The sequence below is a fragment of the Balaenoptera ricei genome, chromosome 2, assembly GCF_028023285.1.
Source record: "Balaenoptera ricei isolate mBalRic1 chromosome 2, mBalRic1.hap2, whole genome shotgun sequence".
In the NCBI taxonomy this organism is placed as follows: Eukaryota; Metazoa; Chordata; class Mammalia; order Artiodactyla; family Balaenopteridae; genus Balaenoptera; species Balaenoptera ricei.
In genome coordinates, this window is record NC_082640.1 from 44,548,426 (window position 1) to 44,620,514 (window position 72,089).

The window sequence follows — 72,089 nt, forward strand, 5'->3', positions numbered from 1 at the left end:
GCCAGCGGATCCCGTGCTCCATCTTCACCACCACCTCTAACACAACCACCACCGCTGCCGTCGGCACCTGCATTTCCACCATCACTAGCGTCACCACCTCCACTGCCGTCTCATCAACCACCACTACCACCATCACCATTGATGGGGCCCTTGTCACGTGCCAAACACCATGCTAAAGGCTTTACGTGGGTTTAATCCTCACAACACTCCTCCACAGTAGGAATTATTGGTCCTGTTTTCAGTGGAGGGGACTGAGGCTCAGGGCAGTGAAGTCATTTGCACAAGATCACACCCTAGAAAGCCGTAGAGTCAGAATTTCACCCCAGGCTCTGCGTGCTTCTGATAGGCAAGGTGGAGTGGTCCAGAAGGCTGCCCCACTGGACACGAGGCGTGTGCTGCGGGCTGGTTTTATGCACAACTGGGTCTGAGAGGCTTCTGTGGGCTGTGACCAGGCCTACCGATCTGTTCTTCCTTCCTTTTTCTAGTTTCCTTTCACACATTCTGGATCCTATGGTCTTTCAGGTCAGAGCAAATAAAAATGCTTTATGTCCCTTCTTTTCTAAGCTTTGGATGTTACTGTTTGCACACTGTTCTGGAAACAGACGGAGGCTGATAGAAATCCCAGATGATAACTCAGACATGAAAGCTCTGTGAAGACACCCACGTAACATAAATACCTCTGAGCATATGAGAGACAGAGAGGAGAAAGCGACAGAGACAGCAAGAGAGAAAGACAGAGAGAAAGAGAGAGGCACAGAGACAGAGAAACAGAGACACATAAAGAGACAGAGAGAAACTCAGAGAGAGTGGTATATAGAGAGAGACACACACAGAAAGAGACAGAGAAGAGGGGCAGAGACACAGAGAAAGACAGACCGAGAGAAAGAGGGAGAAACAGAGACAGAGAGACACAAAGAGAGACAGAGAGAGAATGAGAGAGAACGCCTCATGACACCATTCACTGTTCATGCTTTTGGGCCTAGTTGTGCCGGGACCACCCCTGGGCCTTCGGGTCACCTGAGCCAATGACTTCTCAATGTTCTTTCTGTTCCTTGCGGTTGAAAGAGTATGATGAACAAATGTAAAGCACTGAGCTGAGTGTTGGGCCCCGAGTAAGTGCTTGAAGGATAGCTATTCTCTTCATGACCAAGAGCATCTCTTTGCCAGTCGTGACTCTGCCCGATGTCCCTGCAGTTCCCCAGCCCGTCTCACACTCAGGAGCGAGGGGAGGAGGATAGGGGAGCCTCCACCATCAGAGCTCCTGGCGGAGCTGGGTGCTGCCAGCCTGCTCCCACTGGGCCTTCTCCGTGCCTCCATGGGGTGTGTCTCCTTCCCAAAGAGCCCCCGGCTGGAGGTCAGAGTCAGGCATGAACACAGCACGTTGAAGTCTGTTGCCAGGTACGCAATGTGAATTCAGGGACATTACGGCGTGGGTGGAAAGCACCCTGGAAACTGCTATTTCAAAAGTAAAGCCCCCCCTGCGTTTAAAGGGAGGCTCAGAGCACGGTGTTCCAGCGACACGGGAGATTGATTAGGGTTCTGACCCGTAATCAATCATCTGGAAAAAGGCTTTACGGGGGCATATTTGGCCTGAGAGGGAGGAGTTGAGCTGCCTTCTATTCTGGAGGCATAGAATGTGTTGAGGTTGTTGTGTGGAGACCTCGCTGTGGACTCTGCAGTGGAGGAGGAATTGGAGGCAGAGACGCGTTGTCTGTGGTCCTCACTTTGCCTTTTCTTTCAGGACGCTTCCCTCCTGTTTTGCTCCCTCCTTCACTCCGCCTAAGCTCCCTGGGGTAGCCTAGGGCCGCCGGAGTTTCAAGGGGACAACCTGAGTCTGCTTTCATCCCCGCCTCCATCTATGCTACCTCAGCAGAGTCACTAATTTCTTAGAGCCTCGTCTATGAAGTGGGAATAATAGTAGCCCCCTCTGCATACCTCGCAGGGGTGTTGGAAGGACAGGAGGAAACAAGTCATCAAAGTCCTTCAGAAAGAGTGAAGCCCAGTTCCAAAGCCAAGGGTTGATTGTTAATTCCATTGTTTTCATTTGGGGTTATTTTCCAGAGGTGGAGATGATCACCAGCAGCTGGTGGATATAATGCAAGTGGCTCTTTTATATGATCTTGACCTCTGTGACCTTGGCCAAGTTCTCTGGAGCCTGAATACCTTTATTAATAAAATTGGGAAATAGTAATATCATTGCCTCCTGCTTATGACCATTTACTATCAGAGCCCAAAGTCAGGCTGCAAAGCTGGGTTACAAACAGGATGTCACGGACTAGTGAACAAGCTGTAGGAAAGGATCCAATCCCCTACAGGGCTGCTCTCAGTGTGGGGACATCATAAGCTTTTTTTTTTTTAAGACTATTTATTTTTTTTATACAGCGGGTTCTTATTAGTTATCTATTTTATACATATTAGTGTATATATGTCAATCCCAATCTCCTAATTCATCCCCCTTCCCCCTTCCCCCCCTTGGTGTCCATACGTTTGTTCTCTACATCTGTGTCTCTATTTCTGGGGGGCGTCATAAGCTTTTAAATATTTATTTTACTTCATTTGTACTTTGTAGATTTTCCATAATAGCAACCTAAATTTCCCATAAAGTGTTACCTTTATAATTGGGAAGATTTAATGAAAATCCAAATTTGGGTCTGCGGTTTATTTCCCAGTCTCCTTCTGCTGCCCACCAGCCTCCTTCCCAGGCAACCTTCCCCGGCCCCTCCCAGCCTGGCTAGTTCTGCCTCGGGCTCACTTGAGGGAGGCCCTGCTGGGGTGGACAGACAGCAACTAGAGAGGATCCAGAGGGTCCTGCTGCCTGGGGCACTGCCTTGCTGGAGGACCAGGGCTGGGAAGCGTCTATCGGTTTGGGATGGGGGTAGAAGACAGCGTGTGATGATGGAGGCTACCCTCTGCTCAGCTCCAATCCTGCACCACAGTCTTTCTGAGCAGCGTCTTGTCCAATCTGCCCATCAGCCCCAAGAGGAGTAGGTTGCCGCCAGCCCTCTTGATTTTGCAGATGAAGACACTGAGGCTCAGAGAGGTTAAGCAACTTCCCTAAGTCACACAGCCCATAAGGAACTGAGCTGGGATTTGAACCTGAAAGACTTAAACTCAAAAAGTGGGGCTCTTTCCACCAACAGGAGCCCCTCAGGGAGTACTGGGGGGAGATGCCTAGTGAAATGCACTGGGTGGGGAAGGGGGAGTGGGGAAGGGGGAAAGGAGGGAATGTTTAAGGTGGGGATACTTATGCAACCCCACCTTGATCATGTGTCAGCAACAAAATATGGCCCCTCCTGGCTACACAGAGGACGTTAGTCTAGTTTTCCTTGCAAACAGGAGCAGGTAGGGGCTCTGTGGATCCTGTTGACTCTGAGCCTTTCAAATCCCAAAGTAGGAAGTAGCCAGTCTGGGTAGAAATTTGACATTTTTTTTTACAAATTGATTTATCTCTATCTCTTGTTAAAAAGAGGACCTTATTATTCAACACACAATGTGACAATGTGATTTTGTTAAGAAACAGAAGTCTGGGTCATGAGAGGTTGATGTGGAATGATGCTGGACCTCCTTTCTGGGGCAGCTCCCCAAGGACGGGGTTCCACACTGAGAGGGGCAGGTCACGTGGGAGCATGATGGATGGGGCCCCCGGTGCTTTTTTTTCCCGTGGTGGGCTGGGCCCTGTGGGGTGGGGTGGGAAGGCTGTTGGCACTATAGTGTGCCCCCGAGGCGCTGCGCCTTTCCGCAGACCCTGCCACCACACCCTGACCAGATCCTCGCCGGGGTGGCTGTGTATCCCCGCATCCACATGCAGCCTCCCCCCCCCCCCCCATTCCAGAGGAGGGAAGTTACAGGCAGCTAAGAAAGGATGTGCAGGATTCGAACCCACAGCTCTTGGGGGTCCAGATCACTTGCTGGTTCTGCACTACCTTGTTCCCCCAGGCAGAGCGGGAGCCCCCAGACAGGGGAGGTAGTCTTTTTGAACTAACAGTAGTGAAGGGGGAGGAGAGAGCAGCCCCCCAAGCACAAAGTCTCCTTTGACTGCCCTGCTAGGACAGGACGCGGTCCTCTCTCCCCACCAGGACAGGGCACCGCAGGCGTCTGCCTTTGATTGGAAAGGGCTGCGGCCCAGCAAAGACAGGACTCATACCTGTGGTCTGGAGCCTCTGTCACACCCCGAGAAATGCCATTTGCAGATGGGGAAGATGGGGAAAATGCGAGAAGACAGGAAGGAGAAAAATCAACAGATGTAGGACAGGCATCCTGGGAGGTCAGGTCACAGCCCGGGAGAGAAAACAGGCCTCAGCCATGGGTCAGGGCATAAACACAGAGGCCCCAGGGCCTGATGTGCTGGAGGGAACCACGCTGGGCTGGCTCGGGGAGAAGAAGTTTGCCATGTGTGTGGTGACTTCAGAGGGAGCCCAGGCTTCTGAACTGAGAGGAAAGAAGAGTACCTTTCAGGAGGCCGGGCCGCAGCCTGCATCTGCCCCCAGAGGCTCCCGTCAGGCCGTTTCCGGCTCAGACACACCCCTCCCGCAGGCCAACCCAGGCCTCAGTGTGGGGCAGGGGAGACCTGTGACACTGTCCGAGGGGAACATTCTGGCCAGGAGGAACCCAAGGAGGAGACTCACAGGTCCTGGCACACGCAGGGGAGTGAGGGCCTCAGACCGTCTCTTTCCTTTCTGCCTTTTATAGGTAAAAACAATACTGTTGACCTGCTGAGGCTGTGAGCTGCTTGTCTGGGTGTGGAGGTGGCTCCTAGTGGCTTCTTCCACTTCTAGTCTGGGGACTGGCTAACCGTCCACTGGGCAGGGCAGGCCTGCTCTGTTCCAGGGCACCACTGTGTGCTCTGGGGGAATGGGAGCCCCTACTGGGGGCAGGCTTGTCCCCGGCACTTTGCTGGGTCAGCTTCCTTAGCCCTCAGGTGACTCTTTTTCCTCAGCAGGAGTGAACTGTGCTTTCCAGGTAAAAACACTGTGAAGAGTTGTTTGCTGAAGTGGTCTGTGCTGGGTCACAGAATGACCCTGTGACACTGTGACTGGAGAGACCCTGCCCGGCTCCCACCCTGAGACTTGGTGTTACAGCCCAGAGGAAAAGACACACTTGAGACCCGCCTGTGCTAGCTTGTAAAACCAAGTGGAGGCACCAACAATGCCATTCTGTCCCCATGCCATGCAGATAAGAGAGGACATGGTGTCAGGAGGCCTAAGCTGCAGCCCCAACTCTGCCTATTATTCCCTGGGTGAAGCTGGAACTTTTCTATCGGGAGGTGGGGGCCAGGGAGGGGAAGACGGCGATGATTATGATGGTAACAGCAACAGTAATAATAATGCTTATTCTCCTTACTGCCTGGGTTTACTGTACAGCCAGAAGAGGTAACAAATGAGATTCTTCTCTGTGGACTACAAATCATGATTCACATATGTTATGGACTGAATTGTGTCCCGTCCAAATTTCTGTGTTGAAGTCCTAACTCCCAGCACCTCAGAATGTGTCTGTATTTGGAGATAAGTTCTTTAAAAAGGTAATTAAGGTAAAATGAGGTCATTAGGGTGGGCCCTCATCCAATGTGACTGGTGTCCTTATAAGGAGAGGAGATTAGGACACAGACACGCACAGACAGAAGAAAGACCATGTGAAGACACATCTACAAGCCAAGGAGAGAGGCCTCAGAAGAAACCAACCCTGCTGATGTCTTGACCTTGGATGTCCAGCCTCCAGAACTGTGAGAAAATAACTTTCTGTTGTTTAAGCTGCTCAGTCTGTGGTATTAGTTACAGTAGCCCTAACGCAATGTGTTAGTCATGACTGTCACTAGGGCTCCGCAGATATACTCAGACAGAGATGAAGAATGACACATTGGGGCCTGGGGGCGTGGCTATGACAGGCTCCAGAGAAGGGTGGGAAATGAGAGGAAGGTGAAAAACTGTCAGCTGGGGGCAGTCAGGACAGGCTTCAAGGAGGAGACAGATTCAGCTTTGGTTTTCTAATCTATAAAATGGGGATGACAATAGTTCCTCTCTCAGAGCCATAGGGAAGATAAAATGAGGGAATCCATGTAAAGTGGGGTATGGTACCCAGCACAGAAGATGCATTTGGTGAATTTTACTATAATTTTTACTATGATCATTATTCAAGGATGCTGAGATCTAGGAATGGAAAATGAAGTAGCATGGGAAAAGCAAAAATTAAGGGGTGGACAGTTAGAAGCCCAGTTGGCCTGGGGAGGGCAGACCTCATATGGTTGGCATGGAGAGTGGAGGGAAAGGACGGGGTTGTTATGGATACTGGGAGGGTGGTGATTATTTACATATATCTTGTCATCTGAGCAGAACTCCCAAAATCAGTCTTAAATGCTCCTATCTGATCCAATTCCCTGGTGATAAAATCACCCATTAAAAACCGTAAGATCTTGGGACTTGCCTGGTGGTCCAGTGGTTAAGATGCCATGCTTCTGCTGCAGGGGACGTGGGTTTGATCCCTAGTTGGGGAACTAAGATCCCACATGCTGCATGGCGTGGCAAAAGCAAACAAACAAACAAAACAACAAAAAACCAAACCAAACAAAAAACAATTATCTAAAAAACAAAACAAAACAAAACAAAACAACTGCAAGATCTCAAAAAAGCAGAGAAAGAGTAAAGCCAGGCCCCTCAATTAGCACAGGGTTGTGTAGGGGTAGACCTGCAACGTCTCCCTAGATCCTCTGCTGTGGGAGAAAACCCTTATTTGGGACTCATCAGCCATTTTATATGAGGGTCAGGGGGCCAGGCTCATTGGAGCCTCTGATTTTTCACTTGTCACTTGGTTGGTCTAATACCAATTCACTCCTTCCTCCCTCCCTCCCTCCCTCTTTCCTTCCCCGCTTCCTTCCTTCCTTCCTTTGTTCCTTCCTTCCTTCATCCCATAGATATTTATCAGTGTCTCTTGTGTGCCGAGCCTTTCAGCTGTGCACTGGATACTGGGCAGACAGCTGTGTACAAGGTGGACACGGCTCCTCACTTCCTGTGGCACTTATCTTACTTCAGTCTGTCTAGGTCCTCTGGCTGGGCTAATTCCTGCAGAGGGGGAAGAGGAGCAGAAAGTCTGTCTCACTAGCACTGCATCCCAGGCCCCAGTGCTGAGTTGCTGAATGTGCGTTCAGTAGGAAAGTGAGGTTTGCTGTGGACATCAGTGAGGCAGCTGTAAGAAGAGGCTGTGAAAAACACAAAGGCAGGTCTGGGATGGTTGCCATCAATAACACCTGGGCTTTTAATCCTACTCCAATCTTAATGACTGCTGTAACGAAAGTTCTATGATGCATGCTAATAATAGTCAGTGTCTAATGGAAGGAGTGTAGCTTATTTTGGTAAGATCTCTTGCCAGAAGTTGCAGAAGACTGATATCTTGCAGTATGGAACAGCTGTGAAGCTCATCTTGGCCCTTGATCAGGGTTGGCAGATACACATCAAGCAGATCCTTATTCCTATTCCTGCACCCGTGGCAGGCAGCACTAATCAATCTGCTGATCTTGTGATCACTCTCAGGAAAGCCACTACCCACTGAAATTAGCACAGGGATCAAACCTATTTATTATCTCACCTGGGCCCTAGGGACTTGTGTTAGTCCATTTGGGCTGCTACAACAAAATACCACAGACTGGGTAGCTTATAAACAACAGAAATTTATTTTTTACTGTTCTGGAGGCTGAGAAATTCAAGATCAAGGTGTCCTGGTGAAGTCCCTCTTCCTGGTTCATAGATGGTACCTTCTCTCTGTGTCCTCATATGGTGGAAGAAGCTAGGGAGCTCTGTGGGGTCTTTTTTTATAAGATCACTAATCCCATTCATAAGGGCTTCCCCACCTCATGAATTAAGCACCTCCCAAAGGTACCACCTCCTAATACCATCACCTTTGGGAGTTAGGATTTCAACATATCAGTTTTGGGGGTACACAAACATTGAAACCATAGCAGGGCTTTTATGTTGACCTAGACCCAAGGTCCCAAGGTCTCATTTCCCAACTGGTGGTCCTTGAGCCAAGTTTATCAGAACCATTAGAACCCTGACAGCTTGTTTAACATGTAGATACCTAGGCTCCACCCCAAAGCTATGGAATTAAAATATTTGGGGTGGGTACCTCATTTCAAAGAAGCTGCTCAGGTGATTCTTCTACAGATATTGCTGATCAGTGTTCTAGGGACCAAGACTCATACTAATTATTTTCTTTCCTTTTTTCTTTTTCTTTCTTTTTTAAATTTGATTCTGCTGGGTCTTAGTTGCGGCAGGTGGGCTACTTAGTTACGACTCACAGGTTCCTTAGTTGTGGCAGGTGGGGTCCTTAGTTGTGGCAGGCTGGCTCCTTAGTTGTGACATGTGAACTCTTGGAATCCACAGTGTGGAGACCTGAGGCCTGGCTCCCTCACATGAAGCAGCAAGAGAGGACAGTCATCAGAGCCTGGGCTCTGGAATCAGATGAGCCTTGATTTCATCCTGGCTTCATGACTTACTGCATCGAACAACCAAGGGCAAATGGTTTTCCTCTTCAAGACTGCAATTTTGACAAGGGGGTATCACCTCACACCAGTCAGAATGGCCATCATCAAAAAATCTACAAACAATAAAGCTTGGAGAGGGTGTGGAGAAAAGGGAACCCTCTTGCACTGTGGGTGGGAATGTAAATGGATACAGCCACTATGGAGAACAGTATGGAGGTTCCTTAAAAAACTAAAAATAGAACTACCATATGACCCAGCAATCCCACTACTGGGCCTATACCCTGAGAAAACCATAATGCAAAAAGAGTCATGTACCATAATGTTCATTGCAGCTCTATTTTCAATAGCCAGGACATGGAAGCAACCTAAGTGTCCACTGACAGATGAATGGATAAAGAAGATGTGGCACATATATACAATGGAATATTACTCAGCCATAAAAAGAAACGAAATTGAGTTATTTGTAGTGAGGTGGATGGACCTAGAGTCTGTCGTACAGAGTAAAGTAAGTCCGAAAGAGAAAAACAAATACCGTATGCTAACACATATATATGGAATCTAAAAAAAAAAAAAAAAAGGTTCTGAAGAACCTAGGGGCAGGACAGGAATAAAGACGCAGACATAGAGAATGGACTTGAGGACACAGGGAGGGGAAAGGGTAAGCTGGGACGAAGTGAGAGAGTGGCGTGGACATATATACACTACCAAATGTAAAATAGATAGCTAGTGGGAAGCAGCCACATAGCACAGGGAGATCAGCTCGGTGCTTTGTGACCACCTAGAGGGGTGGGATAGGGAGGGTGGGAGGGAAATGCAAGAGGGAGGAGATATGGGGATATATGTATATGTATAGCTGATACACTTTGTTATAAAGCAGAAACTAACACACCATTGTAAAGCAATTATACTCCAATAAAGATGTTAAAAACAAAAACAAACTTCAATTTTGCAAGGGTAAAATTGTAAAAGTGGCAGTAGTAATGATAACTCATCCTAAGAGTGTGCTGTAAAGCAATGCATATAAAACATTGAATGCAGGGCTGGACATATTAAAAATGCTCAATAAATGTTGCTGATGAAGAAGATGATGATGACATGGTCGCCTACTCATAAATATCTGCTCTGGTTGTATATACATACATACAGGACTGCATGTATATGAAAAGCTGAAATCCATCCATATATGTGTATATACACACATGTATATGACACACATACATATGTATGCACACATATATGTGTGTTTTAGCTTTTCATGCACATGCAGTCATGCCCTGGAGTTGGCTTATGTGCATCTATCTCTTCCCGCCTCTGGGCTCTGTAACATCATGTTGGTAGCTTGGCCATGGTAGGAATATTTTATAGCATGGAAATTGGCAAACCTACACATCAAGGTTCCCCAACCACCCCTCCCCCCCACCCCGGAGAGCCAATTTACTGGGATACCACTGTGTCTGTGTACCTTGCATCTCCAATTAGACTCACCTCCTTTAGGGCTCGGGATGTGCTGTATTCACCCTTTGATCTCCACAGGGTTTTGCATGTACCTTTTGTACAGTAGTCTTCAAAGTATAGTCTGAGTCAAAAAGACAAAGGGTGAATGGATGAAAGCAAAGGAGAGAATATGCAGAAATAGAGTTAATAAAAAAGAAAAAGTTGTTTCAGAAAAACTGGTAGATGAGTAGCCAGGAAGGGAGAGAAGGATCAAGAGTGGAGTGTTTGGATGGGTAAAATGGTTTGGTGATAGGAAAGAAGGACTCTAAAAATTAAAAATCCAGAGAGAAAATGAAATTCAGGGTAAGAGTGGACTCCATACTATTTCAGACCACTGCTGGTAGTGTAGTTTTGGGGTTCCATTCTTTCAGATGAGTGCATTTGTTTAGAATGTTGGGACAATTAAGGAATTGTTTATAAGAGCAAAAAATTGGAATCAATCTAATGTCCAAGAGGAGGGAATTGGTAAAGTAAATAGGATACATTCATTTTATAGAATACTTTGAGGTCATAAAAAGTGATGGAAAGGTCCAATAAAGTACAGTCAGAGCAATGAGAAAAAGCATGGAAAACTTGAACAATGTTATTCACAATGTTAAGGGGAAAAAGCAGCTTAAAAGCAGCATGTATAATCACACTTTTGTATAAATATGCATGTATAGAGAAATATCTGGAAGAGTATATATTAAAACACTAAAGGCAGTTACTTCTGGCAGGGGATATTTTTCCTTCTCTATTTTGCTTATTGCATTTTCTGTTTTTTTCCTACTTATAGGAAATTAATTAATTCTAATGTAATTCTGTAATTAAAAAAATGAAAACATTTAAAATGTGTTTTCCACCCCTCCCCCTCCTCTGTCTGTCTGCCCCTCTCTCTCTCCAGACGTGTGTGTGTGCATGTGTGTGTGTGTATAACTGACTTTTCAGGTCACGGCTTCCTGAATATTGTTAGCAAAGTGGCTAAGAAAAATGTGTGGACTAACAAAGGATTTTCTCTTACTTGCAAATTTATCTACATAAAAAGTCTTATATTGACTTAACAAATCACAGTTATAACTCTTAAACACTTAGTAAATTGCTTAGATTGAGAAAAAGTCAGCTTTATGAAATTAGGATTGTCCTAAGGAATTACGAAGTCTGCACCAGTATTGGGGGCAGGCGTGTTGCATTGTTGAATGGTGACTCCCCAAGAGCAGCTGGAAAAGTTAGAGGGTTCCAGCAGAATGACAAGACAATTCCAAACATACCAGCCTCCCAGAAATGCTGTGCTGGTGATCTAAAGACCTCCAGACCCCACAAGAGCTCCACTGGATTCAGTGTCTAATGAATGGCAGGTGTTAAGATGCAGGCAAGAGTTTCCTGTGGCAATCCTGATTCACAGATGGAAGATGCATTTCTGCCCACAGGGAAGTAGTTTAGTGGGAAGTAGACCAGTGAGCTGAGATTTCCAATAAAGTACCATCAGAGCCGTGAATGAGCAAGCACAAGAGAGAGAGATTTGTTGGGGACTCAGTTCATCTTCCAGTAGAACAATGGATGAATTGGGAATTTTCTCCATATTCCATTTTCCCAAGAGGCAGAGTGGCGTAGTAGGAAAGAGCCTGGACTCTGGTGCTAGAGGGAAGGGGTTTAAGTTCTGGCTCAGTGTGCATCTTGGGTAGGTAACTTAACTACTCTGTACCTCAATTTATCAATCTGTGAAATGGACATAGTATGAGTCCCTGACTCATGGGGTTATTGTGGGGATTAAATGAGGTAATATATGTGAGGCACTTAGAGCAGTGCCTGGCACTCAGGAGATGCTGTGAAAATGTTTCGTGTGTTATTATTTCTTGGTCTCCTTCTTCCTTTTCTCTCCTCCCCTTCCCCCCAGCATTCTGTCCTCTTTTTTCCTACTCCTTTTTCTACTCTTCTCTGCCTCTCTCATCCTCCCCAAGATTTAGATTTCCATAATCGATGGATTAATCCCTGCCTTCTGAAAGAAAACTGAATTTTTCTTAGAGATTTTTTTCTTCCAGGATAAGACCTTTTGATACTGGTGCAACAGTTTGATCCTTCACACAATGTCCTAAGTGAATTTACTGAGTAGATTACTTATTTGTTTACTAAGAAAATACCTTAGTATTTACGCCTTAGAAGGCATAACGCCTTCTCTACGCTAGGCATGAGGTTGTTTAACCTACATCATTTCATTTCATTGCATTATCATCCCAACCTCAGAAAAGAAGTGACCCATTCAAGGTCCAACAGGTAATGGTTCCTGCCATTTGTAGCCAGGTGAGAACTGGCATCACACAGTTCTCTACAGTGCAGATGACCTTGACCTTGCATTACAGTGTGGATCAATCCCAAGGCCCCTGGATGATGTCACAGATATGAGCATCCTATCTTCCGGAACCAGCCAATGTTGATTTACTACAGCTCTTAACAATTCACCAGCACAGAAAGTAAAGAAAGAATTCGCCTGCACCAGAAGAGGGATCTTTCATTATTTTTATGGCAGTCTCTATATGATAGGAATAATCTTGCCATTGGAAAACTCCATGTTGACTGTAAGATTATTAACTAAGTGAGAAAGAATATTATGTGTGCCGGGTAGTTGATGGGTGGGTGGGTCATGGGGCAGCGTGTGTGTGTGTGTGTGTGCGCTCACGTGTGTGCGTGAGATGGGCTTACACCCTAGGAATACATACGGACTTGTGTAGGACACAGGAGTTACATGTGGTGGATCCATAGTTTCAGATGAATTTAGTCATGTTGCTGATGATTTTTTAGGGGAAGAGGAGGTGAAGAGTCTTGGAAAAGGGACACATCATAAAGTATGCCCTCCTTTATTTTGCCTTTCCCTTTTTCCTCCTTCTTCTCTGTAACATTTTCTCCTGTAGGCAGATGTCTGCCCACATTCAGGTTTGAGAAGCTCAGATCCTACCCTTAAATGGTTTTAAGCAAAGAATTTTCACTTTTTCTCAGAGAAGGTGAGTATCTCCCCACAAGGATTCTTTTCCTGGCTGCCATGGCACAAAGACAAAAAAGGCATGTTGTTATTTTTGTTGTTTATAAAGGTTAGGAATTTATAAAGTATTTTTACATTTATCATTTTAATCAACTATCAGAACAAATATTTTAAGACATTCAGAGATATGTCTTGTTCAAGGTCTTGTTCTCACTGGGTCAAAGAACATATGCATTTAAAATTTTTATGTAGTCAGTCAAAACGCCTTCTGCAAAGGCTGCACTGATTTCTATTCCCATATCCATGGTGTAAGGGTCCCCATTTTCTTATACTTTTTCAATATGGTCTTTAAGTTTTGCTAATTTGAGGAATTTAAAATGTCACCATTTTAAACATTTTCCAACTTACTAGTGAGGTTGGTCATTTTTCATATATTTGTCATCCACTTATAGTTATTTTTATTTTTTGAATATTACTTGTTCATATTCTTTTGTCATTTTCCTATTGGTGTATTAAATTATATATTCTAGTGTACCATTTTAATTCCCTTGTTGCTTCTTTTACTATATATTTTTTTGAGTTATTTTCCTAGTGGTTGCCCTGGACTTACCATTAATATCTTAATTTACAACAATCTAATTCAGATTAATACCAACGTAATTATAGTAGTGTATACAAAATTTTCCTCAGCAATATCTCCATCCTCCTTCCTCCTTTACGCTATTACCACAAATTAGATACACCCTGTGATCATCAGCATAGTACATTTATAATCATTTTTAAATAAACTTTCAATATACTTTCATAATTTATAGAAACATTTATAATTTATTTTATTCAGTTGTCTTTTAAATCATATACAAGAAAAAAGGACTTATGAAAACTAAATTTATACTGTCTTTTATATTTATATCTGTAGTTACCTTTATCAGTGCTCTGTATTTCTTTGTGTGTATTTGAATTACAATTTAGTGACATTTTATTTCTGCCTGAAGGACTCTCTTTATTATTTCCTCTAGAGAATTTCTGCTAGTAAAGAATTCTCTCACTTTTTGTTTATCTGGGAATGTCTTAATTTTTTTTTCATTTTTGAAGAACGGTTTTGCCAGATGGGGAATTCTTGGTTGAGTTTTGTTGTTTTTTTTTTCCCCTTTAGCTCTTTGGATATGTCATTCCATTGTATTCTGGACTCCCTACTTTCTGATAAGAAATCAGTTGTTAATCTTCCTGAAGATCCCTTGTACATGAGTCAGTTTTCTCTTGAAGCTTTCAAGATTCTCTTTCGTCTTTTGACTGTTTTATTATGATATGTCTAGGTGTGGATCTCATTGAATTTATCCTATGTAGATTTCATTAAGCTTGTTGGATATACAGATTAAAGTTTTGGATCAAATTTGGAAAGCTTTTGGCCATTACTTCTTCAAATAGTCTTTCTACCCCTTTCCTCTGCCCTTCTGTCCCATTATTCTTATGTTAGTACACTTGGTGGTGTCCCATAGGTCTCTGAGGCTCTGTTTATTTTTCTTCATTTTTTCCTGTTTCTTATATTGGATAATATCAATTGCCCTATCTTCATGTTTTCTGATTCTTTCTTTTACCTGCTCAAATCTATTGTTGAGCTCCTCTAGTGAATCTCCCATTTCAGTTATTATACTTTTCAACTCCATAATTTCTATTTGGCTCCTTTTTATACTTTCTATCTCTTTATTGATCTTCTCTACTTGGTGAGACATCATTCTCAGACTTTCCTTTAGTTCTTTGATATGGTTTCCTTTAGTTCTTTGAACATATTTAAAAAAGATTATTTAAAATCTTTGTCTAGTCTGAGCTTCCTCAGAGAAAATTTCTGTTAATTTTTTTTTTCCGTTGAATGGGCCATAATTTCTTATTTGTTTATAGTTTTGTAATTTTTTTGGTTAAAAACTGGACATTTAAAATCATATAATGTGGCAACTTTGGAAATCAGATTTCCCCCCTCCACAAGGTTTTTTTTTTTTTTTTCTATTCGTAATAATTGTTTTTTTTTTTGTTTAGAAACTTTTCTGATCTAAATCTGTAAAGTCTGTTTTCTTTGTTATGTGTAGTCACTGAAGTCTCTACTTAGTTAGCTTAGCGGTCATCTAATGGTTGGATAGAGATCTTCTTAAATGTCTGGAACCAATAAATCTCCCAGTATTTGCCAAAGCGCTCTGTGTGTGTGTTGGGAGCATGCTTCAATACTCAGGCAGGCAATTTATGACTCTGCCTTAGCCTTCACCTCTTGTTGGTGCAGAGCACCAGAGTCAGCCAGAAGTGAGAACTTGCAGCCTTCTCAGGTCTTTTGTGGATGTGTGAATAACCACAGATACATGCACAGCCCTATGCCTGCATGTGGCCTTTGAGATTCCCAGGAATATTTTGGACATTTTCAAAGCCCCTATGAACATCTCACTCCCCACCTTTTTCTTTTAATTAAAATAATTTTTTTGATCAGATTTTTGTTTGTCCCAACTGTTATTACTGCCTCAGGCAGCTATAATGTTAAACAATTGCTGCTGATTTTTTTTTTTCCTAAATAAAAGCTCAGGGGAATCCTATTTGTACTGAGCAAGCTCTGAGTCAGGTCAAATAAAGAAAAGCTCTGTGAGTGGAATTTTCCAGGGGAGGACCAGATAGGACAAATTATGACAATTCTCTGGGAATGGGACTTTGGGGGAGTTCCCATTTCATTCTTTCTTTTCCAAAGGCTGCTAGGGTGCTGTTTCTCACTGTGATTGCAAGGGTGTTGATTTTCAAGGCTACTGCAAGTAGGCTGGGGAGAAGGAGTTGGGAATAGGGCAAGTTAAAATGTCACAAAACTCACTGTTCTTACCGAGATTCAGCCAGTTTCCTGAAATAACTGCTTCATGGACTGCTACAAGACTTTGGTTAATTTCCAGAATTCTGAAAAAGTTAATTTTAACAATTCTTGCCAGACTTTAATTTCTTTAGTGGAGGGGGGGAACTTCAGAGGTCCTTATTTCACTATTTTCACTGATGTCACTCCTTATTAATTTTAAATTGTGTGCATAGATATGAATGAGTTTTATGCAAACGCACACACACATACACACACAGAGCTATATATTTTCCTCTATCAACTGCCTTAGTTATACGTCATGAGTTTTGATATGTGTCTTCATTGTCATTTATTTATTAATATTTTTAAATTTTCTTATTTTTCTTCCTAATCACTCTCCTCCCATGTTTTTATTACCAAGGGAGTTTACTATTTCTTCTCCTTCTTCTTCCTCTTCTTTTTGTTCTTCCATTATGCTTCAGTATTTTTTTAGGTTAAATTAAAACCTTTATTCATTTATTTGTTAAACATTATTTCTTAAATTGCACATCTTTCTGTTTCTTAATTAATTTTTCATCTTTCCATCTAGTACTTCAGTGGGAGTCTTTTTTTTTTTTTCCAGTGGGAGTCAATGCAAATATTCTGAGGGTTTTTTTGTTTGCGTTTTTTCTTTTTTTTCTTCAGTTAAGTTTCTATTTGTTTTTAAAGTATTGAATATAGTAAAATTCCATTTTGGTTCAACAAAAGGTTTTGACAGTTTCTTAGATTTGATTGGAATTAGGCTTGAAAATGTTTGCCTTTGGGACCAAAAAACAATTACACTTGCATAGCAACTATTCATCTGAGTCTTTAATGGCTAAAAATGTCTTTATTTTATGGTTATTTGTTTTGCTGGATATAGACTTCAAGATTCAAAATAATTTTCTCTGTGCATTTGGTCTTCTTGTCTTCCAAAATCCAATGTTGTTGAAGAAGAGTTTTATGTCAGTCTGTTTCTTGTTTCTTTATCTTATTGAGATACTTTTCTTTATGAACATTTTAAGGAATTTTTTTTGGATCTTAGGTGTACTAAAATTTCATCAAGCACATAGCTCCATTAATGCTAGTTGTATGAACTTGGGCAAAGGTTTTTAGTATTTCTCTAATCAGTTGCCTCATCTGTAGCATGGGGAAAATGATGGTTCCAAACTCAGGTTTACTATGAGGATTAAAATATATATTGCATGTAAATCACTTAGCCCAGTGCCTCACTTTGAAAGAGATTACTTTTTTTTTTTTTTTGGTATTATATTATTTACTCTGTTTTACTCAGTGGGCTATTTTAATCTAAATGCTCACACCTTTTTTCCACTGAGCATGTTTTCTATTACTTGTCTGATTTTTTCCTTTTCTCCTTTTCTCTCTTTTCTCCTCCCAGTGAAGTTAGACCTCTTTGATAGATTCTTCAAATGTCTTAACTTTTCCCTCATATTAAAAAAAATCTACCTTTTTCCTATATAGTAAGAGATTTTAATCCTTATACTTCACATGGTTACTTTTCCTTAAGTCTCTAGGGATCTCATTTGCTTTCTATATTTCAGGAATTTCTTACTGTATCTAGTCTATAGATTATGTGCCTTCTTGTTTTTCAGCACTTTTATGAATTTATTCTAAAAACAACAACAAAACTCACAAAACTATTCTTTATTATTTTTAGAGATCTGGGAACAGTGTAAGTAGTTAATGTCTTAAATCATCATTTTGATCCCATCTATTGCTTTTCTCTCCCCCCCAAAGATCATTTTAACGTAACTTTTGGTTTTTTGTAGATTCCAAAATTCAGGTTCTCTATAGAAATTTTGGAAGATTAAAAGTAAGAAATGTTGCCATTAATTCCACCACCATTATAGAGAAAATATTAACATTTTCTTGTTTATAACCTCCAGTTTTTTATGCATATGAAGAAATGGAATCCTACTGTACATTTGTTCTTGTAACATGCTGTGTTTATGCACATATATTGTAAACATATTTGTTATTAATCTTCTAAACATTATTTCTCTGTAAATGTATAATATATATATATATATATATATATATATATATATATATATATATATATATATATATACCGACATTGACTCAATCACCTCATAGTTGAACATTTCTGCTTTATTAGTACAGCCACTTGCATCCTCACAGATAAATATTTGCACAAGTCTATGGTTATATTTTCAGAATACTGGAGTGAAAGGACTTGTAGAGACTTTTCTCTCCCATTATTTGAAAAGGATGTCCAGAGAAAGTCATATGAAATCATATCCTACCAGCAACAAGGGGCTGGCTGGGATTTCATGTAAGAATTCCTAAACTTTGGTGGTGGATATGAAGAAGGAACACAACTTCATCAAATACAGTGCTCTCCAAAGCTAGCCAGTCATCAAAATCACCTGGGGTTCTTATTTAAATCACAGATTCTTGGACCCACCCTTGGAAATTCTGATTCACTAGGTCTAGTGCTGGGCCCAGGAATCCATGTTTTTAACAAGCTCCCAGGTGACTCTAATGATTAACTGAGTTTAGGAAACAGGATCTCGCAACTAAAGAGCCTGGGGGATGGGAGTAGGCAGGGCGGATGGTGCAGGGGTGTCCCAGGTGTTTCCCAGTAGGGGAGGTAGAGATGGGAACAGAAAAAGGGAGTTTTGAAAGTAGGACTGACCACTTTGGGGACTTTTTCAACATGCAGAGCAAAGGCACAAGCTCTCAGTGAGGACAAAGATGTGAGATATGAGACTGAAGCAGCTCCCTTTCCATCTCTGGTCCTCAGCGTTTGTGTAAACTGAAGGGGTTGGACCCATCAGGGACTTTTCCAACTGTGGGAGCCCAAAGCCACAATGGTGGAGGGGTGGCTGAGTGGGTGGAAGTCCAGGCTTTCCCCAACCCACCCTCCCCAGGACCCCCAACTCTGCTTTATATTGAGGTCTCTCTTAAAATTTTGTTTGGAAAACTGTTTTCTGCTGCCAAGAAGTTTGAACATCTCCAGACTAGATGACCTTTCAGTTCTAAAAAGTCACATAAGTTTGTGAACAAAAGCCAGGGGGAGGAGGAACAGTCTAGAACATGGGGTTGAATGGATTAGAAGGGGAATCCAGAATGGACATTTTAGACCTCATTTTAATCTGAGGGCTGACCCTTTGGGTTGTGGCAGTAGCTCCCAAATTTCATCTCAGAATCAGTGTACTGCCTGAGTCAACTCAGAGTGACCTCCAAGGAAAATTCTGGCTGCCTTCCCATCAGATTCTTATATTAAATTTGCAGGGGAAGTCCCTCCCTTCCCAGGACCCGGAAGCCCAGAGAAATCAAGGTTCCTCTGCTAATACTTTGGTTGTGTCTTGCTTTTTGAAAGTGTTTCAACAATGGGGTATGTTTGACCTTCTTTCAGCCTTCTTTCAAGCTGGGAATTTAAGGTGTTCTCTGAATGCAGAGCAAACAAAGCTTTGGCTAACTTGCTGCTTTGATCTCTGAGAATTCATAGGAGCAAGAAGGGAGGAGATGGGCCAGGGGCCCTGGAGGAATTAACTGTGAAAACCTGGCCAGTCTTTGTTGGATGGGGAAGCTGGGGTGGGGTGTCGGGTGTCTGGGGAACAGATGTGAGCCTGACTTGATCTTCTGCAGCTGCAGACAGAGTTTTGCCAGAGGTGAATGTGAGTTCCCACAGAGGCCATAAGTGCTCTCAGTGTAGCCCACCAGCGAGTGGTCTCTTTTTCCCCCCAGAGCTGGAGTTAGTGCAGGGCTTTTGCAATTTGATTCCAGGGACTATGTAACGGGTTGGATGGAGAAAAGACTTATTTTGAGAAACCAGGGATTTGATGGGTTTTATCTCTGTGTTATTATATTCATTTCTAAACATTCCAGAGAGGTGATGGAGGGACAAAACCAGCCTTCCTCAGTAACCTTTTACTGTTTTGTGATCTCAGCTGAAATGATGGGCAGGGCAAGGTGGGGCTGAGTCAGAAAATGAGCGACTTCATCCAGAACAGCATGCCTCTGAGTTTGTTCCGTGGAATACTAGTCCCAAGAGATACTCCAAAAGGTTAATGATCAAATAGGTTTGGGAAATTCTGCCTGTCGTGTTTTCTTCTGGAGATTCACAACACACATTTGAATACTTGAGGCTCTGAAATATCCTATAGTCAAGAGTAAGTTGTCTTTGACTTTGTTGAACTGAAAACTTCTCCAACTTAATTGAACCAGGGAACCATCATCTTTTTTGGTGGGGCAGAGGCACCAATTAATATCAAGTGAATTGCACTTCAGGAAAGCCTGGTCTACAGGCTGGGGAAATAGAGGGTTTTGCTTAGAGTCCACAGAGAGGGGGTTCCTGAAGCTTCTCCTTTTGTCCTTGGTGGCTTCAACCACCTGGGAGTTCTTCCTAGGGAACCCACTCCTCTGCATTATTCCAGTTAGAGTAGCTCTGCTTTTTATCTCATTAGAAGAAAAAAAATCTATAAGCTGAAACATGGTTGAATCAAATTCCCATATAGAGGAAAAAAACTCAGAACTTAGAATGAGTCTGTTTCTAATCCCCAGCTCCATATTTTCTTCCTACAGAAAGAGCCAGAGGTGGTGACAAAGTGGCATCCTCTTGGCTATAGTAAATGATTCAGGAATGGGTAGTTAACCCATTAACCAATCAAGTCCCAATAAAGCTTATCTTGGGACTTTAGGTTGAGCAACTTACAGGCAAGTATTGTCTTTTCCACTGCACTTGTGAGGATGTGAGCCTGTTGACATCCATCTTGTCATGAGGGAGAACCTGATAAAGGAATCACCCAAGAGATAGGGAGAGATTGGATCCCCATGAGTCATTTGTGTGCCTGGATCCAACCAAGCCTGAAGTCTGTGCTATTTGTTTATGCCAATGTTAGTGGTGTTTTCTGTTATTTGAAACTTGAGTTGCCTTTATTGATACAGTCCTCATCAGAGATCTCTTGGAACTAAACATCTCAGATGACAAGAATTCATTTCTCTCTCTTCTTTTTAAATTGAAATATAATTGATTTATAATGTTTCAGGTGTATAGCAAAGTGATTCAGTTACATATACATGTTATATATATTATATATCATATATACATACAATATATATACATATAAATTCTTTTTTGTATTCTTTTCCTTTATAGGTTATTATAAGATATTGAATATAGTTCCCTATGCTATACAGTAGGTCTTGTTGTTTATCTATTTTATATATAGTAGTGTGTATCTGTTAGAATCAAATTCCTAATTTATCCCTCTCCTTTCCCTTTTCCCTTTGGTAACCATAAGTTTATTTTCTGTCTGTCAGTCTATTTCTGTTTTGTAAATAAGTTTATTTGTATCATTTTTTTAGATTCCACATATAAGTGATATCACATGATATTTGTCTTTCTCTGTCTGACTTACTTCACTTAGTATGCTAATCTCCAGGTCCATCCAGGTTGTTGCAAATGCTTTATTCTTTTTAATGGCTGAGTAATATCCCATTGTATATATATACCACATCTTCTTTATCCATTCCTCTGTTAATGGACATTTAGGTTGCTTCCATGTCTTGCCACAATGAACACTGGGGTGCATGTATCTTTTCAAATTAGAGTTTTCTCTGGATATATGCCCAGGAGTGGGATTGCAGGATCACTCTATTTTTAGTTTTTTAAGGAACCTCCATACTGTTCTCCATAGTGGCTGCACCAATTTACATTCCTACCAACAGCGTAGGAGGGTTCCAACAAGAATTCATTTCACCACATCTCCCTAGCTTACTCCGCCCTTAAAACCAGAGCAAGCAATATTAAAGAAAGGAAGTTATAATAATCATCATTAATTAATAATAATTAACTTTTTTTTCCTAGAAGATACATGAAAGTTTATCTAGTCCAAAGCCCCATCTGATTCTTCAGATTTGAATTCTGCCTGCCTGTCATTTTACTTTCTGGTCCTGGACTGACTGCAGACCAAATCTAATCCCTCCTCCATAGAAGAGTTTCCAAATTTTTGAAAATAGCTAAGACGTCTCTCTTACATACCAAAACGCATCCCCCGCCTTTCCTAGTAGAGCCAGTTTGGGTTTTCCTCACTGTTGCACTATGAAGATACCCTAGATGGCTCATGAATTTCTTTCGTCTCGGGTTGCTTTCATGTATGAAGCCTAAGGCAATGTATGTCCATTGTAGAATATTTAGAAAAGCAAGAAGAAGAAAATGAAAACTCACCAGCGATCCAGCTGCCAAGAGATGGCCGTTGTTGACATTTTGGGTGACCATTCCTTCATTTTTCTTTTCAAGTATGTAGATGAGCACACGCATGGCTGTGCTGGACCTTTGCCTCCTTTCCCTTCTCTTCTCGTTGCCTGGGAGGCTGGCCTTCAGTGGACCACACCTGCAGCAGATCTTCTGTGCCCGCCAACTCCAGGTGGGTTTGGACAATGGGGTGCTCTGGTCGTAGATCTTGCAGAGGAGAGAGGTCAAGGTGCTTATGTCTCTGTTTCCTCCCAGGAAGTTGTCTGGGGCTTGTGTGTCCTTCAGCAGTTCACTGCCCCTTCCAGGGCAGCTTACAGAATTGCTTCTGCCCTTGACTTTCTGCTACTAGCTCTGGCTATCCTCATGGTTCCATTCTCCCACCCCTTCATCCATAAATTCTCCTGTAAGTGTCCTATTTGAATGTGCCGTCTGTTTCCAGTAGGGATTTTGACTGATAACAATTGTTATTTTACAAATATGAAACATACTGTACAGAGTGATTTATAATCTGCTGTGTCATTTCTTGAAAACCTCTCTTTATAGTGTTTAACATTCCTCTACAACGTTATTATAAATGGCTGAGTAGGTTTTATTTTTTTTAACAAATGTATCATAGTTTATTTAAATCTTGAGAATTAGAGAATTAATTTTTTTCTCCAATTAATTTTTTTCCTATTACTTTGGAAGTACTTTGATGAATATCCTTGTAGGTAAATCTTTACTTGTATTCATCATTACTTCCTTAGGATACATTTGTAGAAATAAAATTTCTGGATCAATAGACATGAACATTTGGAAAATGTTCTCTGTAAGTTGCCAGATTGCCCTCCAAAAAGTTTTATAGCAATTTATACTGTTTCCAATTGTGCATAGGAAGACTGTTTCTCATACTCTTTCCACTGTTTAATATTACAGTGAAATAACACTGTTTCCAGTATAATAGGTGGTCTCTGTCCCTTTTAATATGTAGTGCTTAGGAGTGAGCACAGACTCTAGGATGGAGAGGAGTGGATTTATCACCTTCTTCCTCCTGAGCATAATACCTTTATTGATGTATCCTAAGATGATAGTCACTGTGGTGGGCAGAATAACGGCCCTCTAAAGATGTCTATGTCCTAATACGTGGAACCTGTGAACATATTACCTCACATGGTAAAAGGGACTTCGCGGATGTGATTAAATTAAGAATCTTGAAATGGGGAGATTATCCCGGATTATCCAAGTGGGCCCAATGTCATCATAAGAGTCCCTATCACAAAGAAAAAGGTAATGTGACAATGGAAGCAGAAGGAGGCTGGAAGACGTTATGCTACTGGCTTTGAAAAGCTGGAGGAAGGGGTCACAGGCCAAGGAATGCACTTGGCCTCTAGATGCTGGAAAATGCAAGAGAGTGGACTCAGCCCTGAAGCCTCTGAAGGGTATGCAGCCCTTCTACCACCTTGATTTTAGACTTCTGACTTCTGCATTTGTATTGTTTTAATTCACTGAATTTGTGGTAATTTGTTGAAGCAGCAGTAGGAAACTAGTATGGTCACTTTCTTGTTTGCTCTTGGTTCACGTTGAGAAGAACATCTGCTAAATCCCATGACCAAATGTGTATATATATATATATTTTTTTTTTTTTGATATTTTCTACTGTGAAGCCATATCAGTCCTCTCTTCCATCATGCCCTTGGTTCCAGGACCTCGGTGTGGAACTCCCTTGGTCTCTGTGTTTGAAGTAGGGGTATGAGAGCAATCACATAGACATGATGTTGGAACCCAGCCACAGGGAGCCGGGTGGAGAGTGTTTAGGGAAATGGCGCCCCACTCTCTCCATGGCAGAAAGAAGCCCTTTGTAGATCCTCTCAATTTTATGTCTAAAGCATTCTTTTCAAATCCTATAATCTGAATTCCTTTCCCACACTTTCATTTTTCTTTTCCATACTTTACCACTTTTTCAAATTGATCATCAGAATATAGTAAAATAATACAGCTCCTCATACTTGTGGAAGGATTTTCCCTTACCAAGTGCTTTCACGTAAATGATCTCACTGAATATTCCCAGCACTGTGCTTGGCAAGTAGTAGGTGTTCAGTTAACGGCAATGCCCACCCTGCACTTCCCCACAAAGAAATGTATTTTTACCCTCAGGGTTTCCATCAATATGAGCACCCACATGCACAGTCACACCCACAGATATGGGTGTACACCCACGGGTCTTCTCACTTATACTTGCACATTGTTGTGTTACTCCTGTGGACTCAGTTAGTACAGTATTTTATTTTATTTTATTTATTTTAAAAAAATGTATGTATTTATTTATTTATTTTTGGCTGTGTTGGGTCTTCGTTGCTGGGCGTGGGATTTCTCTAGTTGTGGCGAGCAGGGGCTACTCTTTGTTGTGGTGCGCAGGCTTCTCATTGCGGTGGCCTCTCTTGTTGTGGAGCACGGGCTCTAGGCGCACGGGCTTCAGTAGTTGTGGCACGCGGGCTCAGTAGTTGTGGCTCGCGGGCTCTAGAGCGCAGGCTCAGTAGTTGTGGTGCACGGGCTTAGTTACTCCGCGGCATGTGGGATCTTCCCAGACCAGGGCTCGAACCCGTGTCCCTTGCATTGGCAGGTGGATTCTTAACCACTGTGCCACCAGGGAAATCCTGTCAGTTAGTACAGTATTTTAGAAGTGACGTCTTTATTCATGCTACCAAGAAAGCCATCACCCTTTTGTAAACCCCTGGACAGAAAGAGATCCAGGAAGTCCCAAGTCCATTGGTGTTCTGAAAAAGGAAATCACAAACTTTGTCACCAGGACATGTGCAGCTGGTGCATCCCCTGCCAGGGCTCAGGTTTAGTTTGAGTTCACCTTGAGGATGGAGGAAGCAGGAGAGGGTCTAGTGAAACAGTCCAGAACCTGCTCCCTCTGCCGGCTGCCCCGCAGCTGATGCTGAACATTCTCCAAGGCTCCTTCTTCCTCCTATGGCTTCTGACTTGAACTTAGAGGTGACACCCATAGCACCTGAGTTCCCACGGTCTGTACCAAAAGGAATGACTGCAAACTGCATTTTACCATCTCAGCTTGCCTGGGAAGTCTCCTAGAAAACTGAATGTTTTGAGTTTGGAACATTGGACCTTTCATTACTGCTGGCTCCAGAGGGCTTAATCCAGACCTGGCTTCCCCAAGGACTCTCAGAAAGGACCTACTGATGGATGGGTTACAACACCCCATCACGTTCAATGTTCTGTTTTGAAACAGCTTTGTTAGCGATGTCCAGAACGCTGTTCTCTGGTTTTATTTTTATTGGAGTTTAGGAATCAGACGATGACGCTCTCTGGTCCCCAGGGGCCTAGAAAGGCAACTCCTTAAGCATTTCTCACAGGCTCTGCTCCATGTGAGACCCAGACAAACACACAGTGTGGAGACCCACCCCCACGTGATACAGGTTTCCCTGGGGCCCAGTCACCCCACAGGCTCTCGGCCATGGTGTGAGCTTTCAGAGGTGTAGAGGGAAGCTGACTGCAGAGTTTTCTGAGGCTCTTAAGTGCTGAACTGGGCTGAGTTGTTTAGGGAAGAGGCTTGTAGTTAAGTAAGAGCCACGTACAATGTATTCCTAACTCATACGATTTATGCTGGAGAAGCCGTGTGGTGAAGTGGGAAGAGTTCTGATTTTGGGTTTGGAAGACCTGGGTCTAAGTGCTGTTGCCTCTCCGTACTAGCTGTGTGATCCTGAGCAGGATACTTTGTGTTTCAGTGTCCTCACCAGTAATTATAAAATCTCACAGGGTTTTTGGGAGCCTGGAATGAAATATGCATCTGAAACCATGTTGTTTCTGAGTTTTGGTTCCTACTAAGTTTTGATTTTTGCTGGTGGGCATATCCTGCTTTACGTAGTTCCATTGTGGAGCACCTAGTTGAGTGCTAGCATGCGATGACACAGTAAGCACTTACTGACTCAAGAAAATTCCAGATTAGTGAAAAACTGAAATTAGGATGGGTTGTTTGCTTTTAAAGTAATTTACTTCTGTGTTCTTTTTGATACCCGAATCTTTTAGAGAACAGTGACTGACCAATAGAAATATATGTAATTTTTTAAGGTAAGAAATTCATTGTTTTTTGGAAATCACAACATAATACAAACTTTAAAAAACTGAAAAATACCATGTATATTATGATAACTTAATATTGGTATTAGTCAGCTATCTGATAAGTCTCTACAATAATTTCTCCTACATTTTTGGCAGCCAGGTCTTTGATCACCTGTTCCTGTGACAATGATTTTGCAGTATTAGTTTTTATAGAGGGAATGGCAAATATAATTCAGTTATTCTTCTAGCATCATTGCATCATTGATAGTTTAGAAAAATTTCTTTTACTTTGCTGTTAATTACTGGAAATGTCTTCTTATATATGTGTTAAATGCTATAAATTTCCCTGTAAACACTACTTTTGCTGTATCCCACAAATTTCGATAAGTTGTATTTTCATTTTATGGCTGCTTTTAGTAGGTCTTCTTTTTCTTTTGTTTTTCGGCCATCCCTTTATGTTTTGTAAAGGTTATCCTGCTTGAGACTTGTTGCAATTCCTGTGTCTGAAGTTTAACGTCTTTAAACAAGTGTGGAAAATTCCGACCCATTATTTTCTTGTGAAATATTGCTTTTACCCCATTTTCTCTGATGTAAATATTTGTTAAACTTCTTGCTCTATCTGCCATGTCACTTAATGTTAGGTTCACAATTTCCAAACATGTCTCTCAGTGTTGCATTTTAGATAGTTTATTTGTATCTGTCTTTCCATTCTCTAATTTTCCATTTGGCTGTGTCTCCTTTTCTGTTGAGGTTTTAATTTCAATTGCCATGGTTTTCATTTCTAAAAGTTCTTTTTTTCAATTTTGCTTGGTCTTTTAAAAAGTCTTTTACTTCTTGTTTGTGTTTCAAATTTCTCTTTTATTCCTTTAAATATAAAATTTATACTCTGTCTGAAATTCTAATGTCTGAAATATTTGTGAGTCTGATTCAGCTATTATTGTGTCTGCTGATATTCACATAATGCTTTGTTTCTACGTGTCTTTTGTTATGTTTGGCTGTGAGTTGTTAATTTTCCCTGGAACACAGATAGGTAATCTAAAATTTTCTAGTAGCTATGTTAAAAAAGTAAAAAGAAACAAGTGAAATTAATTTTGCTAATATATTTTATTTAACCCAATATGTCAAAAATATTATCACTTTAAACATGTAGTCAATATAAAAATTATTGAGATATTTATATTCTTTTTTTTGTATGCAGTCTGAAAAATCCAGTATGTATTTTATACGTCCAGCACATCTCAATTCAGACATTAACTTTACCAGAAACACTTGATCTATATTTAGAGTTCACAAAATTTACAGTTGAAAAAGTAGATTCACACACCCAAGATGTTTCAAAAGGCTTTTCTGATAATTAAATTGAGTATCAGTCTTTAAATTTAGATTTAGTAAAATAGAGTAAAAAAATTTAACTCCTCAATAGCATTGGCCATATTTCAAGGGCTTAACTGCTACATATGGCTAGTGGCTATTGTATGGGACCGTGTAGTCTTAGAACAATTAAATTTTGCTCTTGACGTTCCAGTTCAGACATGCTTTCTAGGGTCCAGTCTTTGGCAAATACTGAGGAATAGTTGTACAGGTTAGACTTGTGGTTCTCAGGTCTGGGGATCTATTAAAAATATCATGTATGGGTCCTCTTGGACTAAAGGAAATGAATTTCTGCAGGTGGGATCTGGGCATGAGTATTTTTTTTTAAAACCTTCCACATGATTCTAATGTACAGCCCCAGCTGGATGCTCTGGAAGATGAATTTGGGGCTAATATTGCAATATGATGCTTCTTATTGTCTGAGCAACCTATGGAAACATGGAAAGGAATAAATTGGCATAGAAGGCTCTGGTACTTTTTTTTTTTTAATGCCTCTGTCAGAACTAAAATCTTTTTAAATTTAGATTTTGTTAGTATTCTTACCAAGTGGGAGAGCTCTATCAATAAGTTTTCAGTCACTTTATTACTTCAGAAATAAAAAATATGTAGCCTGTTAGTCAACATTAAGTTGATGTGTTCTTGTGGCTTTTCCCAAGAATGTGCTGTTGCTATTTTATTTAAGAGTGTTTAGAGAAGCTTTCCATTCTGTGTAAATGCATCTACCTATACTCATTTGTGAACTGTAAGATCCTAGTGAGATCTTACATGCCAAAATTATAGCACAGCTGCTTCTTGCCAACCTATATTGACATAATAGCTATCACTCCATAATGACTCACCACTGTTGATGAGCCAAATTGGTTTTAGCAACATGTCTGACCTAACTTCAGTGACATCATTGTGGCTGAGCCAGTTTGGGTGAATTTCATGAAGATCTTCCTGTTCCATGTCTGAATTTGCCAATTGGTTGTTTAGATAACTGTCCTAGTTTTCATAGTTGGGCATTTGTATTACTTAATTAATTTACTATTCTTATTTCCAGAAACCTAATGATATGTTTTCATTTCACTAATGAAATTTTTTCATTTCACTTATTCAATCAACAAAATTTTATGGTGCAGCTACCCGGCTCCAGCCAGTATGTTAAGTCTGATTGGCAATTAGGCTTCATCTCCTGTGCCAACCCTAATCATTGATTGCATGGTGTTGAAAAGCATTCTGAATTTCCACCTAGGCTTAGTGGGAAAGAAAGCCATGGATAATTAGTCATGTCTGCCATAGACATAGGAGGAGAGAGTGGGATCCCATATGTAAGATTTTTAGCAACCTGTGCTAGAAACTGGGGATATAAAATAATTAGCATTTGTTCCAGCAGGGAAGACAGACAAAAAAAATAAGAAAATCATGTGGTAAGTTGTATGATATTGGTTTCTAGAAAGTTCTATCGAAACATAGAGGAGGTAGCAATTAATATAGCCTGGGAGGGTGCAGTGATGGTGGTGGGGAAATCAGGAGAATGTGAAGAAATTGTCACAAAGATAATATTTCAAGGGAATCAGGAAGGATTTGTGGGAATTCAGCAGAAAATAAGGAAGAGCATTCTTTCTGTGTGTGCATTTTCATCCTTTGATAGGTTACTATCAAAGTAAATGGGATTGACTAATGTTATCAGTGAAGTTTGGATACATTAAAAAGTATCGTACCTAATATAAACAATGAAATCTGATAAACTGAGAACACTGAGCAGTTGGGAACAGTTAGGCACATAGTTGGTGATAAATATTTGCTGAATTAATGAATGAACATATTTCATAGTCATATTCATATATTTAGCATAAGTAACTGAGATCCTACCTTATGCACACTTTTACATGCAACTTGTAAACATATCATATGTATTTTCTACATCATAAGTATTCTTTAACGTAGTTTTTAAATACTTACCATATCACTGTAGCTAGTGCATATGCAAAAATTTGCTACACGACTCCCCTGTTCCTAGGTGGTTTCAATCCTTTGCTGTTTGGAAGACAGTCTTGAATCTTTTCTTCATGTTCTCTTTTCCTGTGTTCCCAGAAGCAGTCTTGTTGGATTAAAAGGCGTGAATAGTTGAGTTCTTGATCCACGTGTCAAACTGTGGAGCTTCATTTTGAGGTGGGATTGCTTCTTCTTGTCACCTGGTCTGGTAACGGGCATGCTCTTAGTTTTTGGGAGGCACCGACCACACGGGAATAGCTAAAGGGTCTATGGTGAGCCCCTAGGTGTACTAGGGCTAGTGACTGGGGTCTGGCCTTGGGTCCATGAGATGAATGACAGGAAAGTAGGGGGCAAGGTAGAAAGTGGCATTGGGTGGGAATGACTTAGTGGTGAGCTGCTGTGCTCATCCAGAAGTGGCTTTGTGATTGCAATAGATCCCAGACATCTTAGAGTATTGAAAAGAGCATGGACGTGGATCAGAACACCTTGGTTCAATCCTGCCCTTTGACTGACCAGCTCTGTGACTCTGAGCAGGTGACAATCTCTGTGAACCCCAGTGCCTTCCCTGTAAAATGGAGGTAATAACATCTGTGTGAGTGAGGATTACTTCATAACAATTGACCTTGGCTATCTGAATAAAATCCCCAGTCACCCTCCTGTTTTGGTCCATTCCAGCTGCTATAAAAAATATCATAGACCAGGTAGCTTATAAATAATAGAAAGTTATTTCTCAGAGTTCTGCAGGCTGGAAGTTCAAGGTCAGGGTGCCAGCATGGTAGCGTTCTGGTGAAGGACTTGCTCTGGTGAAGGACATTTTCTGGGTTGCAGACTGCCAACTTCATGCTATATCCTCAAGTGGTGGAAGGGAGCTAGGGAGTTCTGTTGGGTCTCTTTTATAAGGGCACCAATCCTATTTGTGAGGGCTCCACCCTCATGATCTAATCGCCACCTAAATGTCCCACCACCTAATACCATCATATTGGGCTTCAGACTTTCAACATGTAAATTTGGGAGGACACAAACATTCAGACCATAGCCCTTCTTAAGGAAGACCTACCTCCAATTCCTGAGTTTGAAGATGAGTTTTGAGCCTGAATTTTCTATGTACTACAATCCCTTTAGTTGCAGATTCAAGCATCTCAGAAGAGATGCCAAAGATTCTGGGTCCAGACTTCTCCCTCTTTCTCTGTCTCAAGGGAGAAGAGATGTTTCTACACCTCGTTTGCATGTCCTGACAGGCCCTTGGGGAGCAGGGTGTAGGGAGGGCAGCAGGTCTGGCCAGTGTTTGCATGGGCAGCTCAGGATCTACAAGTGAACGTGGCCAGTTGATCTCCCATGAGTGCCAGCACAGTTATGAAGCCAGGAGACTTGTTGATTAAACTGGAGAACTGCTATTCTTAGTGGCAAGCTGTCATCCAGCCCTTTTGAAAAAGGAGAGAAGCCACTCAGCCAGGATCTAAAAATACTTAGGGACTGACAACCAGCTCTGGCCAGAACTTGGGTCTGGAACCTGGTTGGGATATACTGAGTAGGCGAAGGCATAGTACATCAGCAGGACCTTGCAAGATCACAGAGCCCAAGGCTCAAACAAACAAACAAACACTTATTTTTTTGTATCTATGGCACTTTAATTGTTATTTATTATAATTAAAATAAAATTTGTAAATATTTTATATTAAGAATAATAATGATAAAGCTGCTTATAGAATATTTCCAACATGGTGTATGCTGTTCTAAGCCATTGTGCACATTATTTGATTGAGCCCCGCAATATCCCTGTGGAGTGGGTAATGTTATCATTGCCATTTACAGATGAGAAAACTGGACCTTAGACGTGAGGAATCTGGGTCAGTCTAGTTAGCCTGAAGATAGTCTAGTATGTGGAATGGCCTGGCTTGGCCTTTGATTTCCATCCCTCCTCTTTGACTGCTGTGGGTTGCTTGATATTGTTTTTCTGGTTGTTCACAAGCTGCTCTCTTTCAACATCTCCAGGGAAAATCTTGGTCGTTGGACCTCTTAGGAAAAATTCTCAGTGGTGACTTGACTTTGGGTCTCCTTGTGGAATTTATGCGTCATGTTCGGTTGAGCACAGTGGTCTGGTTTAATGATGCCTGTTTCAATTTGCATAGAGACGACACTCCCCTTCCACTGACATAAATGTTAGCTGAGTTACTTGCAGTGTTGCTCGTGGATTGACTCAGTGCCAACAGGCACCATTCCCTGTGGATATGTTTATAGGCTTTATCTTTTTTGAGCCAATTAATTTTCTCCTCCTGTACATTGGGCCCTAGGCATGGTGGAAGCCTCAAAGGCTTTAGGGCAATACCAACATGGGTTCAAGTCTAACTCATTACAGTCCCCATGTGACATAGCTACTATGTAGGCATGTTCATTTCTGTCCTTCTACATTTGTATTTCAGAGATTCTTGGGAGGGACAGAAGATGTTGGGTGGATGAATTTCAGGCTGCCATCTTGAACCGGAAGCTGGTGCCTCCTAATCCAATTTATATTTCTGTGGTTCTGATACACTTCACTTAACAGTTTCTGTTTTATGGTTTTCTTGTAGCCACCTCAAATTCTATGTGGCAGGGGCTTGGGCACAAGTTAATAAATAAATACCACAAACAAGCAAACATAAAAATGGTGACAATGCTTCCTTAGTCTGAAAAGACTGCCTGCCGCATCCGTGCTACTTTTCTAGCAGGGGAAGAGAGGGAGGAGGGAAGAAAGGGAGAAATACTTCACTAATGCTTTTGACAGCAGTAAGTCAAAGCCCCCTTCTCAGTGTCTCCGTGTGAGTAAGAGCTGAGGAGGTGAGACATAAAACAAGATGGAGCAATTGAGGTGGCAGATGGCATGACAAATGGACTGCCTCTTGCCCTGTTGTTTTTTGCCTTTTTCTAGTGTATGGCTAGAGCCCTTGTTGACAGGGGCTTCAGCTGGTTCATCTTGTAATATTTTGGATTACATTTTGTCTAGGGGATACTGACTTAACAAGCCCAGAGGAATCAATGGTCATTCTCTGCAAATCAGCCCAGATGAATTCCTCATTAGCTGCTTCCCTCATTGTGGACCCATTGGCAGATCCTGAACAATGGGGGCCCAGTTAGAGACAGCCCCCATCAGGGAGGGGCTGGAGCTGAGAGGAGCAGGCATATTTTCCTTGGGTCCAGCTGCAAAACACACCACAGGGCTGCCCTCTTTGGAATGTACATTGCTGTCTGAATTTTGCCATCTATAAATGCCTCCTTGGACCAGCCCTCGCCCACTCTGAATCCTTGCTTCTCAGAACTGTTTATAAACTAAGTGCCTCAGAGGTGGGTCCTGGGTGATAGCTCAGCAGAACAGGACAGAAGCTAGACTGGCCTGTTCTTCTAGAAAGAAGAGATGGGCACAGCACAGAAGTCCAAAACCAAGCTCTGTGAAGTGTTGGCCAAGAAAAGGGAAAGAATGCAGACATCTTTCATAACCCCCAGATGTGTCAGCAGTCATAAAAATGACTGTTTCTGGGTGACTTTTAGGGTTTTTTTCCCCACGAAGGAGGAGAAATCTCCAAAAAACAAATTTAATCTTAAATAGGTGATGTATCAACTGACCTCTTTCTTATAGCAACCTGTAGGGCCAAAACCTAAAAAACACTGATTAATTCAGGACATTTAGGCAGCTTATGAATATTAGAGTAGTTGGAAATATCCACAAAGCAATAGTCTAGCACTTGGAATATCTGTTCTCTGAGCACCTTCAAGGGCGTTCTGTAAGATAAGGCCAATGGGTAGCAACGTGGCAAGTCAGTGATGACTCTGGTACTGCTAATCACATCGCTGGCTCCTGTACCTTTTTAAAAAAGTCCTTTTGTTTCATTCAAATGCTCAAACTGTGTTTAGGAGTGACAGTGTGCCAAGGTGAGGGAGCCTGCATTCCTAGCTCTAAGGCAGATGTAGCTTCCAAGTGCCCAGCCTGCTGCCATCAACGAGTTGAGGGATACAGCCAGTCACCATCGCTGTTACTCTAGGATCTCAGAGAATTCCTCTGGTGGCCACACCATCTGTGCAGAGCCCAAGCCAGTGGCCTGGCAGTTGGCCTCCGTGCCTCCCTTTCCCCATCCTCTCCCATCCCAGCAACTGTGTCCAGTCGATGCTACTTATCCAAGGTCCCAGGATTCATCCTGGTCCCTGTCTTCCTCATGGCAGCTCCTTGAGCTCAGGCTCCCATCATATCTCACCAGATGGTGGGTCTCCCACCACCAAGCTCGCTTGCCTCCCATACATTTTGCACAAGGCACGTGGTGTGGATTTTCTGGGGTTCACGGCAGCTCCTAGCATCACCGACTCGAACCCCTTCAGGGGTTGCTTAGATGCTTGCAAATTCCGACCCTGATGTATGTGGACCTTCATGATCTGGACTCTTTTGGCTTTTTTATCTCTGGACAGCCCAGGCCTCCAATCACCTCTCCCTCTCCCACCCCTCTAGTCGTTTTGAACTACTTTCAGCCACTCACTAGCTGGGGGATCTTGGGGAAGTCAGTTAACATTTCCATCCCTCAGCTTCCTCATTTGTAAGCTGGGGATAATAGGGGTTGCCAGGGGTTGTTGAGGATAAAATAAATTAATACAGGCACCGTGCTATGATCAGAGCCAGGCGCTGGCTGTGCCACCTTCTCTTGCTTCTTTGTTGCAGAAACATCGTTGGATGGACATAGAGATTATCACCCTAAGTGAAATAAGTCAGACAGAGAAAGACAAATTTCATACGTTATCACTTATGTGTGCAACTAAAAACATGATACAAGTGAACTTATTTACAAAACAGAAACAGACTCGTAGACATAGAAAACAAAATTATGGTTACCAAAGGGGAAAGGGAGGGGAGGGGAGGGATAAATTGGGAGTATGGGATTAACAGATACACACTATTATATATAAAATAGATGAACAACAAGGGCTTACTGTATAGCACAGGGAACTATATTCAATATCTTGTACCTATAATAGAAAAGAATTTGAGAAAGAATATATATGTATATACATATATACATATATATGTGTAACTGAGTCATTTTTTTGTACACCAGAAACACTGAAAATCAACTATACTTCAAAAAAAAAATAAAACTGTTTAAAAAAAGTGTAAAATCTAGGCACATTAGAATGCAAGCATATTGGTTTTCTGTAACCTGAGTAGTAAGAATAAATATCTCAATTAAAAAAAAAAAAGTTCTACCTTAAACTACTTCTCACTTTCTTTAGCTCCCTCCCACTCACCCTGGAGGTCTCAGCTAAATAGTCAATGCCATGATAGCTAATTATCACCCAGAAACCCCCATCCCCAACTGGGCAGGGTCCCCTGCAAGGTGCTTTTGTAGTGTAGTGATCAGCACTTCTGGAGAATGGGCCCCATATACATTGTGTCATAATCATCTGCATCCCAGTCTGTCCCTACAGCAGACTGAAAGCTTTTTGAGGTCAGGGACTTTCTCAGGTACCTGTGGCCTCTTGGTAAATAAATATTTGCTAATATATATATAAAAAAAGAGCAAAATTGGCTCGGTAGGAGAGACCAGGCCAGCCTCCAGCTGGGTGCTTGTAGACCCTGGGAGAGTCGTATTTCTTTTCATTAATAGATAAATGGTTAATTCTCTTTTAATGAGCCAAAGGAAAAACAAATTTACCAAGTTGACATTTAGCAAAAGCCATTTCAACATCTAGAGATGTTCCTGGTTCTGGAACTCAGAATGACTTTACACTTTAAAATGTCAGTGCAAGTTTGCTGGGCTGATTAGGTTTGCCTTTTAGCTCTTGCCTCTAACCCCCTTCCCTGCCCATTTCTTGCCTCAGCTGGGCTTTCCTCCAACACAGCCCAACTTTGGCTAGAATGCCATGCTCCCTGCTCTCCCCTCAGCCCGAGTTTCTCCTGGGCGCTGAGAACAGCTGGGGAAATAGACTCTGTATTTAGGTCTCATGTGGTTGTGACTGGATACAGGGTGGTGTCCTGGGGAGGAGGCATCTTTTGCCTCCCTGGACCAGCTGTGGCAGCATTGACATGGCTGAAGGATTCCGTCATTCCAGTTAGCCATGGCTCATTAAAAGGCGTGGGCTTGCTGGGGGCTAATATTTCCAAATCTGTGCAGCTCACAGGGCCATGGAAACAGATTATGATGGGTCTTTTCCAATGTGTCTGATTTGTCCATTGTCACATGCACTGGAGAGGGGAGGAAGGTGTATGATGCACAGAGCTGTTTCCCAAAAGCTTGCACCGGGAACCTCCTTCTGGGAATATGTAATCTCTTACCTCTTCTCATCCTATAGGAATTAAAAGAAAAAACCCAGTCTGTCACTTTTGCGTGTTATAAAAATTGAATTTAAGAATTTTTAGACATGTTTTTCCCATCTAATAAGCGATGCATGCTGTTCAATTTACTTTAAATTAATTATGTAAGAAAAGCATGATTTGTCAACGAAGACATTCATGAATTACATAGTTTATCATACTTGGTCAAGAAACACAATTTTAAAATGCAAATGGAAATTTAATTATGTACTGGCATTGAAAATAGGCAAGACCTGCTTTTGCAACCTCATGTTTGGAATTTCTGCATTTCAACTTAAAAAAATTCAACTGCGTAATTTTGAGTTTTATTTTTAAATGTTGACATAAAAGAGGAGAATAGGCCACTTGCCATTATTTCTTTAAAGTATCCCATTGGTGCAGTGGATAGCTTCATTCCCTGTAAAGGAAGAAGCATGGATTTAATTCTCATTATAGTTTTCTCACTTTAACATTGGCTTCTGGAATGTTGAAGATAGCCTGAAGGACTACTAAGGCTTTTGACTAGATAAATGAAATTTAGAGATTAGGCTCAGAAAATGTAAGAGTGATTTGGCAGAATTATCATTTTTAAGCTTCTTGTGTAGGAGGCAGCTTCTGAGATGGTTCCTTCTTCTTGAGTGTGGGCTGAATCTAGTGACTTGCTTCTAATGAAGAAAGTGATGGGATATTTCTTCCAAGATTAAGTTGTAAAGGACTATGACTTCTCTTTTGCTCTCCCTCTCTCTCTCTCTTCTCACTTGCTCACTCTGATGAAGCTGGCTGCCATGTTGTAAGGAAGCCTCCACACATACCCTCCAGGGCAACTTCCAGCCAACAGCTAGTAACTATCTGAAGCTCTCAGTCCAATGTCCCGTGAGGAGCGGAATCCGGCTGCAACCACGGAGTGAGCTTGGAAATGGATTTCTTCCCAGTCGAGCCTTCAGATGACTGCAGCCCCCTCAGCACCTTGATTGCACCTGTGAGACATCTTGAGCCAGAGGACTCAGGTAAGCTGTGTCCAGAGTCATAGACATAATGTGAGATAATATGTGTTTTTATTTTAATCCACTAAGGTTTAGAATAATTTGTTATGCTGCAATAGATAATTAATATACTTTGTTATTTTCTTGTTGATTTCAACATCACTGTTCCTTATGCTTCTGGTCCTTAACCAGTGGCTACACATTAAGGGGAATCTGATATACATGGCGTAGTATCAGAAATACAAGGTCATTCAGAATCAGCCTGGGCAGCTGAGCCCCAAACCACCCAAAGGTCTGAATCATGAATGTGCCCATCTGCCCTCTCAAACAGTCTCACTAAAAATACACAAAGAGGCTCTCACATAGCTTTGTTTGTTTTAAAGAGAAAACATATTTATTTCCTTGGTTGATTTAAAAAAGATGCCATTGCCACCTTTTGTGATATGAAGCCAGGTGATGGCTAAGGAGAAAAAAGAACATCCATCTGGCAGCCAGGAAAAGAGAGCGTGTGGGGGACCCTATGGGAGGTTTTGATAGGTCAGGACTGGAGGTGGAAAATAGCCCCTCTGCTCACATTTGATTGGCTAAAATTAAGTCACACGACCATGTCACACTGCAAAGGAAGCTGGGAAATATAATCTACAACTGTGCCCAGAAGGTGGAGGAGACAGATTTTGGCAACACATAGCAGTGTCTGCCAAAATGATGAACTCTTATGAAGTTGAATTGAGCCTCTAGGACAGCAGCCCCCAACCTTTTTGGCACTAGGGACTGGTTTCGTGGAAGACAATTTTTCTATGGCCCAGTGACGGAGGCAGGGGGGGAAAAGGTTCAGGTGGTAACGTGAGCGATGCGGAGCAGCAGATGAAGCTTTGCTTGTTCGCTGCTCACCTCCTGCTGTGCGGCCTGGTACCTAATAGGCTGCAGACCAGTACTGGTCTGCGGCCCGGGGTTTGGGGACCACTGCTCTAGGATGTACAGACACCATACTAAGCATTACAGACACAAACAAGGTAGAAAAGTGTGGTCCTTGTTCTCAAAGACATCACAGTCTAGCTGGAGGAGTCTGTTGATGAAAAGTGGTTTGGAAATCAAGTCTTATGCCAGCTTTCACCATCCCCATGTGAAAAACAGTAGCAGCTACAGAGTGTTCCGTTCATGGGCTGAACAGTACATGTTCATCCTGCGAAGGTTTTATCCCCAACGCCAGGGGGCCACAAAACCACTCACCTTGAGACTCTCTTTGTTAGAAACTACGTACATGACAGAATCTCTCCCTCCCCTGGTAGAATGTTTGTGACTGTGAACTTGCAAGTGGCATGTGTGGGAACCAATTCGGCCAATGGTCTGAAACTCCAACAACACCTACTTTCAGGAATGACATTTTCCAGGGTAGTTTTCAATGTTTTTGCCAAGAATTGGGGAATCAGGTGTAAACTGGAGCAAGCTCTTTGGAAACATAATTTTGGACTATAGACTGAAGTTGAAAATATGCATAACCTGTGACCCAGCAGTGTTCTCCCACCTTGGGGAATATTTTGATCATGTACACCAGCATAAGAACGTTCATCACAGTGATGTCTGTAATAGTAAAAAAATAGCAACTGTACAAATGTTCATAAACAATAGAATAACTTATGGTATAGCCACATAATGGAATATTATACAGCAGTGAACATGAATAATTTATATCTTCATGCATCAACATGAATGAATCTCAAAAACATAATCTTGAGTGCAAAACACAAGTCATATAGGAATAGATAAAGATGATTTCATTTATAAAAAGTTCAGAAACATTCCAAACTAAACAATATGTTGCTTAGGGATATGTATATAGTACTGGTGATTCATGCTAGCACTTTGTTATGCTCTGGGGGGCAAGGGAGAGATCAAGCATGGAGGGACCTAGCTTCCATTATTCAGTCTCTCTGCTTGTTTCTGCTCTTTTACCATCAGAAAAATTAATGACCTTGCCCCTACTTGCCCAGCTTCTCATGCCAACCCCAGCATTATAGTGAAGTCCCACCCAGCCAAAGCTGAGAGGGAGGATGGAGGAAGGGACAGAGAAAGAGAGAGAAGAAGAAGAAAAAGAAGAAGAAGAAGAGGAGAAGGAGAAGGAGAAGGAGAAGGAGGGGGAAGGGGAGGGGGGAGAGAGAATGAATATGTGTGTGTGGAGGGTAATATGGTTTGAGAATGGAAGAGAGATCCAGGTTTTCTGACCCCACTTACATGTTCAAAAAATGCATATGTGGACTGGACATCTATTGAACAATTTTATATCCCTTTCACTGTGCAAAGCAATTCCATATATTTCATGTCATTTCATCCTCACAGCAGCCCTGCAAGGGCATGTAGTTGTTCCCATTTTCCCTATTAGGGGTGTAAAACTCAAGGAGGTTAAGGGATTTACCCAAGGTCATCATGGTGGGGATGGGAACTTTGGTGTTCAGTCTCAAAATGTATAGATGCAGAAGTTCAGGGAATATGCTTGTAAAAATCTAGTGGGAAATAACTTCATCTAAACCACTGCGCCTTTGAATACTGCCATCTCAACCTGGCACTTCCCCATTTTAATTTATTATTTTTGCTCCAGGGTACATCATTTGGAGGTCAAATAAAGTGCTAGCAGCGTTCTCCCTGCATTGGCTCTGGAGACCCACTCCTTTGAGCAGGTGGCTTGGTCCTTGCAGATGTGGTTGAGCTTACACATCTGGCAAGCATTAATTAGTGGGCAACACATGGTATTTCACAGCCCTAATGAAATTTGGGTCTGCTGCATTTTAATAAACCATCCAAGGAAGCAAGATCCCTGGCATTTTCTTGGCAGTAAGGTTCTGGAAGAAACAGAAAAATTTCTATCATCATGATGGATTTGGTTATTTTCATCTTGTACAAAGTTACTCACAGTTGAAAGGTTGGACAAGATAGCTCTTGATTAAATGAAAACTGTGTCTGACTAGTACATAAATTATGTAGTGGAGGAGCAGAAAAATCAGAGTGTGCTTTTATTAGCTCAGTCCCTATAATGGTTTAACTCAGACTGGAGAAGCTCTTCTACCTTGCAAGTATGTCAGTAGGTACACGGTTGAAACATGTCCTTGAAGAAATGAAAACTCTGGCTGGAGACTGAGTTTTGGTAATGGGCACTAGCTGTTCTGGATATTGTCATTTTCATCTTTGCAAGTGTACTGCTTTGTTTTATGCCTATTAATCCATTAGTCCTGCCCCTACCACATCCACACCCAAGGGTCCTATTTCTATATCTTATGGTTTATTTGCTTGGCCTGTGAGCCCTTGAATTACCTTCCTCATCCTCACCCATCCATCCCATGTTCCTAGACATATCTTAAATGTACAGTTTTGTCTTTCCCCAGGAGTCACTAAGCTAGCTAATTGAAATGGGGAGGACAATGCAGTCAGATGGAGTCAACTGCATTTTTTTTTTTTTTCTCCTGGGAACTTGAATTTAGAAGGGAATGGTTAAAAAAAAAAAAAAAAAAAAAGAAGAAGAGAATGGTAGTAAATAATGCTGTTCAATAAATATTCCTGATTCTCCTTCTGAGCACATGGTAGGACTGCATTTCTTGGCTCCACTGTGGTTGGACAGAGCCTTTGAATAGTTCTGACCAGAGTTGTGAGCAGAACTGACATGGGTTATTTCAAGGATACACAAGACCCCTAGAATTCATTTCCCATTTGTCATGGCAACCCGCTGGAACTCCATAGCAGCTCTGATGAGCAGAGCCCCTACCAATACACCATGGACTATAAAATAAGTGAGAAATAAAACTTTGTTTCTTAGAGAACAAACTTATGGTTACCAAAGGGGAAAGGGGTGGGGGAGGATAAATTAGTAGTTTGGGATTAACATATACACACTACTATATACAAAATAGATAACTAACAAGGACCTACTGTATACTACAGGGAACTCTGCTCAATATGTTGTAATAACCTAAATGAAAAAAGAATAGATACATGCATATGTATAACTGAATCACTTTTCTGTACACCTGAAACTAACACAACATTGTTAATCAACTATACTCCAGTATAAAATAAAAATTTAAAAAAACTCTAAAAAAAAGAAAAAATAAATAAAATAAAAGCCACTGAGATGGAATTGTTTATTACTGCAACATAATCTAGTTCTAGTTTATACTGACATACAGCGGGAGAGAAAGAAAAATACGGGTAAGCAAGAAAAGGAAGAGTGATCAAAGAGAGAGTTTTTATGTCTGTATGCTGGGATTGTAATATATGATCTTGGGAGTGGTGGTTGTCCAGTGGTTGTCCATTCATACAGTATGTAACCTTTTGATTCTGGCTTCTTTCATTGAGCATAATGCATCTGAAATTAATATATGCTGTTGCATGTATCATTAGTTTGTTTCATTTTATTGCTAATTCAGAATAAGTAGCTGAGAAAGCTACCCCACAGGAAGCTCACCATCATTGCATTGTCAAATTTTCTACCCTAACCACTTGCAACCCAAATATAACATGAACACCTTATTTTGCTATTGGCAGAAAAGAGATGTAAAATTTTTAATTTGTTTTTTTTTTTAAAAACTAGGAATCCAGAGGTTTCGGGGTAATCCATGAAGCACTGGAAAGAACCTGTCATTTCCCAGAAGATCATGAAGATTAGTTAACATTACTACCGTATGTCTCAAACTGCAACACACGTGCTCATGTGTGTCAGAGGTTATTTGAAGCTCCCAGGGTATTTTTCTGGAGCACTTGACTCAACTCTTTGGAATAAATGCTTAATAACGTTTTTACTTAAAAAATCAACTGAAAAGTACTTATAGAAAAGTACACAGATCACAAATGTACACATCACTGAGTTTTCAAAAACTGAACACACCCTTGTAACAGAGAACTCAGATCGAGAAATAGTACCTACTCCCTCTAAGGTCACCATTACCCTGCCTCCTAACACTGGAGGTTAGTCTAGTCTTGCCTGTGTTTGTTCTTTAAATGAAAGAAAGCATATGCGATGTACTCTTTTGTGTCTAGGTCTTTCACTCGACATTGATTGTGGGATTCATCCATGTTTTGGATGTAGTTGTAGTTTGCTCATCCTTAATGTACAGTATTCCATTGTGTGACTGTCACACACTTCATTTATCTGCTCTGGAGTGGATGTACATATGGGTATTCTCTAGGTTTTGGCTCTGATATAGTGCTGCTAAGAACATTACAAACCATATTCTTTGGTGAATATATGTATGCATTTCTACTGGGTATCTATATCTAGGAGTGAAAATGCTGAGTGATAGGGTACACATATGTCTGCCTTTAGTAACTATGACCAAATAGTTTTTCAAAGTTACTTAATTTATTATTAAAAAATTTACATAGAGTACATTTGTATGGATGTACCACAGTTTGTTTATCCATTTACATGATGAAGGACATTTGGGTTGCTAACTTTTGGTGATTATGAATAATGCTGTTGTATATTAATTAAATTAAAATTGTTGCTGGTGTTCAGGTCTTCTATATTTTTCTGATTTTACGCTTCTTGTTTTTTTTCATTTTTTTCATTTTGTTTTTTATTTTTATTAAGTATAGTTGATTTATAATGTTACAGGTGTACAGAAAAGTGATTAATTTATATATGTATACATACTTAGATTCTTTTTCATTATAGGTTATTATAAAATATTGAATATAGTTCCCTGTGTTATACACTAGGTTGTGCCTATGGTTCTATTGATTTTTGAGAGACGAGTATTAAAATATCCAAACCTGTGGATTTATCTGTTTCTCCTTCCAGTTTTATCAGTGTTGCTTCATGTATTTTGAGGCCTGGTAGTTAGGTGCATGCTCATTTGGGGTTGCTTTCTCTTATTGAATAGACCCTTTCATTGTCATATACTGTAATGTCCCTTCTCATCTCTGGTATTTTCCTTGTTATGAAGTCTACTTTCTCTGAGATTAAAATAGTCACTTCCAAATTTCTTCTGATTAGTGTTTGCATCATATATCTTTTTCCCTTTGTTTATTGTTAACTCATCTATATCATTATCTTTAAAGTTGGTTTCTTATAGATAGCACGTAGTTGAGTCTTTAAAAATCTTTCCTAAGTGCAAGCTGATAATTTCTGACTTTTAATTGGTGTGTTTAGGCCACTTACATTGATTATTGATATGGTTGAATTTAGGCTGCCCTTTTAGTATTTGTTTTCTTTCCTCTGTTTCCTCTCTTGCTTTCTTTTGGGTCGAGAATTTTTTAGTCTTTCATTAAATTTTTTCTGTTAACTTTTTGGGTTTCTCTCTTTGTGTAGATTTCTTTAGTGTTGATCTAGGGATGATAATTACATATTAATTTTTACAGTCTAATTAGAGTTAATATTTTATCACTTCAAGTAGAGTGTGGAACCCTGAGAACCATTTAAATCCTTTTAGCCTCTGTCACTTTAAGTTTAGTTGTTATATGCATTATATTTATATACATTGAAAATCTCACCAGACAATATTGTAATTTTTGTTTTTAATAGTCATAAATATTTTAAAAAACTTAGGAGAAAAATAGTTCAATACATTACTCAGATATTTATCATTTCTGTTGGTCTTCCTTCCTTACAAAATCCCACATTTTCCTTGGTATCACTTCTCTGCATAAATAACTTCCTTTATCATTTCTTTTTGAGCAAGTCTGCTAACAATGATTATCTCACTTTTCCTTCATCTAAGAGTATCTTTATTTTACACTTATTTCTGAAGGGTATCTTCACAATAGAGAATTCTGTATCAACAGTTCTTTTCTTTCAGCATGCTATAAAGATGTTTTCATTCCTTCCGATACACATTGTTTTGAAAAATAATCTTCAGTAACTTGAATTGTTGCTCCTTTATGTGTAATGTGTCGTTTATCTTTGATTTTCATCAGGTTGATTATGATGTACCTAGGCACAGTTTTCCTTGAGTTTCTCTGGTCTGGTGTTCATTGAGATTCTTAAATCTTAATTTATGCCTCATAATATCTGGGAAGTTTTTAGCTATGCGTTTTCAAATATTTTCTTTCTGCACCAATTTATTTCTTCTGTCTTCTGGAAATCTAATGACAAATATGTTAAACCTTATTGAATTGTTCTACAGGTCCTTGAGACTCTGTTCATTTTTTAACACCATTGTTTTTGTTGTTGTTGTTCAGTTGGACAACTTTTGTTGATGCATCTTCATGTTCACTGACTCTGTCATTTCCATTCTTCTGTTTAACTCAAATAGTGAATTTTCTATTTTGGTTATTATATTTTATGGTTTAAAATTTTTCTTTTGGTTCTTTTGTATACTTTATACGCTTTCTGCCCAGAATTTCTATCTTTCCATTTGTTTCAAGAGAGTCCTAACTTACTTTATAGAGCATGGTTATCATACCTGTTTTAAAATCTTTGTCTGATAATTCCAACATTGGGCAACCTCAGTACTAGCATCTGTGGTTACTTTATTATGGTTTTTGTATGTCGTGTAATTTTGGGTTGTATCCTGGACATTTCAAATATTATGTTATGAGATTCTGTGTTCTGTTGAAATTCTCTGGAGAATGTTGAGTTTTCTTTTTTTTGGCAGGCATCTTCTTAGTTTTAGGCTTCAAGTCTTGAGCTGTCTCTCATGGCTTATGGTTCCAGTGTTAGCTCAGTTTTTTTCTTTGATTGTCTCTCATTTTTAATTTTTAACTAGACTTTATTTTTTAGAGAAGTTTTAGGTTCACAGAAAAATTGAGTGAAAAGTACAGAGGATTGCTAAGTAGCTCTTGCCCTCATACACACACAGCCTTCCCCATCACCAACATCCAGCACCAGAGCAGTAATTTGTTATAATCAATGAACCTACACTGACACTCATTATCACCAAAAGTCCATAGTTTACATTAGGGTTCAATTTTGGTGTCGTACATTCTATGGGTTTTGACAAATGTATAATGAAATGTACCAACCATTGTAGTATCATACGGAATAGTTTTGCCGCCCTGAAAAATCTTCTGGGTATGAGTTCAGTTTTCAAATGTTTGCTGTGCTATTTTGACCTGCTGCATGTATGTTCCTTTTGGGGACAAGTTTGGGACCTGAGCGATAATCTGGACCTAAGTTCATTTCTCAAAACCTTTGGTATGCTGTTTGAGGTCAATTCCATATAGGCACGGTTCAGAAATGGATGTAGAACTTGATCCACATCTTTTTGCCATCCATTGCTCAAAACTCCATTCTCTTCATGACTCCTCCAACACTCCCCAGATCTTTGGGTTCCCTTTTTCTGGTTCTTAGGCTAGAAAGGTGAGAGTTTAGCCTCTCAGTACTGTTGTGCATTTCCCATGACTGGGTCTGGCTCCAAGGTGAAGCAGCAAGAGGGAAGAGAGAGAGAAAAAAGCAGCCATGATTCCCACCTGCTTTTTCATTCATATGATCAGAAAGGAGGATTTTCAGGTGACTTCATGGCTACTGCTGCAACTCCCAGGGGAGCACAGTTCTGGGACATTTCCCAGGGACAAGACACAGAGAGAAAGAAAAAAGAGAGGGTTTTCCTCACTCTGTCTGTTCCACAGGGCCCTCTTTGCTGGTCCTCTGACCGTAAAAAGATAACTTCTTGTCATCCTTTTCCCTCCGTGACTGTTGATCAGTCTGGGATTTGACCTTCCCCAAGTCTGAGATGGGAGACATGGGAGGAAAGAAACAACCAGAGACTCCTGGCCGTGTCCATCTGCCTTTGAGTGTTAATCCTCCCTCCATCTGCCCGTTATCATTTCCTTTGCAGACTTCTCTGATGATTGTTTTATGTGTCCTGCCCAGGGTTTTAGTTGTAATCACTGGGAGAGGCAGAGTGGAGTGAGGTTGCTCCATCATACCCAGCTCTAGAAGTCTGCTTAATAGTTTAACTGGTAAGGAATTCTAAATTTTATTTTTATATGAAAACATGCAGAGTAAGACTGCAAGATTGGCACGAACTTTTCAGATAAAGCTTAAGTGTTTGAGTACATTTAAGATTGTAGGGGACTTCATCTCTCTGCTTAGAGAGAAGACAAGCTGGAGAAGGGGTGCCCCCATTGGAGAGATAATAGGGTTAACAAAGACCCCTGTTCATTGTGTGACTGACCAGCCCTGTGAGAGTCTGCAGTCCCTCTTTCCTCATTAAGACTTTTTTAAAAAAATTTTTATACAGCAGGTTCTTATTAGTTGTCTATTTTATACATATCAGTGTATATATGTCAATCCCAATCTCCCAGTTCATCACACCACCACCACCACCCCTGCCACTTTCTCCACTTGGTGTCCATACATTTGTTCTCTACATCTGTATCTCAATCTCTGCCCTGCAGACTGGTTCATCTGTACCATTTTTGTAGGTTCCACATATATGCATTAATATACGATATTTGTTTTTCTCTTTCTGACTTACTTCACTCTGTATGACAGTCTCTAGATCCATCCACATCTCTACAAATGACCCAATTTCGTTCCTTTTTATGGCTGAGTAATATTCTATTGTATATATGTGCCACATCTTCTTTATCCATTCATCTGTCAATGGGCATTTAGGTTGCTTCCATGACCTGGCTATTGTAAATACTGCTGCAATGAACATTGGGGTGCATGTGTCTTTTTGAATTATGGTTTTCTCAGGGTATATGCCCAGTAGTGGGATTGCTGGAACATATGGTAATTCTGTTTTTAGTTTTTTAAGGAACCTCCATACTGTTCTCCATAGTGGCTGTATCCATTTACATTCCCACCAACAGTGCAAGAGGGTTCCCTTTTCTCCATACCCTCTCCAGCGTTTGTTGTCTGTAGATTATCTGATGATGCCCATTCTAACTGGTGTGAGGTGATACCTCATTGCAGTTTTGACTTGCATTTCTCTAATAATTAGTGATGTGGAGCAGCTTTTTATGTGCTTCTTGGCCATCTGTATGTCTTCTTTGGAGAAATGTCTATTTAGGTCTTCTGCCCATTTTTTGATTGGGATGGTTTGTATTTTTAATATTGAACTGCATGAGCTGTTTATATATTTTGGAGGTTAATCCTTTGTCCGTTGATTAGTTTGCAAATATTTTCTCCCATTCTGAGGGTTATCTTTTCATCTTGTTTGTAGTTTCCTTTGCTTTGCAAAAGCTTTTAAGTTTCATTAGGTCCCATTTGTTTATTTTGTTTTTATTTCCATTACTCTAGGAGGTGGATCAAAAAAGATCTTGCTGTGATTTATGTCAAAGAGTATTCTTCCTATGTTTTTCTCTAACAGTTTTATAGTGTCTGGTCTTATATTTAGGTCTGTAATCCATTTTGAGTTTATTTTTGTGTATGGTGTTAGGGAGTGTTCTAATTTCATTCTTTTACATGTAGCTGTCCAGCTTTCCCAGCACCACTTATTGAAGAGACTGTCTTTTCTCCATTGTATATCCTTGCCTCCTTTGTCATAGATTAGTTGACCAGAGGTGTGGGGGTTTATCTCTGGGCTTTCTATCCTGTTCCATTGATCTATATTTCTGTTTTTGTGCCAGTACCATATTGTCTTGATTACTATAGCTTTGTACTATAGTCTGAAGTCAGGAAGTCTGATTCCTCCATCTCCATTTTTTCCCCTCAGTACTGCTTTGGCTATTCGGGGTCTTTTGTGTCTCTGTACAAATTTTAAGATTTTTTGTTCTAGCTCTGTAAAAAATGCCACTGGTAATTTGCTAGGGATTGCATTGAATCTGTAGATTGCTTTGGGTGGTATAGTCATTTTCACAATACTGATTCTTTCAATCCAAGAACATGGTCTATCTCTCCATCTGTTTGTGTTATCTTTGATTTCTTTCATCAGTGTCTTATAGTTTTCGGCATACAGGTCTTTTACCTCCTTAGGTAGGTTTACTCCTAGGTATTTTATTCTTTTTGTTGCAGTGGTGAATGGGATTGCTTCCTTAATTTCTCTTTCTGATCTTTCGTTGTTAGTGTATAGGAATACAAGAGATTTCTGTGCATTAATTTTGTATCCTGCAACTTTACTAAATTCATTGATTAGCTCTAGTAGTTTTCTGGTGGCATCTTTAGGATTCTCTATGTATAGTATCATGTCATCTGCAAACAGTGACAGTTTTACTTCTTCTTTTCCAATTTGTATTCCTTTCATTTCTTTTTCTTCTCTGATTGCTGTGGCCAGGACTTCCAAAACTATGTTGAATAATAATGGTGAGAGTGGACATCCTTGTCTTGTTCCTGATCTTAGAGGAGATGCTTTCAGTTTTTCACCATTGAGAATGATTTTTGCTGTGGATTTGTCATATATGGCCTTTATTATGTTGAGGTAGGTTCCCTCTATGCCCACTTTCTGGAGAGTTTTTATCATAAATGGGTGTTGAATTTTGTCAAAAGCTTTTTCTGCATCCATTGAGATGATCATATGGTTTTTATTCTTCAGTTTGTTAATATGGTGTATCACATTGATTGATTTGCATATATTGAAGAATCCTTGCATCCCTGGGATAAATCCCACTTGATCATGGTGTATGATCCTTTTAATGTGTTGTTGGATTCTGTTTGCTAGTATTTTGTTGAGGATTTTTGCCTCTATATTCATCAGTGATATTGGTCAGTAATTTTCTTTTTTTGGAGTATCTTTGTCTGGTTTTGGTATCAGGGTGATGGTAGCCTCATAGAATGAGTTTGGGAGTGTTCCTTCCTCTGCAATTTTTTGGAAGAGTTTGAGGAGGATGGGTGTTAGCTCTTCTCTAAATGTTTGATAGAATTCACCCGTGTAGCCATCTGGTTCTGGACTTTTGTTTGTTGGAAGATTTTTAACCACAGTTTCAATTTCATTACTTGTGATTGTTCTGTTCATATTTTCTATTTCTTCCTGGTTCAGTCTTGGAAGGTTATACCTTTCTAAGAATTTGTCCATTTCTTCCAGGTTGTCCATTTTATTGGCATAAAGTTGCTTGTAGTAGTCTCTTATGATGCTTTGTATTTCTGCAGTGTCCATTGTAACTTTCCTTTTTCATTTCTAATTTTATTGATTTGAGTCCTCTCCCTCTTTTTCTTGATGAGTCTGGCTAATGGTTTATCAATTTCATTTATCTTCTTAAAGAACCAGCTTTTAGTTTTATTGATCTTTGCTATTGTTTTCTTTCTTTCTATTTCATTTACTTCTGCTCTGATCTTTATGATTTCTTTCCTTCTGCTAACTTTGGGTTTTGTTTGTTCTTCTTTCTCTAGTTTCTTTAGGTGTAAGGTTAGATTGTTTACTTGAGATTTTTCTTGTTTCTTGATGTAGGCTTGTATTGCTATGCACTTCCCTCTTAGAACTGCTTTTCCTGCATCCCATATATTTTGGATCGTCGTGTTTTTGTTGTAATTTTTCTCTAGGTATTTTTAAATTTCCTCTTTGATTTCTTCAGTGATCTCTTGGTTATTTAGTAACATATTGTTTAGCCTCCATGTGTTTGTATTTTTTTACCTTTTTTTCCCTGTAATTGATTTCTAATCTCATCGCTTTTTAAGAATTTTCCTTAGAGGTTCTCTGCTTCTATCTTTTTTTGTTGATAATGGGTACTGTCAGAAATTTTACCCAGACTTACTGATTCTTGAAAACAGTTGAAAGTACCCCTGGCTGCATGGAGCACTGACATCTGTTGGGAGTGTTTCTGTGTCCCAGCACAGTCGTCCTGGGAGATGGCATCCCTGGGAACTCCATTTCTCTGACATCCTTGCCTGAAGGGGAAGGGGATGAAGGGGATCTCTTGCCCTAATGATGATGGGGATCTCTTACCGTAATGATGCATTGAAATTATGCTTTGAGATGCCATTTTTTGGGGAAAATATCATTTTATTTTACAGATGCTTCTTGTTGAAGAACAGGGTGGAGATGGAAGATACTAAGGGCTGAGAGGTGCCCTCCCAGGGTGGAAGCAGGAATGAAAGTCTTCTCAGCCTTGGGCCCTTGGGAATAAGTGAGATGGCTCTGGGACCTGGTAAGGGTAGAGGGAGTGGACTGGAGAGAGCAAAGGAGACAGAGAAGGTGAGGTCTGCAGATGCCTGAGAGAGGCTGACTCTGTAGGGACCAAATGAAAACCAAAAGAAATCAGTGAAGCTTGTTGCATTGTCTACTGGCTTCCAAGTGTTTTTGTGGCTGGCCACCAGTGAGAGTGTACTAATCAGTGACCTTCGTAACCAACCCAGAGTACCTTGAAGCAGAGTGGATTTGTCAGGAGTATAGAATTTCCTCATTTTCATTCTAATCTTATTGAATGTATTTGAGGGGATGGGGTGAGGTGAAAAGCTATTTGGACCTCTTCTCAGGCTACTCTCAGCTTCAGAATATACAGGACAATCTCAATCTATTTTTTAAAAAAAGTTTATTGAACTATAGTTGATTTACAATGTTGTGTTTAATTTCTGCTGTGCAGCAAAGTGACTCAGTTATACATATATACATTCTTTTTTTATATTCTTTTCCATTATGGTTTAATCACAGGATATTGAATATAGTTCCCTGTGCTGTACAGTAAGACCTTGTTGTTTATCCATTCTATATAGAATAGTTTGCATCTGCTAACCTCAAACTCTCAATCCATCCCTCCCCCACTCCCCTGCCCCCTTGGCAACCACAAGTCTGTTCTTGATATTTCTGAGTCTGTTTTTGTCTCATAGATATGTTCATTTGCATCGTATTTTAAACTCCAATCTATCTTTTTTTAATGCCCGGTATTTTAGGATCAAAAAGACCCTGCCATCCCCGCAGCCTGGCTGCTGCTTCTGTAACCTGCCGTGAAATGTGATCAGAGCTTTGTGAACCTCAGTTGCCTCAGTCATTCTTGTGAGATGGCTATTTTCTCTCACTGGGGCTGTGATTTGAAATTGGGTAATCTTAGGTGTTGGACCCTTGATTGTATTTAATATTTTGAGTTATTTTGTGGAATCTCCTAATGTTAGAATGCAACCTTTGTCCCAAGATTCTGTCTCCTACTTGCCCTCACATCAGCTTATTGTTATTGTTAAAAACAATAACTGTTATTTAACAGTTACTGTTGTTCTTATCTTTAGACGTCAAATAATGCCTCCCTCACAGCATCCCATCTGCTGTGTCCTCCTGGTTTTCTCTTCTTCCTCTTTTATACCATTCATTACTTACCCATGGGTCATGTAGAAAGCCATGTGCGGGTGAGGAGATGGTGCTGTCAAGACAAGAAAAAGAAAAGCCTACCCTCCTTTCATTTAATGCTTCTTATTGTGGAAACACTTGTACTGAAAACTGCTAAGAAACGAAAATGGCGGAGAGAGGCCTGGAGGTGGGGATGAGCCCAATCCCCAGACAAGACAGGGAAATGTCAACTACAGGACAAGGAAAGAAATAAGAAATTCCTGGGGTTGGGGGGGAGACCAACCTATGTGTGGTTGGCTGGGATAAACCTCAGGGAAGCAGGAGTGGGATGAGGGAATTTTCCACAGTTAACAGTAGACACTCTTGTGAGGGATGAAGTAGGGGTTGGCTGATCTGGTGCCTAGGACTTGGCTTAGCAGTGGCTGGCAAGAAGAAGGAAAGACCAATGATAGAACTTAAGTGGGGGGGTTCTTAGTCTTGGTCCAACATTTGGGGAAATTAAAAAAAACCCCAAACATTCCTGGGCTTTACTCTAGACCAATGCTTCTTGAACCCTACTCTGCATTAGAATTATTTGTGAATCTTAGTGAAATACAGATTCTGATTAATGAGGTCTCCAGTGGGGTCTGAAATTCTGTATGTCCACTGAGCTCCCTGGTGCTGCTGCTGCTGCTGGCTTGAGGACCATACTTTGAGTAGCAAGGGTCTAGAACAATTAAATCATAATCTCTTTGGGGTGGATCCTAGTCATGGATTTTTTAAAAGACTCCCCAGATTTATAGGGTTGAGACCCATCACCTTAGAGCCTAATAAAGGATGGGAGTTCAGGAACTTGCGGGCCACCATGATGAAAGTTCACACCACTGTGAAGATGTGACAGATGGTCTGAGAGGGATCACCGCCCCTGTGTGGAATTAGAAGGATCTCCAAGTTTGCTTGGGGGAGCCAGAGATAATTCATCATAGCAGGTGGCATTGGCCTCTCTTGGAGAAGAGGTTCACTCTGTGGGGTCTGGGTGCTCTCAGCAAATCCATGTCAAGGATTTCTGTGGTCAACATGTCCCTTAGTGGTGGGAGACTGTTACTAATCTCCCCTCACTCTGGATCCTCCTAGCTACTATTGTTCTCCTTTTAGAGGGATACTTTTTGGACTTCAAAGACTTCTCTTTTACCTTCAAAATGGCCCAGTCAGGTCTGGGTCAAATGTATTTTTTACCTGATGGAAGATGGGACCATATCCAGAACTGTCAACCTAGAACTCAGACTCAGATGAAGCAAAATTAAAATAAAAACACTTTGAGAGAAGAAGGAAGTAAACACAACACAAAAAACGAAGCTGTCGTGGCTGGTTGGGGTCAGTTTGTAGCCCATCAGATGTCCCCCTAAATTACATGGTGCGTCATCCATTTCTGGGCTAGTGTTCGCCTTATAAACGTATCGTTATTATTCTTTGGGCAATTTAAACTACTGGCATGGAGATTATTCCTTTGATTTGCTGCATGAGCCTAATGCTGTTCCTGCAGAAGCCAGAATTTACCCACCCTTCCTCCACCTCCTCGGGTCCTATCATTCATTCTGATTTTGATTGCCCTGTCATTCTGTGACTTTGGATAATAGGCCATTATTCTATGAATTACCATTATATTTTATTAATAAGAGCCAGGAGAATTTATAGCAGTGAAGTGCTGAAAGATTTGCAAGTGCAGCCCTCATATCTGTTGTCAAGTGTAACTCCGTTGGCCAGTGATGGATGAGGACAGTGCGTGCTCCCTCCCTGCCACCCGCCCTTAGCAGCCAGGTGAGTACCAGCCAGACCCTGGATCTGGGGACTGTTGGCTGAGCCTGGCTCAGGGCCTCCCTGAAGGGGCAAGAGTGGGAAGGGAGGGTGACACGGAGGACTTACTGTGAGTGGGGTGGCCAGTCACACCTGCAAGTGGGGTCATGGTCAAAACTCCAAGCACGGGTTGACAAAGGAGAAAGCTATGCATATCTCACATGCAATATTTTTCATGATGTTTCCCCTGATGATCAAAGAAATATCTGCTTATCATAATAGACACATTTGGAAAGTACTGAAAAGTGAAGAGTTAAAGAAATGTACCATTTAGAGGCATCCACAAAACTCACATTTTGGCATATTTCCCTCTCATTATATATTCTTGTGCAGATTTTTCTTTCTATAGTTAAGCTCATTCTATCTACATAATTCTGTATACTCTTGCTTCCTATGGCATTGCACTTACCCAAATTGTTCAAGAAAAATCTTCTTAAATATCATTTGACAGCTGCTTTAATGTACTACCATAGAGTTCAATCATGGCTTACTAACCCCTGGGCATATTTACCACCGATCAGGAGGGATCCTTTCTCCACTGATAGATTCCCCTATAAAGCACGGTGCTTGGGGAAATTCCATCAGTCACCTGGGTCATCCTTCAGCTCCAACATTTTCTAGATCTGTGGCCAAACTCCCCTTGTAATTGTGAGTAAAATGGGAGTCATAATAATTAGTGGTGCAGAGTTGCTGTATCTCTGAAAGAAGATCATTGCTGTAAAGCATCTGGCATAACAGCAAGGGCTCTTGAAATCAGTCTAAATCAGTTGCACCAGAATTTCGAGTGTCTTTGCACTTGGTGTCCCTTCCATCTGGAATGCTTTTCCCCTAGAAATCTGTATAGGAATCTGCTTGGTTTCCTACTCAGTAAGAATTTCCTACCCAGCTAATTTGCTCAAAGATGACAATGACAAGAAAGCCATTTTTCTTTAGTGGAGAAAGGGACTCACGTGGGTTCCTTCAAGGCCGTTATTCTGCATGGCCACAGTGCTTTGACTACACAAAGAAGAGCAAAATAAGGCCATCCTTTTTTTAAACTGAGGTGTAGTTGATTTGCAATATTATATTAGTTTCAGGTGTACAACATAGTGATTCTATATATTTATAGATTATATTCCATTTAAAATTATTATAAAATATTGGCTATATTCCCTGTGCTGTACAATATATCCTTGTAGTTTATTTGTTTTATACATGGTAGTTTGTACTTCTTAATTCCCTACCCCTATCTTGTCCCTCTTCTCTTCCCTCTCCCCTCTGGTAGCAACTAGTTTGTTCTTTATATCTGTGAGTTTGTTTCTATTTTGTTATAATCATTCATTTGTTTTATGTGTTTCAATTCCACATATAAGTGATAACAAACGGTATTTGTCTTTCTCTGACTTATTTCACTAACCTCTTGGTTCATCCATGTTGTTGCAAATGGCAGAATTTCATTCTTTTTAATGGCTGAGTAGTATTCCATGGTGTGTGTATATATCTATATCTATATCTATATCTATATCTATATATACACACACACCACATCTTCTTTATCCAGTCATCATACATAGGTTGCGTCCATATCTTGGCAATTGTAATAGTGCTGCTATGAACATTGGGGTACATGTATCTTTTCGAATTATTGTTTTTGTTTTCTTCTTGTATATACCCAGGAGTGGAATTGTTGGATCATATGGTAGTTCTGTTTTTAATTTTTTGAGGAACCTCCATACTGTTTTCCATAGTGGCTGCACCAGTTTACATTTCCACCAACATTGTACTAGGGTTCCCTTTTCTCCACACCCTCACCAACATTTGTTATTTGTGTTCTTTTTGATGATAGCCATCCTGACAGGTGTGAGGTGATATCTCATTGTGGTTTTGATTTGCATTTCTCTGATGATTAGTGATGTTGAGCATCTTTTCATGTGCCTGTTTGCCATCTGTATGTCTTGATTGGGAAAATGTCTATTTAGGTTTTCTGCCCCCCTTTTAATCAGGTTGGGTTTGTTTGTTTGTTTGTTATTGAGTTATATGAGCTATTTATATATTTTGTATATTAACCCCTTATCAATCATAGCATTTGCAAATATTTTCTCCCGTTCCATAGGTTGTCTTTTTGTTTTGTTGATGATTTCCTTTACTGTAAAAAAGCTTTTAAGTTTAATTGGGTCTCAACTGTTTATTTTTGCTTTTGTTTCCTTTGCCTTAGGAGACAGATCCAAAAAAATATTGCTACGACTTATGTCAAGGAGTGTCCTGCCTATGTTTTCTTCTAGGAGTTTTGTGGTTTCCAGTCTTACATTTAGGTCTTTAATCCTTTTTGAGTTTATTTTTGTATATGGTGCGAGAAATTTCTTCTAATTTCATAAAGTGAGGCCACCCTTTGTATGTTTCACGCAAAGCTCTTCTCTTCCCTCTCTTTGGCTCTCATTCCCTGACCTGCCCCTTCCGCCTTCCTTCTTCCTCACTCTTGATAACTGGGGCTACTTCCAGTATCTTTTACATTCTAAAATTGTCACAACTGATAAAGACCCTGGACCCAGGGTGTGTGGACTCAGGCTCAGTTTGGGCTGGATTCACGTGGGAGGCGTGGAGCCCAGTGGTTGACGGGATCTAAGTGGAGCCCAGCAGACCTGGGATCTCTTTTGTCTCCCACACAGCCTTACATTTGTATAATGGGTACACTGAGAAAATGTGCCTCATATGTTGTTCCAAGGCTTGAATAAGATAAAGCAACTAAAGAGATTAACTCAATGTTGCTCATTGGAATTGTGGAATGAAAGAGAGTGAGACCTGTTTTCAAATGGTGACATGAATTCCACTCCTTTTATTTTCTGGAACAATCCATTGTGGAGGTTGCATTCTTTCTGTGATCCCTTTGTTCAGCAAACATGTATTGAGACCTTTTTTAGGATAAGCATTGTGCTAGGTGCTGGGGTACAAAGATGATACCTCGTTCCTTTCATGGGACATCTTAGCAATTTTAATACAATGTAAATTAAGTTACATTTCTATGGTTATAGGTTTTTGGAGCAGAGTTAAATCTTACTATTTTTAGCTAACTGGGGAAGACCCTGAATGATAGCATATTTCAGAATAATCAGACTCATTACTTGACGTATTATAGGAAACTTGGTAAGTGCAGATTTGAATTAAATTGAACTTAATCTTCTTTAAATACATACTGTAGTAGAAACTAGGTTAACAAGTGTTATCTAATAAAGAGAACCTTGATGAGAACCAGTTAAGAATGACTATAATTAGGGATTGTTTATCATTGCCAATTTAAATCCTTGGGTATTCCTAAAGTTCTTAGAAGTGCTTAAAAAGTATTTGCACTCTTAAGAGGCTTTAAAAACATTTTCACTACAGTCTTGTTGACACAGTTAATTAACAGAATAATAGACACAAATCCTTTCTTCCCAGGTTGTACTGGGGTAAAGCTCAGTCACAGCACAACTATTTCCAAAATTCTGGTGTGTGAAATGCAGATGAATGAGTGCTGGACGGGGTCTTAGCTCTGGTTAGTAATGAGCTGAAAAAACATTAACTCCAGGAATCTTCCCCATCCTCAGTCCAGCCCTACCTAATGGGTTTTGTTCAAAATGTTTCAGATTTCTCAATTTTTCCTACGGAACTCCTTTTACTTGTAATATCTCTGACACAGCAATCTCAACCCTGAAATGAACCATTAACTACGGATTTTTGTGTGTGTGTGTGTGTGTGTGTGTGTCCACTGTTTATGACAAGAAAGTCAGTATGCATGTCAGATCTGTGGTTTGGGACTTCAAAATACAAACAAACCTCACAGGATGAAAGTATTAATTTTCCGGGTGAAACCAGCTGTAAATGACACAAAATCTGTACCTTTTGTTTTCACACGCCCAAATGTGCATTAAAGGTATGTGTAGGCTTGTTCACGACAATTAGTTGGAATACACAGAAGGGGAGAAAAAAGTGGAGAAAAGGGGATTTTAAACAGATGGGGGTCTGGAAGTGTGGCTCTGGGAATCTTCTGGCAATCTCTGCTTCTGTAGGGAGGACCGCCCCTGCCCATTTTTCTCCAGGCAGGATTTCATGCTTGTCTCTTTTCTGGACACGAGTCAGGTGTGCTGGGATTGGAGTGGGCCTGCCAGGCCCCTTTGCCACTTGGCTGCCAGTATATTTGGAGCCTTTGCCAGCCCCCCTGGGGAGACTGAACTTGGCCACAGCTGGGATCTCTCTGTCAGCAGGGCCGTGGGGAGAAAGGAGGCCCTTCTTAAGGCTGGGACGAACACCAGATTCTAACGATGTGAACATAGCCTTTGTATAAAAATTAAAAAAAAAAAAAGAAAGAAAGAAAAAGAAAGAAAGAAAGAAAGAAAATAAAAGAAAAAGAGAAAAAAGACAGTTCTTAGGTTAACGGTGGATTTGAATTCACTTTGGCTTCCCTGTCACTGAATGCACCCAGTGGCCAGGAGAGAGGGGAGCTGGGGCCGTGGTCCTCAAGGGTCTAGACCTGCAGCATCCGCATCTGTGAACTTGACCCAAGCACAAATTCTTGGGCCCCTCCCCAGACCTACTGCAGCAGACACTCTGGGGCTGAGGCCCAGTGATTTGTGTTTACCTAGCCCTCCAGGTGATACTGATGTAGCAGAAGTTTGCAAATCGCTGGCTTAGAAGAGTACTAACATCTGGCTTTGAGTATTTCTTTGTTACACTCCAACAGAGGGGTCTTAGATTTAGCATCTCTGAGTCCTCATCTACAAGGCGGAGGTGATACTGACCATCCCTTTATTCAACAGATATGTACTGCAAAGCTACTGAGCCAGGACAGTGGAAAGGAAAACCTGAAAGGACTTGAGATCAGAGACCTTAGAGCCTGGTGGGGGAAACAGACATTGAGCGAATCATCAGAAAACAAAAGTATATCGACCAACTGCAGTGAGCGTTCTGGAGGAAAGAGTCACAGGCTCTGAGAGTTTGGAACAGAACACCTGGCCTAGTTTGGGGGCTTGAAGAAGATTCCCTGAGACAGTGACGTTTGAACTGTCAGCTGAAGCACGAGAAGGGTGAGAAGGATGTGGGTGGGGGAGGGAGCGGGGGGCGGGGCGGTCCAGGCTGGAGGAAGACCTCATGTGAAGCCCATGAGTGGGTGGGGAGAGCACCACCTGGCTAAGGAAAAGTGGTTCCCAAATTTGTCTGCACCCTAGAATCACCTGGGGGGCCTCACAAAATACCGATGCCCGGGCCACACCTCTAGAGGTTGTGATTCAGTTAAATATTAAAAGAGCCCAGGTGATTCTAACATGGGACAAGTTTGAGAACCACTGAACTGAAAGGTGAGAGTGTACAGAGCCCAGAAGGGAAGAGGTATGCAGAGGACATGAGGGGCCAGGTGAAGGGTGCAGGTCTTTCTCTTAAGTGCAGGGAGTGCTCAAGTAGGGCTGTAAGAGTGGGGGTGACCCGAGAAGATCTGTACTTGGAAAAGATGACTCTAGTGGCACTGGGAAGAAAAGGAATCTGGGGGAGGGTGGTCAGTTGCAGGAGGAGGAGGAGATAAAGACAGAGATAAGATCATTGACCCATCTCGGCACAGAGGACGAGGAGGTGGGGAATTCATGGCGGCCCTTATTTCTGGCTTGCAGGTGTGCAGAGGCTGGCTGAGGACCAGGTTTGGGGGAAATCATGAGTTTGGCTTTGGATGTATTGAATTCACTGCAAAGTGGTAGAAAAAATGCCATAAACAGTGGCTTGAACAAGTGAGGGGTTTGTGTGTCACGTGTAACAAGAAGGCTTGATGTAGTGGGTCCAGGGCTGGAGTGGTGGCTCCAAGGTGCTTTGAAAAATTTAGACTCTTGGCATCTTTCCGCTCTGCCACTTTGGGCTTATGGTTGTGGCTTTGTGGTCCTAGGTGGTAGCTGTCCCTCCAGCTGCCCATCCCCATTGCAGGCAGGAAGAAGCAGGAAGGGGGCAGTGAGGGGTGTGTGTAGGAAACAGGAGCCTGTGTCAGCAATGTGCAAGCTTTCCCCCAGACCCTCCGCTTGTGTCCTGCTGGCCATAACTGTGTGCACAGCCACCCCTATTGGGAAGGTAGTCTGGGGAGCATACTGCACCCTAGACAAAACCAAGGTTCTGGTCATAAGGAATAAAGGGGAATGGATAGTGGGTAACTGGCACAGTGCATACACCTAAGATGCTTTTTACAGCCAAGGAGAGATGTTGCGTAGGTAGCCGAGAGGTAGCTCAGAGGCAGCAAGTGATAAGCATTTCATGGTCATGATTGTAGCAATAGCATTAGGATCCTTTCCAGTGAAAAAGGGACATTTTCTTTGTGACTCCTGCTGTTACCCCACTGAAAAGCGTTCAAGTTAAAGAAATTTGTAATCTTGATCTAGGTCTTTCTCCTAAATAATATCAAGAATCATATGATCCTTGGGCTTATAAATGTCTGGTCAGCTGACAGGACAACTTGAGTCTTACAGTAGAGGGTGTCATCAAAATAAACGTCTGGGTGTCTACTAGATGAGGCACTGCATTAAGTTCCTGAGCACCGTAAGCCTGTGTGTGTGTGTGTGGGTGTATGCACGCGCGCGTGCGCACATGCACGCTCACCTCTGGGTATATGTGGTAGGCTGCGAAAAATAGCCCCCAACTCCCCCAGTAGAGGGTGTCATCAAAATAAACGTCTGGGTGTCTACTAGATGAGGCACTGCATTAAGTTCCTGAGCACCGTAAGCCTGTGTGTGTGTGTGTGGGTGTATGCACGCGCGCGTGCGCACATGCACGCTCACCTCTGGGTATATGTGGTAGGCTGCGAAAAATAGCCCCCAACTCCCCCCATCCTGGTATGCCTGTTGGTAATATGACTCTGCTCATCTTCCTGTCAAGGCGAGGAATCTATTTCTCCACCTCTTGAATCTGGCCTTGGCTGTGTGACATTATCAAATGTGATGTAGGTGACATAGTTTCTAAAACTTCTTTTTTAAATTGAATTGTAATTGATCTACAATATTATACTGATTTCATTATAGAGCTTCTGTGAATTGAGGCTTGTTCTCCTGTTGGAGAATCCTGGATCATGGCCATGTGTATGGGTGTAGGCTAGCCTTCCGGGTGTTGAGTTTGCTCCTGTCACCCTAGCTGATATTGTGCCAACGCCAGACCCAGAAGTTGAGACCATCCTAGACCACCCAGCCGTGGCTGAGCCAGCCCAGCCCAGCCCAGAAAGACCACCTAGTTTACACACAGAATCATGAGAAACAACAAACACTGTTTTAGTCACTAAGCTGGGTTTCTGGGGTAGCTTGTTACACAGCAAAAGCTAGGTGATACATGCATATCTCACGAATTTTTTCTTTCATTGTATTGTATATTATTTCTGGGAGGCAGTATTGAGTAGGAGCTATACATTTAGGTTTTAGGGGTTTGACTTCCTGGGTTGAAAATCTGGTTTACACACTTCCTAGCTGTGAGACTTGTTAGCGCTATGCCCCATTTTCCTCATGTGTTAGGTGGGAAAATAAGAGTCCGGACCTTGAAGGGTTGCTGGGAGGTTTAAGTGAATGGGCTGACAGTCCTCCACGTGTATCTGGCCTGTGGTCGACACTCAACAATGTTCTTTATCCTTGGGGCTGTGATAGGTGTTAGAGGTGGCATTGGTTTTTACTGCTCAGTAGACGCTCATGATAATAGGAAATTTTGTGAGTCAGGATTGGGTCTAAGTCAGACTCTGCTGGGTTCCTTTCAGACGTTCACATTTTATTTTGGGGAAATAGGGTTTAATCAGGGAAATGAACGTCGAAGGCAGCTTATGAGGGGCATAAAGTCATAAAAGAGAAAGGAAGGCCTGGTTGGTAGTACCCAAAGGAATGTTCTCTTCTCCAGCTACCTGGGAGCCAGTGGAAGACAGGGTAATCTCAGTCAAACCTCCGCTCTGCACAGAGGGGGCGACGAGGCCCAGCAGGTCAGCATCTTCCCGAGGCTGTCTCCCAGGGTCCATCCCCCGAGCCTGGCACACACTGTCACCTTCCCCTCCGCCCCCCTGCTGGGCCATCATTCCTCGAGCAGGGCTCAGGGAGAGTGAATTGCAGCTTTTTCCCCTTAAATCGGTAAAATCCCCAAACCTCTTTAGACCATGAGGAATTATGCCAGAACCTGCAAGCAAGGCTGTGCCTTGTGGTGGGGCATGTCAATCAAACACTGCCAATCTCCACAGTTGCCTTCCAAGTGACTCCTGGAGGTAGCTTCTGACAGGCTGAGGCTATTTCCGTGCATTCATTCTGCACCGCCCCCGGCCACGTGTGTGGCTTGCTCGGGGCTCCCGGCCTTGGTTCCCCCTCCTCCATTTTGCACACTGCCTTCATCTCTGTGTGGACCTGGAGTTCTGCTCTCCGGCCTGTCTCCCCTCTACGTGCAATCTGTCTGTCAGCTTAGTCAGGAATACAGCTCCCCAGCAACATCTCTTTGCTGGGTCCCTCTGACCCCCACCCCTTTCTTCACCAGGGCCCTGGGTATTCCCCACTGCCCACACTACCCAGGGTACAGCCCAGTTTTACCATAAGTGCCTCCCCAGGCCTGCGCCCCAGTGTCTAGTGGCTGATGCCTGGTATGAGTGAGTGTAGTGCCGCTTTGTGGCGATCTGACCCCGCTGACGAGGGCCACTTGGGGTGCCAACGACGGGTAGCCCCCCTCTATGCAGCCACTGGAGTTCCCTTGGGCTTCCCTTGCCTCCTGACGGGGGTCTTATCTGCGGGTTTTTAATCACCAGCCCTTTCCCATCATTAGGAAGGACATGAAATCAGTCTGGCTGATTGCCAAGGAGATGTTGGCCCTTCCGGACTGAGGGGAGAGGTCCATTCTCTTTTCAAGTTGTCGATCTTGTCTTTTTCCTGGGGTACAGGACCAACTCTGAAAACGAGGACAAAACACAAACAGACAAAAACAACCGACATGTTGAGCTGACCAACAAAGCCCAGAAGATGGGAAGGGGTCGGGGGGGGCGGGGCGGGCAGGCTCAGCAATAGCGCTTTTGTCTGTTGGGGGCTTTTAACACTCTAGCTTTGAACAAATAAAGAGTTTGCTTTCTAAGCATCAAACTCTGAATGGGCTCAAAAATTATAGAGGAATTTCTCTGGCCATAATTAAGCTGTCCCGAGATTCAGCAGGCTTAAAGCCCTGAAGAATTTCAAGATGATGTGTCAGACACATCCTGGGCTTGAGCCAAAGCAGAGGGTACTGACAGTTCATCAGGACCCCGTCCTTGAGAGCAGGTGGGTGCCCGCACTTGGTCTGGCCGCCTGGGCCCTATTCTGCTGAGGCTGAGGCCAGGGCATGTGCGCATGTGCTGTGCTCTCCCCTGGTAGCCGGCCCGCCCCTTGCCATGTTCAGCCTTTCTACAGGTCTTGGCCTTTGCCCTGGTTCCTACTCTCTCCGTTGCTTAGTAAGAGTGCTGACAAGTGCCTGGATCTTATTTGCCCCTTATTTGAGGGCTGGATCCTCTTTCCCCATCCCCACTATCTGATGGTTGGGCTTCCTCTTCAAGTCATATGGGCTCCCAAACTGTACCCCCATGTCCACTTCCTGGTCCAGTTCCAAATCTTGAGTTTATTTGAGCCCCTTAGGTCAGTGTTTTCAGTCCTGGCTGCACAGGAGAGTCAGATGGAGGAAATTAAAAAAAAATACAAGGACCTGGTGCCTCCCAAGACCATTTAAGACAAACTCTCTGGGGATGGGAGCTGGGCTTCTGTATATTTTGAAAGCTCCCCTGTTGATATGATATGCTGCCATGTTTGAGAACCGCCACCTTAGATCAATAGTAAACAGCGTGTTTCCTCGAAGGTCATTCAGATTAAAAAAAAAAAAAAAATGATGGGAAAGCTTTTAAAAATGTTAACATAAACATAGAGCTAGTTTTGATTCCTGTGAGATCATTTATTCGGCAGTCGTTGCCTCGCATGTGCCCAGCCAAACTCTAAAGATACAGAGGTGAACAGAATAGAGACAGTTATAGCTCCGGTAGTTTCCAGTCTGGAGGTGGAGACCTAGGTAAGAAAAATTACCCAAATATCTAGTTAAAGACTGTGATAAGTGGCAAAGATGAAGCGTGTAAGGTGCTCAGGGAGCAGCCCCACTCTGGAGGGTTGGGCAATTATGGAGTAAGGTCAGGGGTCATTGTCAGGGAAATATTCTCCCTGGGGAGGACCTTTGTATGGGAATCAGAGAGAAGAATGGGAGCTCCCAGGTAGAGAAAGGAGAGAGTGAGAACAGGGTCTGCAAACATCTGAGGGAGAGGGACCCTTCTTTGCAGGTCTGTTGGAAGGCCCACAGGGCGGCAGTCAGGAAAGCAAAAGGGGATGAGGCCTGAGAGGAAGCCGGGGCCAGGCTCCCCAGGCCCTGCCTGACCCCATCTTGAGCTATTCTAGAAGGATTTTTGAAGGAGTGATGTGATCAGATGTGCTTCCGGGAAAGTTCACTCTGGCCAGAATAGGTAAAGGAGGAGATGCAGAGGAACCAGCCTGGGGGCAAATGGAACAATCCAGGCAAGAGAGGGTGGTGTTCTAGATCAGAGCGGGAGGAGGAACTTAAAAGCTCTGTAGGGGCTCCGATAGACTCACAATTTGGAATTAGACCAGGGAGTGGAAGTGGTGTCAGTAAGGACTCCCTGGGTGCTGAATACTGGATGGATGGGTGCTGGTGCCACTCACTGAGAAGAGGGGACCGTGGGGAGGGGAGCGGCAGGGCTGAGGTGGCAAAGTGTGTGTGTGAGCATGTGTGTGTCTGTGTCTGAGGTGTGTGTATGTTGATGATGAGCCCAGTTTGTGGTCACTTTAATAGAAGAAAGTGAGAAAAAGAGAATTTTGCCCTTGATTAGCCATCAGAGGTGGTAACTGGCCACATTAGAGAGGAATGAGAAGGAGACAGTTTCTAGTCTTTTATCTCTTGCTGTCGTGTAGCTTTTTTTTTTTTTTAATAAGAAATGCTTCCTTCAATTTTTATTTATTTATTTATTTATTTATTTATTTATTTAATTTTTGGCTGCGTTGGGTCGTCGTTTCTGCGCGAGGGCTTTCTCCAGTTGCGGCAAGCGGGGGCCACTCTTCATCGCGGTGCGTGGGCCTCTCACTATCGCAGCCTCTCTTGTTGCGGAGCACAGGCTCCAGACATGCAGGCTCAGTAGTTGTGGCTCACGGGCCTAGTTGCTCCGCGGCATGTGGGATCTTCCCAGACCAGGACTCGAACCCGTGTCCCCTGCATTGGCAGGCAGACTCTCAACCACTGCGCCACCAGGGAAGCCCTGTCGTGTAGCTTTTGACCGAGCTTCCCTTGCATTATCCCATTCTGTCTCTTACACACCCCAGAGGCAAGTATGGTTGTCACAGTTTTCAGAGGGAAACTGAGACTCAGAGAGGGAAAGAGCCTTGTCCTAGATGGCAGACAGGACCAGGATCTGGGTGAGCATTCGTGCCCTCCTTCTCCAGCATCTGCTGAGGACTGAGCCTGTGCTGAGGGCACATTTCTAGGTGCCAGAGGCCACTGAGCTGACCCTGGGGTGAGGGTAGGATGGGTGCCATTCCTTCTCCCCACGCCTGCAGGTTCTCTTCTCCCTGGGGTGGGACAGAGCGGACCCAGCTGAGCTGAAACAGGCAGAGCAGTCCCAGGGCTGCCACCAGGTGTGTGTGTGGCGTGTTTTGGCGGCTTCCAACCTGCCATGTACAGGTCTGATGCCCCGCCGCCACCCTCCCAGGCTCCAGCCCTGGCCAGCGAGGGCTTGGCCACTCATTCCCATTCTAAGGAGACTTGCCTCCTCTCTGGAGAGCACTGCCTGGAAGCATTTGTCTCTCCCTTCTGCTGTGTGTGAACTGAAAGGCAGGATACAGATGCACCTGAAAGCCTGGGCATCCGCCTTCGAGCTCAAGGTCCCCAGCCGTCCTCAGCTGACTTGGGCAGCTGGCTTCTAGGCTAATGTCCTTGGCCTTGGCCCTGTCCTTCTCATAGTCTAATTCCTTCCTCTTTGCTGTCAGGCCACAACCCCCAGGCAAGGAAGGCGGGGCAAAGTCCAATAGTGAGTAGATTTCACTGATGCTTAGATTGATTGTCTAAACTGGTTGTCATGAAGGGGCCAGAAGACCACACCACTGAATTTTCCAGTGCTGAGAACAAGTAAGTCAGAAACATGCTCCTTGAGGGCACCTTCTAGTGCCCTGAGGGCTAGCCCTTCTCCAAGGGACCAAAGGTCTTAGGATTATGGGGCTGACTTTGGGCTATGGCAGTGATGGTGTCAGGTTCCCTAGTACCTTTGAATGCCCTTTCCATTCCTGATTTCTGGAATGCCTCCTGGCAAGGGTCTTTCTCCCTCATCTTTTGTCAGATGGCCTGAGGAATTCACTCTCTCCCTTTCCCTCTATCCCCAGTCTTAGTAAGGCTCTTGGAGGTCTGTATAGGGGGTCTCTTGGTGCCTCTTTTCTAGGTTTCTGTTAGGCTGCACTCCACATGCCTACAAGACCTGCGCTTGCCCAACTTCAAGACAGAAGAAAGAGCCGGGAGTCAGCAACGGAGATATCAATGGTTTAATGGATGGTGGAGCTTACACATCTGAAGCAAGGTCCTGGAGTGACACCCCACCTTGTGTGGTGGATGGCAGGCTGGACATGGTGGCAGTCTTTGCTCCCGTGGGTGGGGGAGGGGGAGGTTACCAGTTATAATAGGGGGAATTGAGGTCAGGTTGGCTCGCTGGTTACCAGGGAAACCAGTAGAGGGGCACAGCCCTCACCGCCCCTTTGATAAGCATAGTGGAGAGTTCTGATCTAAAGCTAGAACAATCATTAGCTGGGGCCTTGGGACAGGTATGTAGGAAGGTCAGTTAGGTGGGTAGGTGTAGGTGAAGCAGGCACTGATCAAGCAGGGGATGTACAGAGAGCAAGAGAACAGCCATCTTGAGTGTCCTGACCACCATATTTTCATATTTTAGTCTTTTTATTCTAATTAATTAATTAATTATTATTTATTTTAAATTTTTTAAAATTAATTGAAGTATAGTTGATGTGCCACATATTAGTCTTTATTCCAGGCAGTTTGTTCCCCAAATAGATATAAACATCACAAGTTGGGATGATTATGAGATCTGACTTTGCAAGAATGCCTTAGCCAGGCCCAGGCAGTGGTTAGAAGTCTTAGAATGGAAGTAGGGGAATTAAGAAAGGGGGTATTCAACCTGTGACATTTTTCAGTGTGGGAAGTGGAGGCACAGAAAGGGGACTTGTGTGACCCAAGACCCCACAGCCAGTACGTGATGGAGCCCATTCTCCTCCACCCTGGCGCCCTGCATGCCAAGGGCCTGCAGTTTGTCATAACAGCTTGCCGCGAAGGGGTATACATACACGCTAACCACTGTCATCATTGGTAATGACCGCGTGATGTTGGCCTCAGCCCAGCTCAGAGAAGCTGGCAGCCAGATCCCGGATGGATGGGTGAGAGCTGATGCAGTGCCTGCATGAATTCAGTTCTTCCTCATGACTGCCTGGGAGGGAGGCGTGACAGACCAGGAGGCTCGGCACAGAGAACAAGGATTTGGACCCACACAGTCTGGCTCTGACAAGATGTTCTTCTAATTTGATGCCATCTCTGAGTCAGGACAGCTGGTGTTCCAGAACCTGGAGAACCTGGGGTCCCAGGACACTGCAAGGGGTCCCAGGACACTGCAAGAGGTCCTCTCGTTGGCAAAGGCTTACGGACAGGGAAAAACACATGAGATACTTGCTCATTTTTCTGATGATGTTACACCAAATGTAGATGCATTGTGCTCAGGGCAAAATAATCCTTCCTGTCAGATAGTGACTCGTTAGCTGATAGAGGAAACCACCTTCCCTCCCGGATGTTCCCAGTCGTGGGCTCAACCTTGTAATCCTGCCCTGCCCAGTAATTTGGAAGAACAGCAGTAATGATGACAACCAAGCCAGTTGTATCCACAGGAAGAGTCCTAGGAGGCAAACTATAATTATATAAGTTAAACGCTGAGGGGGACTTGAGTTTTACAACCTGGTGTTCTCGGCCACAGAAAGCAGTGCTGCTGGTGTCTCTTTTTGCTAAGGGTGTGGCTTGCAGCAAAGTGCCTCGTGGCCAATGTCAGGTGATTCCTAAAACAGTACTCTTTGCTAAAACCTACTCAGAGAGTTCATTGTATCTCAGGATGGTGGTGTTTGGGAGGGCTGCTTCTAGAAACTGCTGAGAGTTCCCATGTTTGTGAAGGAAAGTTCAAGCTTTCTCCTAAATTACGTTCCCATCAAGAAGCATATAGTTCTTGCACTTTTTTACACCTTAATGACTCCAACTTTCCCATGAGGTGTGTGTGTGTGTTTCCCACTTCGTGGCACATTTCTACAAAGTGATTTTTAAAAAATGGCTTGTATGGCTCTTCACAAGAGTTCCTGCTACCTTAGGACCGGAGGAGACCCGGGACGCTGAGAGCAGCTGGGCGGCCTTACCAGCTAAGAGCCTCCATCCTGCTCCTGAGGCTTCCACAGGGCTCATTCCAAATCAGCACCGCGGCGAAATTACAAATACCAGCCAGAAACAAGGGTTGAGTTTGGGCTTTGTGGTCAGGCAGGCTTCCATTTAAATCTAGGCTTTGCCTTGTTGCTTATGTAGCCGTATGTGCTTGACCTAACCACTGGGACTCCTGGACAGCGAACTCCCTGTAGCACAAAGGACTTGGCCACACACCACGGCTAGGAAACTTTGGCCCAGCTTCCATCTGCACTAGGTCACCTCAAGGTGATCCAGCCCTTGGGCTGAGTTCTTGCTCAAAAAAGCGCAGTGCTGTCAAATTGCAAAATGCACATTATCCCAACCCACTTGCCAAACCATTTCCAGTAATTCTCCACTCATCCCCTTCTGTAATTGCTCCTTTTCCCTGTAGCCCACCTAGTGCCTTTTTTCTAGTCCCTCTTTTCATTTCCCATAACTCCCTTTTTTGGTTCCCTCTCTGTTCCCCCTTTTAAAAACCTCAATTATCTTTGTTTTAGCTGGAGCTGACTTCGGTTTATGCTGGAGTCTCTCTCCTCTGTGGCAGTAGTCTGAATAAAATCTGTCTTGCCATCAGTACCACATGTCCAGCACTGTTTTTCTTTGACAAGACTCAGCTTCCTGACCTGTAAAATGGAGATGTGAGCATTCCTTCTTCTTCTACACATTACTCTATGAATATGACTATACTGACAGTAACAGGTCACGGGCCATTAGGACTCTCTCCCAAAGTGGAAACCACACTTGTTAAATGTACAAATGTTGTTGGTGCACTGAATAGGAGAAAAAACCCCAACTACTCAGAAGCAAAAGCAACAGTTGAAAGCATCTTTGCATTTGCCTGCTAAGAAGGGGGATGAGGGTCTACTGACCTGTGGACAGTATATGCAAGGCAGACTAGTAGGAGGGGGATGGAGGGGGCTGGGATGGAAATGGGGGCTAACATAGCAGAAAAGAGGTGGGAATGTTTAGGATTAGGTTGGAAAGGGTCCTGTATAACAGAGCAAGGTGCTTGGGTTTTATCTTTGAGCCAGCAGGAGAGTTGAAACCACAAGCTGAGTTGTACTTGCCAGGATGGGATACTTACCATAGTGTAGGGCCAGCTGGGGTGTGGGGACCAGGTGTGGGAAGTGAGGAAGATCTAGTGGAAAGTGCAAATCACAAGGCAGAAAAGAGATGAATCTGATTACATCCAAATGCAGGATCTCTGGTCAAGTCACCATGGACAAAGTTAACAGATGACAGAATGGGAGAGGATATATCTAGGCTATGCAAGAAATCCTCAAATCAACGAGAAGAAAATAGCAACTCCTAACAAGATGGGAAGAGGATATGAACACATAACTGTCAGAAGAAGAATTCCCCCACCCCAAGTAATAAACCCACAAAGAGGTGCTTCCTATCATTAGAAACAAGTTAGATGAAAATTAAACAACAATAAGATATCCCTTTATGTGTATTAGACTATACCTTTATATCTATTAGAAAGCTGGATAATGCCAAGTGTGGTGGGGATGGGAAATACAGGTGCCTTCCCCACTGCTGGGAGGAAGTTAGGCTGCAGAACAAGCAAGCTGAGTATGTGCATACCTTGGAAGCCAGCTTGTAGCTGTAGCTGGAGGTCTGAACAAAGATGTTCACTGCAGTGTTATTTGTAGTGGTAGGGGGTTGTCCATCAAGCTAGAAGACCAGGCTGGCAAAGTGCCATGGGTGCAGGTGAAGTTCAGCGTCGCAAATAGTGGAAACAGATCCCATATACAACAGCAACAGAGCTGGACCTTAAGAACATAATGAGAACTCTAGAAAGCAAAATGAAACATTAAGCAATGCCATTTACGTAAATGAAAAATATACGTGGGCAAATATATACAGCTTTTAAGGAATATGTACGAAATGCTATAAGTTAGACAGGATAAAATAGTTGCCTATAGGCAGGGAGGAGGTGAAGGGGAGTGGGGAATGGAGCTGAAAGGGGATAAATAAATACTAAGAGTGGAAGCTTTCAAGCGTCAAGGTAATCATACTCCACGGGCTGAGAAGTGAGATGATTTCAGCACACCTGAAGTTAAAATAAACAAGCAAAGAAGGCCATCATTTTGAGGAAAAGGATTTTTCCTTTTATTTGTGTATGTGCTTTAATGGGTTCTGGCAGGATGCCACACATGCTTAAATAATTAGGAATTTTAATAATAATCCCCTGTAATGTTTATAGGGTCTCCAGAGCTCTTGCCCATAGGTGGACCCATTTGAGTGTATGACAACTATATAAATATAGTTGAACAGTAGAGATATTTTCAGAAAATGAGGAGACGGAGCCTCGGATGGGTAAAGTGACTTGCTTAGAGTCCCACAGCTGGGAAGTGGCAACGTTGTGAGTCAGACCTGGGACTCGGGACCCCTGTGCAGGGTCTCAGGTGCCCAGGGAGTATCACTGCACCAAATGGGAAATCTTTGCTTCTTTGAGGAAATGAGAATGGAAAATATCACTTGGCTGGAATTGTTTTCTGTTTCCACTGCTTTTCTTTTCACTTAGATTTTTTTGTTTTGGTTGTTGTTGAGGGAGAAATTTTCTTATTCACTGGACAGCCTAAATCAATGGTTGTTAGCTTGCCAACATGCTGTAGTGGGTTTAACAGAACTACTAGGAGATATTTTTAATTTAGAAGTACCTTTATTATTATTATTTATTTAAAAATACTTTATACTGCAGTGAAACCCTCCTTTATCCTACCATCCAGAGATGGATAACTACTGTTAAGAGTTTAACTGAAATTCTCCCAGATATTTTTTCCCCTAAGGAATTGAAAGTTGAATTTCCTTCTGCAAGGAGAAAAAGAAGTAAAATCCATGACTGGGTTAGATTCTTGGTGATGGTAATTTTGAGGAGTTGGGTCCAGTTTAGGCATGTTGGAGCGCATGCCTCCTGAGGCTGGAGATTCAGAAACTGTTGACTTTTTGCCTTCACAAAGGAACTTTACATTTTTAGATGCAGCTGGGCTCTATGGCCCGGAAGTTGAATTCCCTGGAGGGTAAGGCTCTCAACATCTTAGACACGTGTGAAGTCAGAACAGTTGGGGAGGTTGCGAATTTGCCTGAAGAGAATTCCAGTCTTTAGACTTGTTACAAATTTAGCTCTGTTTCTAAGAAGGATTCCCATTAAAAAGAGATTCCTGGTTGCTGTAGAACTGGGTTCCCTGTGGAATTTCCCCTGTGCAGTTAACTAGGCACAGTGGTTTCTAGGCAGTGGGACAACAGATTTGCTTAAGATCTCCTCTATTTTGATGATTTGATGATTGGTAACTCATGTGGTATTATGGATATCTGTTGGTTTTGGATTTTACCTGCCAAGCATATGCATCCTGTTGTTTCTGGTATTTGTACCCAATTTTCCTTCTGGCTTATTGCCTGTATTGGGTTGAATGGTCTCCTCCCACTTGGAAATGTGACTCCCACTCAGAATGTGACTTTATTTGGAAACAGGGTCTTTGCAGGTGTAATAATTAAGATAAAGTCATATTGGATCAGGTGGGCCCTAATCCAATGACTGGTGTCATTATACGGTCATGTGAAGACACAAAGAAACAAATAGAAGATAATTGAGGCAGAGAATAGAGTGATACAGCAAAACTGAGTCCCCCTAAAACTGAGTTCCTCTGCCGAGTTTATGATTAACTTCTCTATCCAAAACTTTATTCCCTTTCTTGTCCCATACCTGTTTCCCTTAAGATTGAGGAGAATCAAAGAAAAGGGGGGATTGAAGCTGAGCAGGACCCTGCAGGGTCTTCTTGGGTACAAAAGTCCCTCTGTGCCCCCAGTTTCTTGTTTGTAGAAAAAGGCTTTAGTTTCCTAGTCCTTCCCTGAGTTCCAAACAGCAGGCTCATGCAGTTACTAAGTAGGGAAGTGAGGGAGTGCAGAGAGAAAGGAGAAGCAGTTAAACTCAAAAAGTAATGACAGGGCTTCCCTGGTGGCACAGTGGTTAAGAATCTGCCTGCCGATGCAGGGGACACAGGATCGAGCCCTGGTCTGGGAAGATCCCACATGCCGTGGAGCAACTGAGCCCATGTGCCACAACTACTGAGCCCGTGAGCCACAACTACTGAGCCTGCGCTCTAGAGCCTGTGAGCCACAACTACTGAAGCCCCCATGCCTAGAGCCCATGCTCCGCAACAGGAGAAGCCACTGCAATGAGAAGCCCGTGCACAGCAACAAAGAGTAGCCCCACTTGACACAACTCGAGAAAGCCCGTGCACAGCAACGAAGACCCAATGCAGCCAAAAATAAATAAACAAAATAAATAAATTTATTAAAAAAAAAAAGAAAAGTAATGACAACAGTTCAGCGCTAAAATAGAGTCCCAGTTCCTCCTCAAGAGACATGCATACATGTCTGACAGATAGCTATGAGTTATTCTTCAGGATCCAAGATTCCCCGTCCCCTCCCCCACTCCCCAAAATGGAAGATGGTGACAACTGAGCAGAAGCACGTAGACTCCAGACTGGTTGGAACCAGAAGGTTGATGATTGAGATTCCCAGAACACCACCATGTGCCCTCACCACCAACCAATCAGAAGAAAGTCACGCATCCTGCCACCCTCACCCCCAAATATTGCCTTTAAAAACACTTCCCTGAAAACCATCAGGGAGTTCAGGTCTTTTGAGCATGAGCTGCCCTTACTCCTTGCTTGGTGCCTGCAATAAACGCTGTATTTTCCTTTACCATAACCTGGTGTCAGTAAATTGACTTTGCTGCATGGCAGGCGAGCAGACCCAAAGTTTGGTCCAGTAACAACAGTTCCAAGTGAAAGAACCCCAAGGACTGCTGGTGACCGCCAGCAGCCAGGAGAAAGGCATGGAACAGAGTCTCCCTCAGAGCCTCCAGAAGGAACCAACTCTGTTGACACCTTAAGTTTGGTCTTCTGGCTTCCAGAGCTGTGAGAGAATAAATTTCTGTTGTCTAAGCCACCAAGTTTGTGGTACTGTATTGTGAC

The 72,089-nt window shown here is 42.3% G+C and overlaps 1 long non-coding RNA gene across 1 annotated transcript; it reads left to right on the forward strand.

The window, feature by feature from the left end:
• Window positions 1-19,057: 19,057 nt before the first annotated feature.
• LOC132359156 (uncharacterized) lies at window positions 19,058-41,995 on the forward strand. The gene is made up of 4 exons (XR_009500739.1): window positions 19,058-19,135; window positions 22,043-22,169; window positions 36,488-36,718; window positions 41,274-41,995. It is a non-coding gene; the product is annotated as an uncharacterized LOC132359156 (long non-coding RNA).
• Window positions 41,996-72,089: the final 30,094 nt, after the last annotated feature.